This window comes from Carassius gibelio, chromosome A12, assembly GCF_023724105.1.
Source record: "Carassius gibelio isolate Cgi1373 ecotype wild population from Czech Republic chromosome A12, carGib1.2-hapl.c, whole genome shotgun sequence".
NCBI classification, from domain to species: Eukaryota; Metazoa; Chordata; class Actinopteri; order Cypriniformes; family Cyprinidae; genus Carassius; species Carassius gibelio.
Genome location: NC_068382.1, coordinates 7853829 through 7914776, shown reverse-complemented (window position 1 = coordinate 7914776; position 60948 = coordinate 7853829). Strand labels below are relative to the sequence as shown.

Genomic DNA, 60948 nt, shown 5'->3' with positions numbered 1-60948 from the left:
TTTTCTGTTTAACTGGTTCTGTATGTTGATTTCAAACAACAAACATTATAGATTAATGTTTCTGTTATTTTTGTAAAGAAAAGCACTGTTAAATTTAAAGTCTGTTAAATTTGCATGCATTTGAACTCTAAAACAAAAGTTTACAATGCAATGCGTAAAATCCATTAACAGTTTGTGTTGCCTATGCAACCTTTTAATGTTAAAACAGTATTTAAACAGTAAAACTATATAGATGAGCTGTTTATCAGTCTAATACTGGTGTCCTGATTAATAATTTACAAATACCCAAAACTATTCACTCATGCGTGAAGGTGTGCAATGAGCACAGCTGTGAACAAAATGTCCTTTCTCTCTGTATTTTGTATGTTCATTTGCACATATCTTATTTTTAGCACATTATTATAAATTTACATTCTGGAATGGGATAAACTCGAGCCGTTTTAGTTTAGATTGAGGCTCAAAAACATGTGCCGGATACCAAGATTTTTGGGTAGGCAATCATTTTTGGGCATCAAATTACTGCACACACCTAAGATAACAAACACTCCTGTCTGGCAGCGTATTATGTTTCACAGTCTTGTGTTATCATTAAATACTTCCTGTTTTGCTGGATTTGTATTAAAAAGTATATTAACAGATGGATGTGTAATGAATTGGATGATGTCATTCTGACCGTGACCGCTGGGGGCGCTTCACATCGCTTTTAATTGACCACAGGCTGCTTCACTGACACCCAGCGATGACAGAAGAATACAGCAACTGCTCTCCGCTCGATGAAAGTCGAACCAAAAGGTGGAAAAACATGAAAAAGAAAGCCCATAATCCTCTCCTGGGCTTTTAAAAATTTAACTTATCTAATTAAGATGCATATGAAACACATAGCCTACCAGAGTATGGCTCCTGGGTAAAAGTTCCATTAGGGCATTGATTAAATTGATTTGCATTTCCTGAAGGAAATAGGCTAGCAGCGATTGCAAGGCAGGTTCTGTGTGAATGAAATGCCAAATCAGAGCCACTTCAGCACACAAAAACAACAGCGATATTTTTCAGCGATGAGCTAGCTATGAATAAATGTATTCAATTCAGACTTATCATAATTCAGTATGCAAAATCATGTAAAAAATTTAATATACAAAACGTGCAATGAGTATGTCACCAGGCTACAGACTGAATGCATGATATTTAGCCGATAGGTAGTGTACAGCATTTGAAACTGAATTTAAGATATATACAATTATATTTAGCAGTTTTTGATCCCCCAGCAGAAATTAAAGAACATAGTTGCAAAATAATTAAATTAATTTCAGTTATGTATGTTGTATGCTTAATCAAGTTTTCTTCATTATAAAACTGTCAATTAATCACGAAATCTTCTATAATTATTAGGCAATAAGATATTTTTAACCTAACATCTGGGTGTTAATATATATATGAACAGAGATAGCCTGATAACGGTTACTTCATAATGTGTGTATTATCATATTATTACATATCATTTTGTGTGTGTGTATATATATGTATTGTAATATGTATCATGTATTATCATGGGAGGATGCATGCATCTGATCAATGCAGATGAGTAAAAACCCAAAGTTTTGACTTTGTAAACCTTGTTGGTTATTTTTATTGACGCCTATCAAACTGATTACATAGACCATCCTGAATCCATTTTGATTCCTTCTCTCCCACACACACACACACACACACACACACACATATGTGCACAATAGCATGATGCATTCTAACTTCTCATCCATACACACAGATGTTTACTTTCAAAGCAGATAAACAAAGAACAATGTGTTCTGACATGCAGAGCACTCGCCCATATAACCGTGTGACTCTCTGTGCGTTGTGAACACACACTGTGCACAAACTTCCAGATGCACGATCATGATCCATTCACTCTCAGCAAATGAGATGTCAACATACAGTATATTCACACTAATATAGTTCAAATTCTGTTGAGGGGTTCGGAAACACATTGCACGCATACATACATAAATTGAAGAATAAATGAAACCTGGCCAGACTTAACATGAAGAAGAAATAAAATCAATATTGCATTGGCAATGCTGTTCGTAAGTCATTTTGTTCTGTTGTTATTTCTAAAAATATTTAGATACTGATGTTAACCAACTGATAGCCAGCTTAGACAATACAAGTTATGATATGTCCAAACAGTTGTTCACATCCATATTTGAACCATTACCTGATGCAAAAAATATAATACACATAATGCTATTCATTTTTGCAGCATTAATGGAGAGTGCTTTCCTTAGATTTGAACTGGTCAGTTTTTAACGATCATTATGTGCTTCCCCAAAACTGCATACCTTGCTTAGACTGTATGTATATTATAGATATGATAAGATATGATGGTACATCTGTCACATGATATAATGAGCCTTTTAGTCCCAACTGAGTTCCATACAATAAATAAATGGAAAAGAGAGTGAGCTGACACACAGACACACAACTTAAAATTCACAGAGACACACAAAATTGGATCACATTTACAAGATTCGTGACAACTGTTGTGCAGAAAAGCCATTTATACAGAGAGAGTGTCTCTCTTTCAGATATATTATGCTGGATCGGTTGCATAACCGCTGCACGGAAGCCCAATGACAAAGCAGTGCTGTACAAAGAGACCAGTTTCATATTGTATACTGTATCATAATCATAACCGAAGACAAATTGTTGTGAATGTACATATTTTGTGATGTTATGAGCAAGGTCCGTGGCCTAGACAATGGCTTATTTTGTTTCAAATACCATTTCAGTTTCCTCTTTGGGTCACAAGGTACAGCATATTTTCCTCATCAGATAATGTCCAGAGGAAGTCTTTCTTTTTTGTCATTACGGTAATACTGTGTGCAGGCGTACAAGCAAGGGAGACTTCTTTTCTACAATAATGCTTTCTTCATAAAGTGAAGAGTGTGATTTTGGGGGGGAATTTGAAATATTTGCTTCTATCCCAGCTTTATTCTTCAGAAATGAAGTGGTTTTTGCTGTGATTAGAGAACCTTTTTTTTTTTCTTAGTGTGAAAAGCATTTTAATTATCTAAAGAACCTTTTGTGGAATGATCCATGGATGTTAAGAGTTCTTCATGGAACCACAAATGCTTAAAAAATAAATTACAAATAACCAAGAGTTTATATAGGGAAAATGTGAATTAATAAGCAACCAATGGTGTGAGTTTGGGGCGTGGCTATCTGTTTGACTGACAGATTTGGGGGCGGGCTCAGGAAATCTTGTAATTATTTTTGCATTTCCGTTCAGTGATGCTAAAGAGTATTTTTTAAATATATATATTTAGCGATTTAAATTAAAAATATATTTAAGACACAAGTCAAAAGCATATGTTTGCTTGTTTAAACGAAAAGTGACCTTTGCCGTAGATTATGTTGCAATTCCCCCGAAATATGTATTGTTTTGTACCTCAGACATTCTATTCTTTCTTAAATATGGATATGTACACCTAATGGCCAATTGTTTTTCAATCACCGGGAGTAATGTTCAAATAAATAGTTTTCAATAAACTAAAATTCACAAATAAAATAGTCAATGACATTCACTTGGTTGGCTTCAACCAAACGTCTTGCAGCAACAGAGAATCGGGTATAAACATCCTTTCACATTTTGGAAAGATTCTCGTTCCCTTTGGCATCTAAAAAGGAAACTTTATATTTGAACTCTTGCCAAAAGAGTGAATCGAGGCCAGATTTGGATGTGTAAACGCACGCAGCAATGTTTTACAATCAGGATCAGTCATTGGGGTTGACGCTGGACGTTATTTAGCATGCAGCATTTCTATGGAGCGTGAAAATGAAGTTGTGTATAGCTAATAAAGCAGGGCTGGTGAGCAATTTATTTACGGTCATAAAATCATCATGAGTCTGTCCGCTCAACGAGGTAATCATGTTTTAAAAGATTCAGCATGTGCAGCTTTGTTAAACTGAATCTTTTGTAGCTTATTGATTTTTATTGCATACGTCTGAGCAGACTCTTGGTGCTAATAGCTTCTGGATCTGGATCTCTAGATATTTTCTTTAAAACATGATTTTCGGAGGATACAAATTCAGACTCTGTTGCTATAATTACTGGATCGCTGAGACCAGGCATGTGGAACAGATGGTGTGCTACCCCCAACTGAAACCTTTCCTTTCATGAATGTCATTATCAACTCAAGTTCTGCACATTTACATCCAAATCACATGAGAGAACATACAGCACGATTCAAAGCATTGTCCGGGATGACAAATTAAATACGTTTCAGAAGAAAGGTTGGAGGTGTTCCTTGTTGTATTATCATAAAATGGAGGCGGTTCTTGCTTCGTTGCATCCCATGTTCTTGCACAATGTCTATCAGTATTTGGTTTCATATCAGTATTAGACTTTCAAAAAGCTCCTTTAAATACACATTTTACCATCATGATGTTCTGAGGTGACAAGGGGAGAAGGAACGTTTAGTTTAGTCTCACATCATGGCTATCGTCTTGATGGATTGCTGATTATTCACAATATTTCCAGCTCAGGGCTGTGATTGTGTTCCACTGGAGGAAAGTAGGCGGGTTCTTTCTCTGCCCGACCCCCTGCGCTGGAGTAAAACCCCGCCCTCTCCACGCTCCACCCACTCGCAGCGGTCGGCTCCGCCCTCTGAGCGCCGAGAGTTCTGTCTAGTTGGTGTTCTAGGAGGGCGACTGTTCTTCTCATCTAACGAAGAGCAAAAGAAGTCTGTGGAAAGGTGGAAAGATGCGGGAACAATTCCTGATATGAGTCCGGTCTTACCTGAAAGAGTTTGCACCATGGGCTGATCATGAGCACCGAGCAACTGGGCTTGAATTGTTTCAACAACTCGTCTAAATCTGCGACTTGGGCCTAAAACAAATCAAATTCACACACACATACTCATATAAATTCAGTGGTGTGTGGTTTAGTCTGATGTGAATGTTGTGTATTCATGTTCTGAATGGAAATCACTTCCAAGTTGATATTGTATCTGATCATACTTTTTTTATATATATATATAGTCAAAGTCTTATTTCTATTTATTAATTTTGAAATACTGCTCACTGAATTCTTTTTTTAATGAAAATGATTTCTATTATAAAGTCTAATGTAAAAACATCTCCTCTTCACTTGCTATAATATTTAAATAATCATACTCTATTAAAATCAAAAATTCATGATTTAAAAAAATATTTTCTATCTAGAACATATCTTAAAGTTTGCTCACTGTATAACAAAAAAAGGCATTAAATACAGAATGTATGTGTGAGGTTAGGTTCTGTTTTGCTTTAGATTTCCCTTTGTGTCTGTCTCCTAATTATTCTCTCACTCATTTCTAGGGTTTTTGATTAATTTCTCCAGTAAAAAATGTTTCATCTATTTTAAATGATTTGAAATTTGAATGAAAACACTTTTTCACGGTAAAGGTCAATAGAACACCATTTTATCTTATACTGGCTATAACACCTCTATAATAATACTTTTTATTAAAATAAAAGTTTCATGAACATTTCAAAACAGTTTTAGAAAATATATAAAGTACTGTATACTATACAAAAATCATTAAAATAGTCTTTAGCCTAATTAAAATGTTCTATTTCATTTATTAAAGGCTAATGGAACACCATTATATGGTCTATGGTCTAATTCTTGTGAATATTATAAAATATTATTGTAATATTGAATAATTATTGTGCTACTGAATGTGCTATAAACATTCTAATGTTGAAAAACAAAAGATAACAAGAATCATATACAACAGACAGTACTTCTTCTCACCTGATATGAGGCTGAACGTTACACTGTAGATTCCGTAATCCTTCTGTCCATCCCTGTCTCTCTCCCGCTCCCGCTCCCGCTCTCGCTCTCGTTCCCCCTCAGAAAAGGAAATGTCTACATGGAATCTGACGGGTTTCTGGAAGACAGACGCACCTCCAGATGACTTATACTCTGCTCGGAAACTGGTCTGAGAGATTACGCTGTGACTGAGGGAGGGAATCTGAGGAGAAACACGAGAGAACCAACTCTTCCTTTACTGATGTATATCATTTAGACTTGAAATTTGAGGAACTGTATTTGAATATTAGACTTGCAGAAAAAAGCTGTTTTCAGGCTATTTCTTTATCTACATTGTACAATAGTGTGAAAAAGTGCATTATTATTTTTGTAAAATTATATGATATTTTATATATACATTTAAAACACTGAACAGCTTTAAACTTGACGTAACGTCTTAAAAGTGCACTGAGGTGTGATTCAACAATTAAAGATATCTGCATGAATCATCCAGTATATAATGTTCGCAAAATGGTTTGCTGTGGATTGAACACAAAAAAAGGTAAAATATGTCAAAAGTGACAGTTAAAATGATTTCCATTTCAAATAAATGCTGTTCTTTTAAACTTTCTATTCATCAAATAAAAAAAATATGAAGCAGCATAACTGTTTGCAACACTGATTATAACAAGAAATGTTTCCTGAGAGTAAATCAGAATATTAGAATGATTTCTGACACTGACATGTGACACTGAGTGATGCTGAAAATTAAGCTTTGTTCACCTGAATAAATGGCATTTTACAATATAATAAATTAGAATACAGTTGTTTTGAATTTTAAAAATATTACACAATATTACTGTTTTCACTGTATTTTTTTCAATCAAATAAATGTAGCATTGGTGAACAGAAGAGACTTTCATAACCTTAAAAATATCAGTAGTGTAAATGCGATCCACTGAGTTTATTAAAAAGCTTAATCAACAGAGAGCTGCACAGATCAGCTGTAGACTCACAGAGAGGAAGGCATGGACGATATCCGCTTTAATAGAGCTAAGAGGTTTGTCTCTGATGACCAAAAAAATCTGCTCTTCTTTCTCCAGACTGATGAAATTCCCAAACCAGGACCTTTTAGCCAGCCTGTCGGACCACAAACACAGACAGACACTCAGATGATCTGTAAGACTCGTCATAATGAAGATGGAGATCATTATCGTTAATATATTTCTCACAAGTTGACATAACGTCTGTGAGCATTTTCATCTGGAACATTTCATTTTTAGGATCTGCAAGATATCACTTAAACATTCTCTGTTGGATGTCAGACACTGTTTTGGCTAAATGTATTATTTTGAATTTATGTGAATCGAATTGTTTCACGTTCAAATTGGGTGTTACTTTAAGGCACAATAACAAAAACTGACTGAAATTAAAGGGTAAATTGTTACTGTTTTTGAAGGAGAAAAAAACTTTTACCTCAGGGAATAAAGTACTGTAATATCAAAAATGTACAACACACAATAAGCCCCTTAAAAAGAAGAATGCAGTGCTTTGCAGATGGTTTATCCAGATGATTATAAGGGTTGGCAAATGCTTCTTACTCTGGGCTTGATTCTGGTGTTAAACTGGACATGTCTTCTGAGGCTGGCACTGTTGGGAAGGTAAGAGTAAGAATGAAACATAGATCGAATACAACCTGACATTGATTTAATTAAAATATTTGACAATTTTATATTTCAGAGGTTTTCAAACTGAGATCCAGGGAGCCCCAAAGGGGCTGTGTTATTTTCATTTCATATATAGTATTATATATATATATATTGAATTACATTTTAGTTAAGGTTTGAGTTATTTTGTTTTGTGTTTTTGTAATTTTTATATATATATATATATATATATATATATATATATATATATATATATATATATATATATATATATAGTATTCATAAATGTTTAATAATATTTAATTTATTAGTTTTAGATACTTTATTAGTTCAAACGTAAAACTAGAAATGTAACTAGCTGAAATAAAATATAAAAATTATATATATATATATATATGTGTGTGTGTGTGTGTGTGTGTGTGTATAATTTTATTTCAGTCAACCAAAATGTTTTTTTTTTTTTATTTTTTTTTTTTATGTATGTTAATGTTAATAACCCTGGCTGCAATGGGGCCAGCATAAAAGTTTAAAGAAAATGAAATACATTTGTAATAAATAAATAAATGACATTGGTAATTCTGTTTCATTCTGGTTTTCAATGTCATAAATAAAGTGAGTAATCTTGTAATAAATTCATTTATTCTATTGACAGCCACAATTTTATGTTTTTTCAAGTGAATACATCTGGAAGTACTCTAATAATAGAATCAGGACTCTAACAGTATGACAATGACACAATGTCAGCTTAATAGAAGGTAAATATATATTCCATATGATATTCTTATTTATCACAACAAAAATGGGTCTTTAGGGGTCCACAGCATTAAAACGTTTGAAAACTTTATTTGATTAAACTCTGAAAAGGAAAGATATCTGCACCCACCCTGCAGCTTGCGGCGGTGGAACCGCGGCGACCCCAACAGGTTGTTCTTTAACGAGTTGAGGCGTGTCCTCCAGTGGGCGGAGCTACTGGCAGCCATGCTGGCTCCTCCCCCTGGACTAGAGGGTGGGGTCAAGGAGAGTGAGCCCACGCCCACACTTCCTCCCTCGGCTCGGGAGGAAGAAGAGGAAGAGGAGGAAGAGGGTGGGGTAGCGGTGGGGGGGTGGGGGTGATGCACAGGGGTACCCAGCGGGGTAGGCAGGGGAGAGCCCTGAGGGGTGACCTGAGACATGGGATACAGGCTTTTAGTCACCGACTTCAGCACCGCAGATGGAGAAGGAAAGAAGAGGAAACGGGGAATGGGTGACAAGAGGGGAGAAGGGGATGGAGAGCGGGAGGAGGAGGGCAGGGGGAGGGACTTCATGGACTGGAGTTGGGGGCGTTCGGGTGCATTTTTAGATGGAAGCGTTTGCGTTTTGGGTTCATGCGATCGGTTGGGACGAGCAGAGGTGCTGCCGCTTCCTGCTTTGGTGGCGGCAACTACCTCCGCCTTGCTGAAGGTAAAGACAGGGCTCTGATGGGATGAAGAGGAGGAGGAGGAAAAGCAGGGTGGAAGAGTGAAGGCCGTGGCAGATGGAAAGAGAAACAGGAGTGAAAATGATCAATGGCAGGTGAAACGGCTTTAGTGCACAGAGATGGTGTATGGGGACGTGTGTTTTTGTGTGTGTGTGTGTGTGTGTGTGTGTGTGTGTGTCTCAAGCCCAAAATATACTTCGGTTTTTACACGTACGTGCGAGTCGATGTACAGTGCACGTAAAGCAAATTCCATCACCATAGTACCCCATGTACTGCACACCAACCGATTTCTGTAAACGCACATTCTTTGTATGCGCAGATTGCACATGCAGATTGAATTTGTTTTGCACTACTCAGTTGTTCCACAAGGTGGCAACACTGGCCCGGGCCGATATTTGACAGTAGAAAATGGAATTAAAGAGACAGAACAACAACAATAAAATACCACAACAATAGATGCTTGCATTGACAAGTGCTTGTGTGAGAGAGTTATTAGATTCTATATTTATATTAGTTCAAAATAGTACAAAGATATTTTTATCAGTAATATCTTCTAGAGAAAAATAGTGTGGACACTGGATCATTCAACTGTACGCATACGCTTGTGTATGTATACAAAACTGAAGTATACTTTGGGCCTAAGACTGAATGATGTGCATGTTCATATAAAAACAGTCCAGTAGGTTTGAGAAATAACAAAGAAATGCTAACTAACAAAAATTCCAACTCAAGACATTCATCTTAAAATGCAAATGTTGGTAACATTTGATAACAAACAAATAAGGTTTCATTAGTCAACTAACATTAACTTTGCTGTAAATAATAATTTGAATATTTCATAAGAATTATATAAATTATTTAAATAAGCCATTTAAACATCTGTGACAACAGGTTTACAAACAATTCTCATTACGATTCATGTAAAATGATGTAAATTTCGGTCCACAGAAATGATGGAAATTATGCAAATGTGAAATCAAAGTGGCACAAACTCATGCAGAGATGGGGTTTGCTGCATTTACTGTAAACCGAGCTGCTCTGAGACACTGAAAACGTGAGATGCTCATGTGTCATGTGTTTCACCCTTAAACGCAGAACAACAGATATATACTTATTTATTTAAAATACACACTGTGGTGAGTGTCAAGTCACTGTCAGCGAGAAGAAAGAGTAAGAACTTGTAGCTAGCATTGGTCTATCAATACTGTGGGAAAATATACAAGTATTCAAACATTTCTTGATTAAAAAAAAATCTTTATTTTTGAAAACACTGCTTCTGAGTGACTCATCTTGTCAGTAGAAAAAAACAGGTTAGCAGACAGGCACTTACCCTGGGACTACTTAGAGGACTAGACGAGAGGCCTGTTGATGCTCCACTTACAGATCGAGATCTATACAGGAGTGTGGCGTTCGAGAGTCAGCAGGGCTAAATCAATATTTACAAAGTTCCATATATGCAGGAAAATGTGTTTCTGACTGCATGTGTACCTTTGGCTGTGTGAGGTGTCCAGTGCTCTGCGTGGGGGTGTGGGAGAGCCCTGCTCCGTCACACTCAGCACCTCCAGACTCTTCCTCTCTGGCCGGCAGCGGCCGTGACGGGTCAACATCGGTGAGTCTACACGCTTCCGTGGAGGGTCTATAACAGGGGTCATCAACTATATTTGTCAAAGGGCCAGAATTTTTCTCTGCAGACACTGTAAGGGCCAGATATCGTAATATAAAATAAAATTTGAATTGTATCCTAATATGTTATTATTTGATATACTAATTCTAATTCCAAATTTATGTTATTTTTTTTACATATTACCTGTACTGCAGCGAGCCACCAGGGGGTGATAGCGATATTTTATGCTTCATATTTGTGAGGCTGTCTCATTGTGTCTCTCATTTGCTTTTTTTCTCGTTAGATTTAAAAATAAATAAATATGGATTTATTTTCTTGAAGATTTATCTTCTTGAAGAAGGCCGGCAACACACTGGCTGCGTGAGCGTCTCAGCTGCGTGGCGTGTCCGTTTTTATTTCGGCTCCCATTTAACAGGTTGGAGTTTGCACACTGATGACCCACACTAGAGCGCAGAACAGCGGAGTTTGTATGGACCGAAGTGCATGTCTGAGCTTGTGTTTTGCTGCTTTGACATTGCGGAAAATAGAATAACAGAAACAAAATGTATTAGCATTTTTACCCGTTATTATTAATCTAAATTAATCTCATTTATAATTTAAATTAATTTTGTTTTTCTTTATTTAAATTTCGTTTTTTTACTTAAATTTCGTTTTTTTTATTTAAATTTAGTTTTTTCTAAAATTTAGTTTTTTCTTTAATTTAAATTTCGTTTTTTCTTTAATTTTAAATTTCGTTTTTTCTTTAATTTTACATTTCGTTTTTACTTTATTTAAATTAGGTTTTTTCTTTATTTAAAATTCCTTTTTCTTTATTTAAATCTACCCTTACTGTGCCAATTTGTTAGTCAGAAAAATATAAGACTACCTTAAAAGTATTGCTTAATTTAATAGACCTGTGTGTGTGCGTTTTATATCACTAGTGCAATGTCCATTCTTGGAGCATAAGCCCTGCCCGCGTGAGGTGCGCCGCTTCCCGCTCGCGCTGTTCTGACTGTAGTTTACTAAAAGTTAATTAATTCTGAATATGTCGCGTCTCGCGAAAAATATGTTCATTACTACCGAAGCTTCGAAGCTCAAAAAATGGTATTCGGACCAGCCCTAAACTTTTTCCTCTTACAAGGCTATTCTTGAATTCAGTATTATTCTTGGGGCCGGATGGAAATCTCTGGCGGGCCGGATTCGGATTTGCCAGTTGACGTTGCCTGGTCTATAATATAGATGTGCAAAGCACAGAGCATGTGCATGTAGATCAAACAGTAGAGTATAGCAACACTTGCACAGGAAGGCGAGTTAAGTTACCAGGGAGTATATAACTGATAAAATCTAAACACTTTTAAATTAAATAAAGGTTCCAAAAAGGGGGTTTGGCAGCGAATGCATAGAATGCATTATTGGATCCACAAAAAACCTTTCAGTAAACAGATTTTAAAAGAACCATGTTTTTCATAGTGTGAAGAATATTTACAAAATTTGAACAACTTTTTTCCACTATAAAGAACCTTTTGTGGAACCTAAAGATTCCATAAATGTTAAAAGCTGTTTATGGAATTATAGATTTAAAAAAAACGACCAAATTAATGAAATGCACTGTATTTTCCTGAAAAAGTCACAGCAGATCAAAACTGCACTGTTGAGAGAAAAAACACCTAACTCACTCCACAAAAATCTTTCCAATTTAATGGTCTACAGAAGAAGAATTAAAAATGTTATTATAAAATGTGTAAGTTTGGTTGGCTGCATTTTAGTTTGATGATGATTATGCTGCAATGTCAAGTTAGCAATGCTAGAAATAATATGTTTGAACTGTGTGCACTTTGCATTCTTTATGTTAAAGGAATAAGCCACCCAAAAAAAGAAAAAATCATTTACTCACCCTCATATTATTCCAAATCTGTATAACTGACATTTTTGTGCAGAACACAAAATAAGGTATTTTAAAGAATGTTAATAACTAAACAGTTTCAGTTACTATGAACTTGCATTGTATTTTGTCCATATGATAAAAGTTAAAGAACAGCAACTGCTCTTTGTTTGATCTTCTTTCATGTTCCAGAAACAAATGAAATGCATACAATTTTTTGGAACAACACAGGAGTGAGTAAAGGATGGTATTATTTGAATTTTTGGATTATCTATCGCTGTAATTGTATTATATAAGTAAAAGCCCATTTCACAAAGTAACTTTATTCCAGGAAATGCAGTAATTTGCTTTGGATAAAAGCGTCTGCCAAATGTCTAAATGTAATACATACAGGCCACACAGTTCAATATTACAACCCCAAATCAGGGGTTGTAGTAACAGTAATTTAAAAAAAAATCTTCTTCTGCTAATTTATAGACCACAAGAGTGGCTGAAGATGTAGATTTAACTGTGTTAAATAAAACACTCCAGAGAAAAAGACACTCACCAATGTCATTTCTGGGAGGAAGATCCTCATCCTCATGGCTAGGATAGCGCTCTTTACGGTCTAACAGGAGATAGTAGATCATCTTCTCTTGGTTATCTCTGAGGAAAAGAGTGAGAGAAAGAAGAGAGTATAGCAATGTTAACCCGAAGCCTATTGTATCGTATTTAATATACAAACAGAAATGATCAATGAGTAAAACTTTGCTTAAAATTGAACACAAAGAAAAGCCTTCTGCTGTCTGATTGATAGATCATACTTTCAAGGCAAGGAAAAGGCCTTTTAGTATAAATGTTAAAACACTGGCATCAGAGCTTTTTGATGTGAAATCTTTCAATTGTTATGAGTTAACATAAGAATATTTTTTATATATTTAAATAATATTTTTTTTTAAAAAATAACACCTGCACTGAAGCAATTTAGGATTACTTGATTATCCAAACATAATGTTTCAGAAAATGTTTAATTATGTTACAATATCAGTAGCAAATATGATCTATCAGGTTTTTGTTTATTTGTCCGCCTCTCAATAATCGCTGTATTGTTTTGCATTATATGCTTTGCCCCCACAATAAAATTCAGCATAAAACTAAGCATCATCTACTGAAACACATTATTGGATTGCATTCATTGCATACTTTGGATCAGTTTGGGCCTCTAAATAAAATATAGGTTGTTGTTTTTCCTCTTTTAGTATAAGCTCCATTCTCCTGTATCATATGTGTGTCATCAATAACATATATACTTGTTTTGTTGTTGTTTTTAGATTTCGATAAGGTTCGATACACTGTTAAATACTTTTTTTATGATTATTTAATATGTAAGCCTTTACATTGTTAAAGATTACCTCACTTTTTTTTACATTTTCTGAATAAAAATGCTGCAAAGTGCTGATGTTACACTCACTCTTCACACTGCAGGTCCTGGGCCAGTTTAACGCGGTCCCTGAAACAGCCCAGAGAATACATGCTGTCCAGCACATCTGGGTCCAGCTCTGTCAGAGACATGATCCGTCCCATGCTCACGCGCCTCGGGGGCGGCAGCTCCAGACACGGCTCACTGCGCCCAGCTCTTCATCACACACACACACACACAAACAAACACACATATGAACTTGAGCTGCTTGCACAAATCATCTGTGATTTTGCCTGTTCTAAAACACACAAGCTGAAATCATTTCATAACAATATAAATACAGATCTATTTTTGAAATGCAGGAATAAACACACATTAATGCTCTTACTCAAACTCTGTAGATTGACCACAGTGATAGCGAGAATACAGATAATCAATAAAAACAACCAGTACTTACTGATACCAAGCGTGTTTCTGGATGGCCTCTAGCTGCAGAAGGACAACAAACGGTGTGATTAGAATCTGTTCAAAAGCAGGTGGCGCTATAATGCTATAAGATTAGTGATGGGATAAATCAAGCTTTTCGCAATTCTGAATCAGCTAAACCGACTGATCAAAATGCTGATCAAGGCAGTGTACATGCAGCAAGACCTCAGACCAAGCATGCATGCAGATACCTATTACAAACCAATCTACTAAATGTAATCTACAAATCATTACAATGAATGGTATTAATGATTTTTAGATTAAGTGTTTTTTTGTAATTTGTGTTCTTTTTGTTAATTTGTTGTTCTAGTTTTTTTGTTTTAAGGCAGAAGTGCAACAAAATAGTTAACTATCACTAAGTCTTTTTTTATATTATACAATCATTTTTATGAACATTCATTAAATTAATCATGAAACTGACCCGAGATCAGTTAAAACTATATATAAGTCATTGGTCTGTGAGTTCACCAGATCAACGCCTGCTAACATCAAACCATTTAAAAAAATGTTGCAACTAGTGTTCAACACATGATGTAATGAAGCCTTGTGACGCGGCCAGTTTTATTCGCACTCCAAAACACTGATTCGAAACAATTAACTTAGTACCGTATTTTTCGGACTATAAGTCGCACCTGAGTATAAGTCGCACCTGTCAAAAAATATGTCATGATGAGGAAAAAAACATATATAAGTCACACTGGACTATAAGTCACATTTATTTAGAACCAAGAACCAAGAGAAAACATTACCATCTACAGCCGCGAGAGGGCGCTTCAGAGTAGACTACAGGAGCAGTGAGCAGCATAGAGCGCCCTCTGGCTGCTGGAGACGGTAATGTTTTCTCTTGGTTCATTTGTCTTAGTCCATTTGTCTTGGTTCATGTCAAATTAATTTTGATAAATAAGTCGCACCTGACTAAGTCGCAGGACCAGCCAAACGATGAAAAAAAGTGTGACTTATAATCCGGAAAATACGGTATTTATCATAGAATCCCGAACAAAATGTATCATGGTCAATTTTTTTTTTAATACTGATAATCAGAAATGTTTCTTGAGCAGAAAATCATCATATTAGAATGATTTCTGAAGGATCATGTGACCCTGAAGACTGGAAGAATGATACTGAAAATTTAGCTTTGATCACAGGAATAAATGTTTAATTATATATATATATATATATTTTAAACATTCTTTTGCATGAGACTTCTTCCATAAAACATACAATTATTTAAACAGTGGTGTAGATGGTTTCAAAAGTAATAAATATAGACCTAAAATAAATCCATCCATAAAACTTCTATCAAGTTAATTAAACTTGGACATGTTTACAGCTATCGAACCACCACAGCATGCTGAAGGCTTAATCACAGTGCTCCCTCACCGTGACTCTTTTTTCAGGGTTGACCTCGATCATGCCCCGCAGCAGAGCCTGGCACTCGGGTGGGATGAAATGGGGCATGTGGAACACTCCACTCTTCACCTTCTCCAACAGCTGCCGCAGGTTATCGTGGTCGAAGGGCAGCGCGCCCTGAGGACAGCGGACAGAAATTCCCAGACGCAAAGACACAGATGGTAATGACAAGCAAGGTGTGTTTCAGTTATTTGCATAACAACCTGTGAGCTAAAAATGAGTAATAAGTGGGGGAAAGTATAATGCTCTCTGACAAGTTGAGAGAATTTTTTTCTCACCACTAGCAGAGCGAAGAGAATGACTCCACAGCTCCAAACATCAGCCCGTCGACCATCATATTTCTCACCCTACAGTAGAAGCCAAAGGTAGCAATATGGTCAGTGGTTCACCTTCAAACAGAATGATGCTCTAAAACATAGAGGTTACTTTTTGGACCTACCCTGATAACCTCTGGACATGCATAATGAGGAGATCTGCAAATAGTTTGGGAAAAACAGAGTATGGAAGGGTGTGAGAGAGCATGGTTTGTTTAAAATAACATAGCTGTTTCAATTACAAACAATTCTGTGGCATTTATTTAAATTTGGGTATATCGAATTAAGGCGAAAATACAAAAACATGCCCCTGGGCTTAAGAGGTTAAGCTTAATTATGTTGGCTTGACAAGCCAGTATACAGATCTACAATTCTACGATTTTTCTTCTTTGGAGACTAAATTACTAAAAATTAATGCAACCAAGAGTTTTCAAACCGGGCACAAACCTGTAGGGTGTTCCGACTCATGTGCTTTAACATGCTATCAACATGCTAAAATTGTTAGGACAAGCTTAATCAAGCTAGAACGTAATACAATGCTAAAATGTGTTCCTTTGGCTCAGTGGTAGAGCATTGCGTTAGCAGTGCAAAAGGTTGTGGGTTTGATTCCCAGGGAACACGTTAGGTAAAAAATGTTAGACTGAATGCACTGTAAGTCGCTTTGGATAAAAGCATCTGCTAAATACATACAGATTTAATATATATTTTTTTAAATTTAAAATATGCTAGCAGCACTAAAACATGTTAGGGTACACTAAAACTTGCTAGAGTAAATGCTGAAACATCCTTGAAGCATATAAAACATTCACGTGTTAAAACATGCTAAAAAATGCTAGAAATATAGCTACTAAATCACGCTAGCATTATGCTTAAAATTTGAATAGTACTTAACAAAATGTAATAAAACTTTTTAGAACATGTTACAATAAAACCCGTTAGATGAATGCTAAAACATGCTAGCAAAAGAGGTAAAATGTGCTAGCAATGTGAATAAACATGGTAGCAATTAAAAAAAAACATAATGAAAACATGTTGGTAACATGTTAAAACTGGTTAGCATGTTAAAAATGTTAGCAATGAGTAATACAATGTGAAAACACAGTGCACAGTGCTAAAACATGGTAGGAAATGTTAAAACCTGTTAGTTAAATGTTAAAGCCTACTAGCAAAAGCCAAAATGTAGTAGCAATGTGATGAAACATGGTAGCAATATATAAAAACATGCTAAAAACATGCTAGCAACATGTTGACTGGCTAGCTTCTTGTTAAAAATGTTAGCAATGTCTAATACAATGTGAAAACATGCAAGCACAGTGTTAAAACATGTTAGGACATACAAAACCTGCTAGCTAAGTGCTAAACCAAGCTAGCAACAATATAAAATGTACTAGAGTACTAGAATGTTATAATGTGCTAGCAAAATTCTAAAACCTGCTAGCTCAGTATTAAATCATGCTAAAAGTGATAAAACCTGCTAGCAACAAGCTAAAATGTCCCAGCTGGCAGCAACATGATGAAACATGGTAGCAATATATAAAATCATGCTAAAAACATGCTATCAACATAGTAAAACATGCTAGCTTCATACTAAATGTTAACAACACCTAAATGTTAAAACTTGACAAAACATGCTTAAACCAATGTTGTAGTATTCTAGTGACGTGAAAAAACATGTCAACAATGTGCATGAACCGAACGCTAAAATAATCTAGCAGTGCTAAAACATAGTGGGTACAGTAAAATTTGTCATGCCAAAATGTAATTAAGTTATTGAACAAATTAATCTAGAAACTTCCAGCTGTAAAAAATAAAATAAATAAATAAAAGCCAAAGGATATGGTAGCTACATATGATATTTAACCATCTAATTCAATGATATTCGTATATTTTTAAGTGTGGCTTTAGTGTTCAAATACTGTGTATTGTGTACTTTAACACAGCTGGAAAACCGAATTCATCAATAATCATGCACTATCAAAAATTATCAATTTCTTATTGCAATGCATGCATCTTAAAGTGTAATAAAGCAAGCAAACAGCATTATAAACCACCCGCTTACACAATACTCACCCACAGCTTGTCTCTAGCATACTGTCTCCCACCTGTAGTGAGGCCATGCCAAAGTCTGCAATCCTGATATTGTTCCTCTCATCCAGCAGGAGGTTTTCTGGCTTCAGGTCTCTATGACTACAAGAGCACAGAGGACAACCGGCTCTGAACACGGTGTTCACCAACAGCCCTCCACAGAGAGACACACTTTGGAAGATGTCCAGTGTCAAAACATTAATACTTCACTCGTCCTTGTCTTTGACATTTTTACACACTTGTACCTGCCCAGTTTAGATATTAGAGCTAGAACCACCACATATTAAAATACGAGGGACATATCATGTTAAAAACAGTTATCAATAACAGTGTCTATAGGTTTTTGTCACTAAAAGATCCTATTAAGGGAATTTTTTCCTTTCCTGAAATATAAGATGCAGTGTTATTTTAGTCTCATTGATACACTATTATAGTTTATTATTATTATTTTCAATTACATTTTATTTTTAAATTTTTCACTTTAATTTTAGTTCGTTTTCGTACATAAGCTGTGTTTTTTAATACTTATTTTATATATATATATATATATATATATATATATATATATATATATATATATATATATATATATATATATATATATATATATATATAATATATGTCTATAGTTGTTATTGCTTATTCATTTATGTTTTAGTATTTTAGTACTTCAAGTTAAACAAAAAAATGAGAAATGCTGTTTTGGCATCTAGCTGAAATAAAATAAGTTTTATTTTTTATGTATTTTAGATTAACATTTATTTTATTTCAAGTAACAATGTTTTTATAGTACTAGTCTTATTCGTTATTCGTTATTATTTTAATTTAGTTATGTTGAAGGTGCAAAATAAATCTGTGGAGAAAAAAAAAGGAAATAAAATGTTTTTCAAAAATCAAGTAAATGTAAAAACAGTTTATGGGAAAATGACTCCAAGGATGGGGCAAAACGCCATATGCAAATAGTATTTTGTTACAATATTCAAATATAATTGAACATCTATTCAAAATAGCCACCAGCAAATGCTGTGCTATCCTGTATTATTTTTGTTTTTAGAATAATATGATCTACAGTATGAGCTACAGTGTGAGTATGGCATATTTCATAAATAAATCTAATTTGTGATGCGGTCAGTGTGGGACCACTTTGCACATACTTTGATTTTAATAATCTTTAACCAAACTGAAAATCATAAAGCTTCTCAAAATATGTGAGCTTGCAAAACATTACCCCAAGGACATGCTCTTTTTTTGTAATTTATATTATTATATTAAGAATTGTGTTTGTGTGTGTGTGTGTGTGAGTTTTACCATATAGAGTGACTATGACAGAAGTCCAAAGCAGATATGATTTGTCTGAAGAACTTTCGTGCCTCTTTAGGCGTCAGTCTGCCTTTCTTCACCAAATAGTCAAACAGCTCTCCTCCTGAAACATGCTCCAGTACCAAATATCTGTATGAACGGAGCCAGAGAACAAGTGGAACAAAGGATTTAAGAAGGGACAAAGGACAAGCAGGAAGAACAATGTGTTGAAAACGCGTATAAGAAAGCATGTAAAAGTGTAACTCACAGGTATTTGTTATTCTCATAAACATCATGGAGTTTCAACACATGTGGATGTTCAATCAGTTTTAAAATAGCAATTTCTCTCTCCACCTGGTTGAATGAGAAGAAGAAAAGATAATTTATTTATGATCTATTTATTATCTTTATAGGAAGCAAATTCTGTATGATGCACAATAAAGTTTTAAATTAGCAAGAACATTGCAAAAGTACCACAGTATTCCAGGATTTTTTTTTTTTTTTTTTGCCTGGGAATGCCATGTAAATATCATAGTACATGAATACAGCAGGGTTATTAAAATTAATTAAAACCATAAAAATAAACAAATAAATAAACATTTTTGTAACTTAAAATGTAAAATGAAATAAAAAAATTGTTTTTAATTGTATTTAAAATTTAATTCAGCATGTATAATTTTTTTAGTTAACTAGATGTAAAATAACTAAAACTGAAATAAATATTATAAAGACAAAACTAAAAAAAACTAATAAAAATGGCAAAAAAACCTAACAAATAAATGACTAAAGTTAAAATTAAAAAACATATTTAAAAGAGAAAATACATATATTAAACAAAATATTCAAAATATGAATACAACCAATAATAGTATCTCAGTGATACTTAAATAACACTGGAATATGGTAATCATGTGCTATTGTATAGTATCTGATACCATCACTGTACCACAGTGATACAAAATAATTTTAACAGGTATAATATTATAATTTAATTTATAGATTTAATATGCATTTTAATTATTAGTAGTGATATATAATTATATTATATATTATATATATTTTAGTTTTTATTTCTGCAAGACTTTACAAAAACTATAGCATTGGAAAAAAAAAATTTTTTTTACCTTCATCAACACAGATTCGGAGAGTTTTTCTCTGTTGACTATTTTGATGGCTACTTTTTGACCAGTGATGCAGTGAATCCCGAGCTTCACCAGACCTAATGACATCACAGACAATTCATCAGTGACGAACGCTTTGAAAAGATTAGAAATGTCAATTTAATATGACAGTTGAATATGTAAACAACCTGTCCTTACCTGTCTGGCCTTTCCCGAGAGTCTTCTCTAGTCTATACGGCCCCACATACTGAGCTGCCTGGGTCACTGACAGTTCCTTAGACATAGTGGCGGCCTGGCTCCTGTTAAACCTGCTACTGCATGCAATATTTTCACAGCGTATCGTTTCTGAGTTGAGTTTTTCTAAAATAGTCTCCCAAGGGTCTGCAACAACCCGGCAATATATCCATGCTGAGCTCGGGGTTCCCTAGAATCTGTCATATGGGCCTGTTTATTGTTTCAAATCTATTTGAGTCTAATTCATAGCTTTACCAATTAAAGTCACCCTTCTCAATCGATCAGACTTTTTGTTCCCAGTACATGTCATTACAGAAAGCCAGGTCCTGTTACTAAGCTCCTGTTTCTAGATGCATCTACCAGCTGGCCATCACCTCATCTCAAAAACACCATTTAGAAACTCCTCCTAACTGTGAAATATTAAGAGCCTTCAGTACACTTGTGCTAGGCCTAAAGGAGCCAGAATAAAGGAGCCCGAATCTTACAGTTGAATAATAAACAAACAAACAGGTAAATCTATTCGCGTTTCACATTCAGCAAGACAAGCTAAAAGAGCAGTCCGATGGCGTATGTGACTGTAAGGAGATCCAGGTCGCTCTGCGTCCTCTCGCATCACTGCAGCGGATCTGGCAGATCTGTTTCATCTCTGCTGCTGATGCTGATGCTGAGCTCCATCCTGCCGCACGGACCGCAGCATCCTCATCGTTCGCGTCTCCGCCGTGTGTCCTCTCTCGCGGGTCGCGCGCACGCACGCTCTCATCCGCTGAACACTTTTTGAGGAAGATGTTTTTGATGGTGACCGATATGTTGCGCTCTGATCGCTGATATTTTGCCTGTCTTGACCGTTTATTTGCGTTATTTTCTCCGTTCTGGTTCCTCGCATCAACATCCGGGTCCCACACCCTCCTCCTCATCATCATCAACCCTCCCTCACAAACACACTCCCACTGCACCTCGCGCCACAGATCTGTCCCTCAGACAGAAGAGTACAATACAGTCATGCTATCAGAAGGAGGAGTGATACATAATATATAGGGCACTGAATGAAAAGCAACTACACAGAACTCGGAAATAAATAAACAAATACACAAATAAAAAAAAAATAAAACATCGTGTATTTAAATTGTTCAGGTCATGGGAATTAATTTTATTTTAGTGTATATATATATATATATATATATATATATATATATATATATATATATGTTTGCTTTAAGCATTCATGTCTTCCGGTCAATTTTTTTTTTAAAATAAAATAAAATAAAATATCTAAATAAAAATGTAAATAAAAAACAAAATCAACGTTTTAATACTTGACGAGTTCAACAAAGTCTAAATAATTCATACAGGCTCGTATGAGTTTATCGTTTTTATTTTTATCTTATTATTATGATATTTATTCTATTTTGATGCTGTTGTTTTATGTCATTGTGCTTATTTTCTGTCACAATCGTGATACAAACTGTTTGAATGTGCAAATATTTGTATATGAATATGTTTTTATAATAACAATATTAATAATAATTCTTATTATTATTCATTTACATCATTGTGCATATAACCCCCAATACATCAATTCTGTAAATCCTTTTCTAATCTTATGTAGGCCCTAACTAGCAATACTATAAAACGTACGTGACAACTGCATGATTAATATGTGATGAAAAGTATGAACATTTCTTCAATAGATGGTGCTGGCAGTCAGTTGATGTGTCTACAGGCCCACTTTGAGGAAACCACATGATCAGCGCTGCCAATGTGTTTGGCATAAGTTAGCAATGCAGGCCACTGCAGTTAAAGGTCATTCAATCAATCATTGCATGCAATTAATTATTATGAAGCTATTTAGTGTCAGTTATTTAGTGAAAACAGGCTGCCTCTTAATTGTCATGGTTATTGATTTATTGAAAAACAAATGCAATGCACAGTTTAATTACAGTGTGAAATCTGGAAAATAATAATAATAATAAAACTGTTTTCTAATTTCTTCCACTGCTACAAATAACATGATGGACACCAACAGAGACTTCCCAGGATCAAAATAAACAATCCCACTGCTCTCCAGCTCTTGCACCCCTTTCTCTGTCCTCAGAATGGTTTAGTCCAGTGCAATGTGAGGGAATGCAAGGGCACTGGAGGACCCAGAAAGGAAGGACCTAAGTTAAAAATAGCAAAAGAAAACCAGACAAAATCAAAATCAACAAATCAATGCATTCAAACATTCCAGACAGAATATAAATGTGCACACAATCATCACGACACTATTGTAATGAAACGCTCTGTGCTACATTAAACTGCAGATACATTTCAAACAGAATAAAAGTCACAATGAAAAAGCGTAACAAATTAAGGAAGAAATCAGGAAGAACAGTATTTGATATTTACATGTAAATCCATGTTCCCTCACGAGGCTGCCATGGTCCCCTTCACACAGGCCTCAAAAGCTTCCAGCAGCTCCTTGCAGCCCTCTGCACCCTTCCCCTGAATACTGGACACATAAACATTGTGTTTAGTGCTATCAGTGATATACTGTACACCTATGTCAATATGATTCTGAGCTGTGCAGTGTGTCTGTGCATTGATTTTTGGACGACTGATCTCATGTCAGGATCAAAGGGGACACATTCTTTGGAGTCAAAGGGTGTTGTTACGTCATCACATGAAAGAGCCTTCAGATTCATGCTTTTTTAAGATATAGGTAGTTGGCATTAAATACTTTATATATAGACCTCATTAAAGGAATATTTAACCCCAAAATCTGAGTTGTAAAAAATGTGCAGAATGACAGTCCAAACAGCGGATTAAAAAGTAATCCATATCACAGTCATTCAGTTAACAACTTGTGAAGAAAAGCTGTTTGTAAGAAACAAACTTTCTACTATAAACTGTTGCTTCTGGCCAAAATTTTAATCCATAAGCCATAATAATGGTTCCTCCAGTGAAAAAAATCCATCTCCTGTTGTCCTCTCAAATCAACCTTTAATTTGGAGTAAGATAAACTGGGGGAGTGACTTTGTGTCAGACAAGTGTCACTTTTCTAACATCTGATTGGTCCAGCTTCAGTCTGAGATAATCTGCCCTGGACCAGGTTAGAGTATAATACTATGGCAATGAATGCTGCTAAAAGCCAAGCCACTTATGTGGTACCTAAAACCTAGGATTGGTGCAAACTAACCTGAAACTTACCTGGCTAGCCAGCTAAACCGGCTTCATGGTACAGGCCCCAGATTTGCACATGACAGCAACGATTACCTTCATGAATACCACAGACATGCAATACAGACGATGTAATGTGAGCACACCTCTCCTCGCCTTTCCATTTGTGAGTCAATTTGAAACCAGGCTATATTTACATCACACATATACATTGCTAAAGTTCATGCTAAATTTGGCAATTGGCATATTGCTCTGAATGTTGCATACAAATATGAGACATGTTTAATTATATTTTGACTTATATGCATTCATGCATATCCATGCTGAAAAACTCAAGCCTCTGTTTTATTTTTTTTTTATCTTAAATGTACTCTGAATGATTATTTAATGAATTTAACACAATACTCTGTTTCTGACAAATGCGGTTTTGTTTTTTCTGTGTAAGTGACCAGCCCAGAAGTGATGCACTGCAAATGATAACCACTCATTTACAATGAGCGCTCTTGACTAAATCAGTTGAGAGACAGAGTAGATAGCGCTTCTCTTGTAAATGGTACAGCTTGTGCAACTCACCGTAAAGTTCACATTATTGTGTCATTGAGTGAGTGCATTGACCTCTGACTTTTTAACCTAGAAACAGAGCACTTTGCTTTGTTCACAATTATAAATGGAGGTTAATCATTTATGCGTAAGAGCCTACAATGCTGAAAAAAGACGGGAACTATTATAATATGTATCTCCAAAGCTCTGTAGATATCAAACGCAAGCACCAAGGGGAATGTGTGCTCCTGCCACATGCTTTAACTTAGTAACATGATGGCTAACATGGATAATTTTCCACCTGCATCATCACTTCCCAAACCTGCTCCCCCCGGCACCATGTGCTCAATCTTGTCGTTCAGTATCCAACACATATTTTAACTAGCCTTTCAAATCGTTTCATTCACAAACCACTACTCATAACCTATATACTACACACAGAGGTGTTATATGATGGTGTAAAACTAAAAACACATTCATGCTGACCTATAAAGCATGTATGTTTATTTTTTTCCTTTTAAAAAAAAAAGCACCAGATTTTTTAAGTATTCAAAATTCAATGTTGCATTAATGTCCTTCCTGAAATATGACTCACCATTTGTCCAGCTCATCTTTGGGAGCCTTGCATTGAGCAGGAACTTCTTCTGGCATTTTTCTTTGTTCGTGTGACACAATGTCAGTGAGTTGAGAAGAGCCTTTAAAGAAGTACAGGGTGAACAACTAATATGTATAGGATTACTACCCAGTCTGTGCAGGAAGGAGGAGGAAGAGAGGGAGGAGAAACAGGCTCCAGAAAGTGTCAGAGGGCAAGAATCATATAGTAAAGGTGACCTGGGAAAAATTAAAATAGAACAGAATGTACCTTTTTTTAAAAGCCACATACGTACAGCGGTGCATTCTCTCTCTCTCTCTCTGTCTGTGTTTGTGTGTGTGTATTTTCCATATTCAATATAATTTTCATATCCTTTTTAGTCTTACATTTTATTGTTAACAGGATGGTGAATATATGGCAACATTTTCATTTATTAACTAACAATCCCTTTATTTTAGACTTCATCGAATATAAGGCATATAGGACAGACCCCAATCAAACGCTAGATGGCGCAGCTTTACAAGAGCCAGTTGGAACAAGCTCAAACTACAAAATAAAGCAAAATATCTCAGATACATATAACCCGGTTTTATCCAGTCTATGGATATAACCCACACACAACTTTATTTCTACCTTTTGTTATTATTATTATTATTGTTTATCCCAATGAAACCCCTGGCTGTATCTATACTTCTTGAAAACATAAATAAATAAATCTGCTGATATTATGTAAAAAAAAAAAGTAATATATATATATATATATATATATATATATATACACACACACACACACACACACGCACATTAATGGGTTTTAAAATTAGTAATACTTTATAATAAACTAATGTCTGTGCCTAGAAATAAGAAAAATAAGCTTTTTTATTATTTTGAAATTATATATATATATATATATATATATATATATATATATATATATATATATATCTATATATATATATATCTATATATATATAGATATAGATATATATCTATATATCTATATATATATATATATATATATATATATAGATATATAGATATATATATATATATATATATATGAGAACAAGAAAGGATAATTCAAAATAATATTTAAATCGTTAACTTGTTTGTCAATTAAAATATTTATTCGAATACTTTTCTTTTGGAACTACGGCTGAGCTTGGCGAAAAGATTGTTTACCTCATGTTTTTCCTAAACACAATCCGCGTTAACGTCAGTGTGTTCGCGGCTCCCTCTAGCGGCGCGCGTGAGCATGTCTCCCGCCTACAGGCTTCTTCTCGCTGCACACGCTGCAGTTGTATTTGTCAGAGGCTCAAATCCAAGGGAGACGAACGAGGCGCCATCTTTCGTGCGTTTCTCCCTGCAACGATGAGAAATTGATCTCGAAACCGGTGGCCCATGCCACCTCCAATCTGTAAATAAAGGCGTATATGAAAAGACCTCGTATCTGAGCAAAACATCGATTCATAATATACAGAAAAAATATACATTTTGCTATCTATAATCCACTGAAGGGGACAGCAGCGGCGAGGTGTTGTCTAGTATCGCCCATTTCGTGATTCCGGAGCCGATAGCGAAAAGTGTTCCTGAAACCGGGGTGTTTTTCACGAAGCGGACACGGATATGGCAGAGACAGCGGGGTTGCTTTACCAAACGGCTTATTTCGTGCTTTGGTGACATTATTGTGCGATTGAAGCCAAAGGTCGGTGGAATAGTAGCCGACATTCCCTCGGATCGCGCGCTCGTCACGTGGTAGGTTCCTCCTTTTTCTTTGTTAGTGGACGATCTCGAGCAGCACCACTTATGTTACATAAACGTAATCTGAGTTTCCAGTTTTAACTTGGATTACCAGGAATTGTTGTATTTACAATCATTTCAGTGTGTAATTTTCTTAATGGGGGTTTGAAGGCTCACTTTAAATAGATTACTATCTAGTAATGTACTTTCTCATGCAATAAACTCACGCGCGCTTATTTATTAACGTAGGTTACTTCCCTCCCCATTTTAGCTATTATGGATGTAACGTTATATATCTTCTACATGTTTTGATCGACGTTACTTCTAGCAGCCTCATTTAGTCTCTAAGTTGCTACCTTATCAGTTTCAAACCGGTTCTGTTTCAAAGTGGTGGTTAAAATGACTTGCATAACGTAAGCAAGGCCATTTGAGAGCATGCTAAACATTTGTAATGCTCGCATTTACTGTATGAGGCTTGTAAGACATTCAGCAGCAATGCATTAAAACGCCATACGATGTGTATTTTTGAGCTTCTACGTCTAGCTTTCGAGTCTGAAGTGAGACGCTTCAGGAAGTGGTATGAATGTGGTCTGTTGAACATTCATATATGCATGTGAACGCGGAAAATTGCACAAGCGTGTTATTGTTGTAAGTAGCTAGGCATTGGTGTGTGAGATTTTATAAACGAATTTAACGTTATAATACTTATTATTGATCTGAAGCGTGTATTATACCGGTATTTCCTGTATTAAGTTCTCGTTTTTAGCTGTAATGCTGAGAAAACGCGCGATTATTTTATTTTACTTGACATGACCAGCGCTCTATATGCTTCTTTGTTAACCCTTAACCGGATTTGTCATGTTTAACGTTACTACTTTTACGTATTTTACAAACCCGTTAACTCTATGAGAAGAGTTTTATTGTTTCAAATAAATAAAATAAATATTATATTATTTGGTTGCTAGTTTAAATTATAGAACATTACTTTTGGAAATAAAAATCAGTGTGTTAAAAAAACAAACAAACAAAAAAGCGGTTATATTGTGGATAGAGCGAGTCGACCCATGATATCATCACGTGACCAGCCGCTTCCAAGTCATCCAGTTGACCGAGTTAACGCTAATAATAACCTGATTAGTTGAAGCCTATATTAAAATTATCCATAATTGTTATCCGATAAATTATAAATTTGCTAAATTTAACAATAGTATTTCACCCAATTGCTCCTTTTGCCTTCAGTATGAAAGAAACGATCACTCAATTGTTTTGGTTCTGTACTTACTGTAAAGTCTTCTGGATTGATTTTTCCAATTTTGTAAAAAAAAAAATTATATCCAAACTTTTGTATAACTCCCCAAAAATGTTGTTTTTTTGTTATTCTTTGAATTTAGACCATTTCACTGTACATTTATTATAAATGTATTGCTTTATCTTGCTAAAATTTTACATTCATAAGTGTACATTTTAAAAGAAAACTCCCTACTTTTTTATTTTTCAGGAAAGATATTGATTATTTTGAAACTCTTAATAATTCAATTGCATGTAAGACTCTTTCATGGTGTAAGTTTTATAAGCTAACATAGTTTGCTTTTGGAGTATTGTTTGTAACCCTCATTGTCTTTTGTTCTTACTTTGTCTTTGTAATAGTATTTGTTGTTCTTCTATTGCACAAAAATTCTAATAATAACCTGATTAATAAAATATTTACTTTATAAAGTGTTTTCACAAGGCGTTTCACAAAGAAATTAAAACAACCTCTTTTGTGTAAATTTGCTGCAGTTAATAAACAAATATCATATTTCACCATTGGTAGTACTGTGACAAATAACAGCTACCTTAATGTTAATTTATTGAGTTAGTTATTGAGTGTACATTTCATGCAAAACTGCTGGCAAGCAATGTGTCATCAGTAAAATATCTTCTGTCTGTGTGTCTTCATAATTCCAGTATAATTGCAGTGACATATTTTGATAGTTGTGAAATATTCTACAGCGGTGTTTGTTGGAGTCGAGGTATGGGTATTTGTAACGTCTACATGTACTTATGAAGAGATAGTCTCTTATCTGTTGAGGCCTAAAGGCATATCCCTAATTCCGTTGACACAGATGGTCCGCTGAGGTCAGAGGAGGAGGGGAAACTGAGAAGGCTTGCTCTTACATAAGCTTGAATAGAGTACGTCTTTCCATAATAACGACTATGGTAATGGTCCCTGCTCAGGTCAATGAGTTCTCATTCCCTTTTTTAACTTTGAGGTGAAGAGCTTTGTAGCAGAATATGTTCATATCCTAGAAATACTGATAACGCAGATTCCTGTGTGTGTCCACTCACTCTGTTATCAGTAGTTATCTTCTGATCTGTGTTGAGTTTTATTTATCCAGTGTATTGAGATTAAATAAGAGTCAGTATGGCATCGCTATTGACCTATTTATTTATTTTATGTACGTTATTGGGAACGATTTGTTGTGCCAAAGAGTTTCCCTCCCAAAACAATACCCCCCCCCTCAAAAACGAATCTTATTGGAGGCCTGCTGGCATGATTTTTGGAGGAGGATCAGGCAGAGATTGCAGTTGTGTTGCAGTTGTGTTTCATACTCATCATGAATGCTTCAAAAAAATGTGAAGCTCAACATGGGATGTTGTAAAAAAAAAAAAAAACTCTTTAAGATAAGAACACTCCTTAGACAATCCATTTGCAGTAATGAATAAAAAAGACCCGCTCATTGAATATCCTGTTTCAGGTTACACCAGAGCAATGCATATTCTCATCATCATCATACAGTGACTAAATAGCGTGTCTCACCAGCAACTTATTGTTAAAGTTTAATAAATAGGTTAGGAAAAAAAATCTTGTTGAAGGACTGCTGGCTTGAATTTTGGAGAAGCAATATCATAAAGACATTGCCGTTATGGTTAAGGCATTTTACTTTTCCAAATTTTGAGCCACAAAATAAGGTTTGCTAAAACTCTGGGTCTTGTAAAAAAACAAAACGAAACAAAAAAAAAACATTTAAGATAAGAAAACTCCTAGTCATAATGATCTTACACAATTCATGTGGATAAATGAATAAATAAGCCCCACCCTTTAGTCAAAAATATGAAGATTACAGAAGTGCAGAGGCTTGCAAACTGCTTGTCTGTGTGAGTGAAAATATTAGAAATGATGTGCACTAGTTTAAATGGCTTGTGTCTCCAGCAGGTTATTATTAGAGATTATTGAAAACTCCTGTTATTTGTTTTCACCTTCAAAATATTGTGTATATTTGCGGTCTCCTAAATCTTTTATTTTCCTTTGTAGCCAGGTTGTGTAGGTGGGCTGGAGTGAAGGTTTGGAGGTGCATGCTGCCGTGTCCATTCCTCGGCCCTGTATGGCTGCGATGGCGCCCGCTCTGACTGACGCCCCAGCCGAAGCCCGCCACATCCGCTTCAAACTTGCCTCTCCCTCATCCACCCTGTCCCCCGGCAGCACCGAGAACAACAGCAACGCCAGCAACATCCTCATCTCCGACTCGGTCTCGGACTCTGCCGGTAGCCACACCAACGGCAAGTGTCACATCAACGCCGACGACGGACAGAACTTCGCCCATTATCACAGCGTCAAGGGTCAGGAGCAGGACCCCCTGTCTAAAGCCCCGTCTCTGGGCAAGCTGGCACCTTACTTGTGCTCTGATGTCAAACCATTGCCCTCGTCCACCAAAGTCAAGGAGTCGCTGAAGCTGCAAGGTGTCCTCATCAAGCAGTCGGTGCTGAAGAGCCACGGCCTGCTGAGCAGCTCCATATTCCCAAGCGCTGCTGCAGGCGGTGACTTCCTGCTGCGCAAGCGCCACGCACTCGAGCTGACTGGAGGTCAACTGAAGAGTCTGGTCAACGGTAACGGAGCTGGAAGTACCATGGTGCCTGTGAACGGATTCTCCAAGAAAGTAGCCGTACCTAGTGCGGCCGTGGCTGAGAAAGGCAGCGTGGCCACAGTGAATGGAGACAGCAACCAGCCTTCCACCAATGAAGAAGCGTTGTTATCCGTGTCCTCGAAATCGGTCGGTACCTTTGCAACCGGTGGACAGAACGGTGATGTGAAGCCACAACAGAATTCGACACCGAGCATTCAAGGCGTGTCATCACACAGGGAGCTCACGGCTTTGTCTGAAAGCGCAGAAGTTAAAGCAGAACCGGAGAGTCCCGTCGGTGGAATGATTGTTGAAACAAACCGTGACAATGTCTTTGACTGTCCCTCATCCCTTAGCTCTTCCCCAGTCCAGGATGACTCCTCCCTTTCGACTCCTGACCTGGAGGCTCTGCTCTGGGACCGGGCTCAGCAGAGCCAACACAAGCAGACGGACATCGAAGGCCGCCTGCTGCGTCTTCGCAAGCGGCTGCAGGTGGTGCAGGCCAAGCAGGTGCAACGGCATTTCAAACAGCAACTCTCTGGTTTTCTGGACCGCACTCTGACCCCGACATCTAGCCGCAGGGCGGATCCAGGGGCGTGGAGAGGGTCTCGTGCTTCTGTGGGCACCCATGCACCTAACCTGAATCGGTTTCTGAAGGGTGGTAGAGTGGCTTCGGAGCTGGATCAACTGCATCTCAGTGGCACCACGCATTTGCGAGCGACGGAGGCTCAGTTTGACTCGGACGCCACGGAAAGCAGTTCGGGAGGAGAGAGCGACATCGAGGAGGAGGAGCTTACCAGGGCGGATGTTGAGCAGCGTCATGTTAAACTGTAAGTTTAGACTTCTCTCTGGCGTTGTATGCTTTATTTTTTCAGTAATTTGGCCCATTCAAACTCCAAGAAGTGAGATTTTTTTTTTCCGATAATTTGTTGCCTTTGGATGTAGATCACAATACGGAAGAAAAGATCAGTTGATCGGTTGAGTTGAACAACTTTAATATGAGCCCCCTATTTTGATAACTCTTATCATGCACGAAATGCATGTGTAGTGCATGTTTACACAGAAAATCTCTCCTACAACTCAAATGGAGCCTCATAAGTAATCGATATGAAACAGTATAGAATTAAACGGTTTCATATGAAGTGCATAGGAGAATATTGACATGTTGCTAATTGTGTTTCACTTTTATAAGCATAATTGCATAGTGCACGCAAATATTGTTGGTAAAATGAACCATTTTAACCCTAACCTAGCCTAATTGTTTTAAGTGAGTAATAAATTGGTTTTGTAATGTAGATGTTTCTTCCATTGTCCATCATCTTGAATTTTTCACTGAGCCCACGTCATCTTTCTTTCTGGGATTGTCTTTGGAGCGGAGCCTTTAGTCATGTCTCTGGACGTACTATACACTACACTCTTAAAAATACAGGTTCCTTATCAGCGTCTGTGGTTCCTGTTCACTGCAAGACTTTTTGGGGAACCCAGAATTGTTCTGTTTCATTAGCGTAAGACAACCTTTTGGAACCTTTTTAACGAAGCATGTTCTCTACCCTCAGGGCTCTAAACTGTGACTAAAACGGTTGCTTTAGTGTCCAATAATTATAAAAGTTTTTGCTGAGGTTACCACTGGTGACTATACGTATCTATTTACATTATAAATTAAAAAGAAAAGTGCATGTAATGCCTTGTTTCCTGATTGTTTTGGGATCACATCATTTGCTATGATCACGTATTAAACTGAGACGATGCACATGAAGGTTTGAGTGGAAAGAAAAGAGTTTCAAGCAGTCCTCATCTCTGACACACACCTGATAAACACAGCTCAGTTGTGCAGCGCGAGACAGATCGAAATAACGTTGACGTGAAGGTGCAGAAAAGCAGCGTCTATTTCGACGCTTGTAAGTCTGTTATAACGTGAACAAACTACAGCAGGTCAAGCTGTCAGCTTTATGGATATTGCCAATATCGTTAACAATTCTCGTTTATAATTATTAATAATATGGCTTTTTAACCTTAGTTCCCAGGTCATCTACAAAATGGATTAAAATGCTGATAAAGTCAAGAAAATATCTATGACAGTATGATTGAAATGTTAAAATGTAAAAAAATAAAATAAAATAAAGCACATGTATTCTGTGGCATCTAAAAAAATAATTTGGCACCTAAGTTTTTTCTTAATAGAGCCAATGGCTCCTTACTCGATTTATTCGTTTGGAGCCCTGACCCTGTAATATGTGAATTTTATAACTCTGAAGTGTTTTTGGTTAAGTGCATCATGCAAAGTACACTTTTTCTTTTTTGGAGTTTTCACTGTGAATACACTGCTCAACACACAGTGCAGAATGACGTTGAATAGCGCATGAGTGTGTGATTTTTGGATGCTCTTTCTGATAAAGTCTCATCATTGCTGTGGTGTAGCAGACTCATTATGTGTGCTGTTCACAGGAGCCCCAAGGGAGTGTGGGGCATGTTTGTGACTGTAGCCCTGTGTGTTCCTGCCCTGAACCTTGTAGAGAGTCACTGTTAATTTCCAGTCCGACCTTGTTTGTACAGTGAGATCATAGATCTCGTTGTCATAACGCAGTCTAGTTTAATGTCCTCCTCGACTGTGGTCTTATTTAAAAACTTCAGCAAGGTTAAATTTCCTGTTTTGCCCCTTAGGGAGAGTCTGATTCATTTTAGGTGAAAATAGAGAGGGTGGAACCGAGAGCCCTGATGTTTTGGTTAATATTAAAGAAAGTCAGAAGTAAACCACGGGTGATGGATAACAAAGCAGTTTTACTTTCATGCATCATTTTTGTTCCAACTTCCAGTTTTTTTTTTATTATTATTCAATAAATTTTTTTGTGCGTATACAGAGGGGAGGATAACAGTTTAAACATTGTGAGCTCTGCCTAACAGAAGCACATGCATTTCAGACTCCTTGTGTTCATTATATATGAAAACAGTCTGGTGCTCGAATCCTGTTGCTTTGGCATTTAGCCCAATTAGATTTAATTTTGTCATTTTAATATTCATGCATAAGTTGCTAGTTGCTGGAATTAGTTTTTTTTTTTTTTTAGGTTGATTTATTAGTGGAAGCAGTTTTAAAAGGAGCCATTTAGCAGTTTGCTGACTTGGCTTTGCACCTTTGACCTAAATGATCAGGCATCTGTGAATGCAGATTTTGGATTTCAAATTCGAGCGCTCTGTTTTTTTAAACCACATTATCACATGCTTGAATCCATTCAGGGTGTGTGCTTGCTGGCTGAACGCTGATGATGATCCTGCTCTAAACAAGTGTGTTTTCAGCCCAGTTTTGTCCTTTTGCGGTGCTCTCGGACTGATGTTTCTCAGCACATGTTTATGACATCACGCTGTGATGGTGGGGAAATTAGAGCAATCAGGAACTGCTGCTTGTTGACCTCTGACTGTAGTTAAATCTTGATGAATTTAAACTGTGTGCATCCCAGGACATTGATCCCAAACACCCTCACTCATTATTGGAGGCTTTTAATGGAACACAGCTGCTATGCAAATGGAAGATTTACCTTTACTGCAATTAAACACAAGTTAAATCCACCGAGAGTGACTTCTGGAGGAGTGCTTTAGAGAGAAGGGGGTTTAATGGTCTGTGCTCAAAAAGTGGCTTACAATTTTCCTTTTACGAGCATGTTGATATATAAATGCTGTAATGAATGTACTGTTCATGGTTCGTCCATGTTACTACATTAACTAATGGAATCTCCTTTTAAGGGTTAGTTCACCCTAAAATGAAAGTCTGGTCATCATTTTCTCACCCGCATTGCACTCTAAACCTGTATGACTGACTTTCTTCAGTGGAACATAAAATAAATAATTTTGAGAAATGTCTTTTTTGTCTATGCAGAGAAAGTCAGTGGTCACAAAAACTTCAAAATATCTTTGTGTGTGTTCCACAGAAGAAAGTCATACAGGTTTGCAATGGCATTTTCTGTAGAGAGTATAAACGGTTGTGAAAAGTTACCCCAAAATATTCTTGTCGAGAGATTCACACGTGTATGTGTGAAAACAACGAGCTAATCAGGAAGTGCCTTTTTTGATCTGATAAAGACAAGTATCAGTTTATTTGTTTGTGTTTGAGTGAGAAATATGAGCCAGATTATAAATGTATGGATAAAACTAATTTGGTCATTCATAACATCCCCAAATCTGCTGTTGACCTTTAACGGAAGCTGATGTATTTGGGTGTATTTGAGTATTTAGAAGTTTGGAAATCATCATAAATGCTTGTCATGTTGTCAGGACTTTCCAGATTTTCTTTCTTTCTCCCATTGAGCAGTCTTTCTTCACCATTGTCCTCTTATGTTCTTCCTCCTCCCATTTTCACTGTCTGAGCCGAGCCCACTCGTGTTATGTAACCGTTTTTCCTCTCTCACTCACTCAGATGTTTTCTTTCTTTTCGTCTTGCAGTCCTCCACCCCTTTTTCACCATCTTTCCCCCACAATTCCTCTGCATACCTCTGCCAAGCCTAACCACCTTGCATACCTCTCTATTTATCCTCTTTTTTTTCTCTCCATCCATCTGTTCCATTCTTGCTCTCGTCCTTGCTCGTGTTTGTGCGTCATGACTCGAGAGTTACAGCTGTGCTTTCGACTCACATCGAAAACACATGCATCATATTCCTGTGGATTCGTTATGATTCATGCATTTCCCCCTTGTTTACATTTACAAAAAAAATCCCAACATACAGAAAAATACCAAAAACAATTTTTACACTTGTTTTAAGTAATAATAAAAATATTAAACATTTAAATACTAATATTATTAAAATACAATAATAATTATGATTACTAAAATAAAAAGATTTCACTGTAAAATAAAAAAATATACGACTGTAAAATTAATTTACTAATAATTTTTCTAATCTTACAATCACTCATATTCATAGCTTAATTTATTTTTCAAATGTTAAACCGCCAAAGCTTCTTGATATGTGGTTTTCATTACAAATTTGGGAAGATTTAGATTAAAGCGACCCAAACTCAGAGCAGATGTGAAGACCGAGCCACTGAGACGATAATGAGCAAACACTGGCAGATAATGAGCTGCTCATGTGAAAACGAACACAGTGCTGCGGTTCACTTTGAAACATGCATTACACTAAGCCATATCATGATATCAGTTATAATTTGATTAATCACACACACAGCTCTGTTCTAAAATTTAGTTATTTGCTAATGCTAATAATGGAATCACTTGCAAGATGAGCACCCAATGAGGAGTCTGTAGTTTGTTCAAGTCTTATTAAAGGGCAAAGGCTTTATGCAGGCAGTAGACAAAAGAACATTTACTAGTAGCGATGCACTGGTTGACCGGCCATAAATCGGAACCGGTTTTTGCTTTTTTTTTCGGCCAATTTTTCCGGAAGTGTGCCCGAGTGAACAGACTGCATTGTTATCATTCGCTATCATGTCCTTTGTGTGGAAGTATTTGGAAATCTGTGCGAAGTCTGTGCACTGGAAGTGCAGAGCTACACATCTGAGGCACAGATAGCAGGAAGCGGACTGCACAAAATAAGAGCTCAACTTCTCACGTGTTGGATGAGAAACGAAATGGACTAAACCGTGACCAAACTGAATTTTTTATTTATTTTTTTGTATAGTAGAACTTGCATACATGTTTGAAAAGCCAGAAGTAAACGTCAGTTCTGTATAGGATGATTATTTTTATTTTACTTTAAAATTATATATACTGAATTTGATTTTAAAATCACCTGCTGTAGCACACCGCAGTGTTTTATTCATCCAATTAAAAAGATTTAGGGTAATGATTGACATCTATATTTTTTTACTTGAAACAATAGTTCTTTATTTTTCATTGGCTCAAGTAAAAAAATATAGATGTGAATCATTACCTTAATTTATTTTTTTTTTTTAATTGGATGAAAGAAACACTTTGTTTTATTCGCACCAACATTATTTGATTTTAACATTTTGGAATAATATTTATATAGCATACTTTGATTTATTCTCACTGGTAAAGACCTTGTTTTAAATTTAAAACCAAATTTAAAAACTAAAATGCTGATGCTGAATGTGTGTTGATTGTGTTGTTTGGATTGTAGAACTATGCAGTTGTTGCCTTTAATTTCACACGGTTACAGTTAATCTTTTAATTTAAGGCCAGTTCTATGTAGTTTCAACCCAATTCAAAAACAAAAGCTAAATGCTGATGTTTTTATCATCCAAGTTTGTATTGAATGTAGGCTAATTACTGTGCAGTTACTTTTGTTAATTTCAGATGGTTACGGTTATTGTTTTCAATAGCCAAAAGCCAGTTTGGCCTATTAAATACCAAATAAACATCTTGTTTATGCACACTTTCCTTCTTTCTTTTTTGTTGCTTAAATATAAAAAAATAATAATTTGGAAATCGTTATCGGAATCGGCCATGAAAAATCATGATTGTGCATCCCTATTTACTAGACACACTATCATATCATAGAGCTCCGTCCCTCCCTGTTATAATTGCTTTCATTTTCTTTTTAACCTAAAGAACTGGCAGTTTAACTCTTAATCTATATGAGTAGAAAATAACAGGCCGGGCTCCATATAAAACAGTTTGTTAAGCCAGCGTGTCAGTCGGCTGGTATTTATCTGTGTTTTGGTTCTTCCACCGTCTCACAGTCTGAAAGCCAAGAACAAAGGCAGCAGAGCATTTATGCTAAACGACTCTGTCTTTGTACTCGCTCCATCAGCCCAATGTGATTTATGAAACACAATTAGGAGATGATTCACTTCACAGCAGGCACAGTAAGGGTGGGCGACTCTTTTGTTGGCGTTCTTCTCTTCGTCCAAACGCACACGTGCACGTATGGAAGAGTACATGGACAAATTACAACAATTAAAGGGATAGTTCACCCAAAATGTGAATTCTGTTATCATTTACACACCCTCAAATCTGTATGAATTACTTTAATTTGTTGAAGACAAAAGAAGATATTTAGAAGAATGTTGATAACAGTTGGTGGTAGCCATTGACTTTCATATTATAAAAAAAAAATACTGTGGAATTCAGTGGCTAACATCAACTGTTTTTTATCAGCGTTTGGAACAACTTGAGTTGTTTAAATTTTTGGGCGAATTATCCCTTAAAGCAGTTGTTACATAGAGAATATAGTCGCTAACATTTTTGCAAGCTCAAAATCTAGTGTGCACGTGGCTTAAATAGGCTGATGTAAGCTAGCATGAATAATTTGGTCACTTTATTTGGAGCAGGATCCAGTGGCACGCTCTCTAGGCTCTTGATGTTTCACTACATGCAAGTGATAATATACAGTTAATCAAGCTTTATCACAAAGTAAATGTGACCCTCTTACTGTACCATATCCCATTATACAACTACTTGTTGAATAATTAACTAGGCCAAAATAAATGTTGATTAGAGTTCAAATTAATGTATTACCACCAGTAGGGTTGCAAAGGGGTGGACATTTTCCAGAAACTTTGCACAGGGAACTGCATCTGGGGAATTGTGGAAATATTCAAAATTTACCAGGAATTTATGGCAATTTACAGGAAATTTATAAAACTATCATATACAAACATATAAACATTTTGTTTGATCATAGGGTCACATGCATGCAAACTAATACAAAATAAAATAAATAAATAAAAAACATTTTTTGGCGAAGTCTGTGATGCTTTTTTTCAGGATTTATTAATGTTTAATGAGTGAACAGTGTACATTCAAAATAAAAATATTTAAACAAACAAATATAAGTCTTTAATTTTTATTATTTAACACATCCTTGTTGAATAAAAGTATTAATTTGTTTCAGAAAAAGCTAATAAAATACTGACCCCAAATTTTTTGAATGGTAGTGTATTAAAAAAGGATTTCTAACGTAAACGCTTTTCTTTTCTCAACTCTTTATTCTTCAAAGAAAAGAAAAAAAAAGAATTAAACAGCACAACTGTTTCCAAAATATAAGATCATAAAAAAGCATATTAGAATTGATTTAAGCATATTAGAATGATTTCTGAAGATTCATGTGACGCAGAAGACTGGAGTAATGATGTGCAAAATTAAGTTTTGCATCACAGAAAAAACATAACATTTTATTAAAACAGAAAAACATTATTTGAAATTATAATATAACTATATAACTATAACAAATATAACTATTTTGTTTTGTAGTTTTGATCAAATAAATGAAGGATTGATGAGCAAAACATATGCAATGTTTAAAACATAAAAATAGTAATGTTTCCAAACTTTGACTAGTACTACTAGCTAGCTACTGTATAAACAGTTTGTATTTACTAGTTAAACTTGGATCCCATGTATCAAATATATTTAAAATACCAAAATTTAGATGTTGTATTTGGGCTCAAATGTAGCAAGTGTGTCTTCAGAGAAACTGCAGAGGAATACTTCTCTACGGCTAATTCACACGCACTTCTGAAGCTTGGTGCTAACGCGACCATCTTAGTGACAACAGCCAATCACATTAGTTTTTTGGTGTTGCATGAACGTGATTGGCTAGCGTCTGAGCTAGAGTATTTGCATAATAAGGTAATCTGATTGGAGGACGCCTGCATTGGCGCTTGAAAAGTTGACGTCATCTCCGTTCAAAGTAACGAGAGGCGTTGACGCCGACGCCCCGTGTGAATGGGCCGAGTGTGAGAAGTGGAGTGTGTGTTTCGGGGGAGGGTCATTTTTAGACTTCCGTTTTATTATCTCAGCTAAATGTTTGTTCAGTCAGTGTGTTTGTTTTTTCAGTGGTAAAGCTTAATTTAGTTGCAAACTATATCACACACAGCACAAGGAATACAAATGTTTTGTAATATTCATGTAATTTAAATTAACTCTCACCAAGATGGACATGTTTTTATATTGTGTGCATGATTCAAGAAATTATCTTTCATGTTATGGAGGACAGCACCCTGCCTTAAACAGTGTGCTGTGTGCATGTGATTGAGCAATGTGAAATTGCATTAAATCAGGTTGTTTTAACCAAGATTATGCTGCAAGATTTCTTTCCCAACTGCATTTAAGTCTCCAGTTCCTGCAATTTAATTTATTTTTTTAGTTTATTCCCATTAATTCCCATGGAAAGTTTCCCGTCTTGAAAATTCCCGGAATTTTGCAACCCTAATTACCAGTCAGAACAAAGTATTCCAGTCAGTGAGCAACGTAATAATCTTGAATATCCCATGTGTGATGGAGGTTCATAGGGCTCCGTGGTGCACATGTAAATTCCCCCCGATTTATCTCGTCACAGACAGTTGCTGGGATCCACGTGGGCAAACGTGAGTGGCTGCGTGTGAGGGCGTGCTCCGTGTGTATTCTGAGGCACGACGCTGTGGGAGTGTACTGAGAGGAACTTTGCCATGAGATGGGGGTGTGCTTTTGTGTAGGGTGTACCGCTCACACTACAGGAGGGTGTTTATCTGATAAACCAGTACGGACAACCAGTTTAACGTTTGTAGTCACAACACCAGCCCACCACACAAAAATACAACTTGCACTGCAAACGTTTTTGTTAATTAGAAATAAAATGTTATTCATACAGAGAAAAGCAGTTATAGCGCTTGACTAAACATCTTGTACTTGTAGCTTGAATAAGAATCATTGTCATACAGTGAAGACTAGGCGATGTTTTATTTTGCGTTTAATTATTATAATCAGTTTCTGTAGTATTTTTAGCTTCTCTAGTCGATTCTTTATTTCACTTGTATATTTGTTCTGTTGCTTGTAATAAGTTATTTTATTATTGACTATTTGTGTGTCTTTTTTTACTCTAGTATTGTGTGGAATGTGAAATTGTGAAATCTCGATGTTGTCTAAGATTTTGGCATTGTAACAACCTTATTCCAGCAAAAACAACTGCGGTATATTGTGCTTCAGTGTTCTGACAAAATGATTCATATTCATGTTTTGGTCATATCGCCCACCTCCTAGATATACTTTCCCTTTCCTGCCTTCTCTTGGTTGCAAAAGAAGTTAAAAAGGAAGTTTCAAATCAAGCTGAAACGCTTTATTTTGTGAGACTGTTATATTAGGACTACTGACTGTATTTAACTGAATCGATTCATAATGTGGAGTCTGTAAGTGATGTGTAAAAATGAGTTTCTGTACTGAATGTTTAATGTGATAAACTCTTCTTATTACAGTCAAGATGACTGATTTCTTTTGTAATCTGGACCATCAGGGCTGGAAAAGTCTGAAAGAAAAATCCTGAGGGTTTCCTGTTTATTTTTACTGTCGTCACAGGCAGTTTTTACTTGAAGTAATCTGAACTAAATGGACAACTAAATGTCTAACTTGATTAAAACATGTTTAACTGGATTGTTCTCTTTTCTCTCTCAGATGGAGAAGAGCAGAAGGGCGCTTCGCCAGAGAAAGAGCCACAATCATCAGTCACTGGACATGGCTTCAGGCTCAGATATCAGACCTGGAGTACCGCATCCGACAGCAGGTCGACATCTACCGCCAGCTGCGTGCAAGCAAGGTCCGTAGAGCCGCGATATATCTACTGTGTTTGTGGTTTAAGACAAAAACCACATCCAGGTTCAGCACTGTTCAGAATCTGGAATTATTTGACTGTATATAAAGTTTTTTTTGCATGCTCTCTGCAGGGTCATGTTGAGCTGGGAGACTCCGCCTCTTCCTGTCAGAGAACCGAGACTAACGAGAATGTCCTAACCTCAACAACATCCCAGAATTTCACAGAATCCCAGTCTCGTTTGACAGACACATCCGAGAATGACATCTCCATTAGGTTTGGAAAAATCTAATATTGTGTCGCCATAAATAAGTTGTTACCGTTTGCAAACATTAGAATAACAAGTATATAAAGTATAAAATACAGTCAACCGGCCATTATTGCAAAATGAACTTAGGCTGAATGCAGTGGGGTCTTGTATCCGCATGGATTCATATTATCCATTGGTTTTGCAAAAACTGCACGTTACATTGTTTTCTTATTTCAGTAGCGTGGCAGAAATGTCCGACACATGCCCATCAAATCTTGACCGTAGCTGTACGTCTGCACGAACTCGCCCACTGCTGACCTGCAGGAGACGCCGTCTTGTCCACCCGAACACTGTTCACAATCTCAATGGCAAGGTGCGTTTATTAGTATGAATGTATCAGTATTCCAGGAGCACATTTTTTGCTGGTTTTGAAGTGTTTCTAAAGTGTGTTTCCTTCTTTTATCAGGTTCAGAGAGTGTCGTCTTCTCCTTCATGTGTGTGTGAGGTCAATGGCTCATGTGTCATGTGTGGCGGTGCTCCTCCCCTCTCCAAACCAGACTTACCATTGGATCGCCCTCTCCTGGAGAGAGTCGCACATCAGGACCGCAGCATCCACCCCGTTCTGTCCATGCAGTCGGGTGAGACGCACATACACCGTCAGATACAATCAGAGCTAACAACTATCTTCACAATAGATTTTGTTACAAATATACAGTGTGATATGTTTATATGTACTTATATATATAATGGTTTTACTATATCAGGTGATTTTTAAAAAGTGTGTATATGTATGTTCCTAAAAACATTTTATTAAAGTTATTTTAGAATTTCATATATCTATATATAGGGCTCTGCAATAAAATGATACCTGCGTTAATTGCTTTAAATATTTTGAACGCGTTAAACGAAAAAAAAAAAAAAAGTATAGTTTTTCAAACAAACACCTCGAAACCATATGGATACATTTTTACCATGCTATATAGGTTTTAACTGTGGTTATCATGATCTAAATGTATGCTGCTATGGAAGACCAATGGTTCATTTGAATAAAACTGGTACTAAATGTCACCATTTAAAAATGAGGTAGTTACTATACAGATAAATATAAATTTACCTCTGCATTCTATCTCGAGCTTCTGTCAAATGTGTGTTTCTAAGAAACAAAAAATGTATTGTATGTTATTAATACTGCAGCCTGCACTCTAAACTGTGCTAAAGAGACACGTAATCACAAACCTGTTTCATGATTTGGTAAGGAAAATGACTAGAAAAGTGTGAAGTGTTTGTAACGTTCTGACCCTAAAGAGTAGTTTTAAGCCACAATTAATGGTCTGGTTCCTACAATTCTGCAAAAATCTGCCTTTGAATTTGAAATAAAGAAAGATATTAAATTTATTATGTTAATCATCATGTTGACTGATTTCTTTGCCATATTGACCAGCCCCATTTATATATATTATATATATAAATTTGCAAATTAAAAAGAAAGTCACAGATTATCAGTTTCATTGATTCGTTGTCCCAGTCCTAGATTTGTTAACATTTCTAAAATTGTAGTGATTCATCCTAAAAGATTTTCTCTGTCCTTCTCTGGTCTCTCAGATGTGGCTCTCAGCTTACAGTTGAAGAAGGTTCTGAAGTCTCATTGGCAGACTCGTCCGTTTAACCGGATCAAACCAGTCAAGAAGATGTCTCTCAAACACAAGCTCTCCATCACACAATCATCATCCTCCTCCTTCCTCTCCAAACACAAATTCAGACTATCAAACCCTCATGCGGCTGCAGTCCGTAAGTACACACACATTGATACTCACAGCCACTGACTGAGACAGAGTGACTGAATTCATTCATTTTTAATTCTTTCTCTTTGTCAGGATTGGCCCGTCACAAGAGCAGGTTGGAGAGGCTGCACAGGCAACAGGTGGACAACGTCTCATGTGTCCCGAAAGCAGACACACTCACACCCTGCCGGCCGGATCGTGTGCTGGACCGGAGTCACAGCAGGAAGAGGGTCAGAGAGCATTCACTGGACAGAGCAGACTGTGAGTGCACTGCTTTCCATGCATACATGACCCTGAATATGTCTTAAACGGACCTTCCTAATGATACTTTTGGCTAATTACTGACAGCAGCATAAAATAAAACATGCAACCCTAAAATGTCACTCCAGTAGAAATGGGGAGCACCCAGAGTTGGAAATTAATGGGGCATATACATTCAAGATATGTGGGCAAATAATGTCCCTGCACAATTAAACTAAAACATTTCAGACCATTGTGATTAAATTCAAATGTGAAAATGACTAAGAAGTGTGTAAGAAATCTAATGATTTATTTTTATGCATTGCTGAGCATAATAACCAATCACAGATGTATCTTTTGAGTGCATGAATGGACAATCAAATCATTATTTTTGTGTAATCTGTTAATTAGCAGTAGTAATAATCAATGTTACAGTATCAAGGGCAATAAATGACAATAATATATATATTTTTCATAATATTGCAGTTCCTATTAATTACAATAACCATTATTAATTATGTAATCCATAAAAATTGTTCTTACAAATGTAAAGAATCCCTCTTTAAATCAAATTCCAGGGAGAAAATATGGTCTCTTAATGGAAAAGATTATTTTGACCTTGATCTGGACAGCTCAGTGAGACCAACACAATGTTTTGAAATAAAATGGGAGTCATATATATTTTTCCCATTTTTTTTTTCCCCCCTCTTCTCATATAGCACTGAAAGTGGTGATGGATGCAGGCAGTCCGTGTCCTTCTCTGTCCAGCCTTCACTCCTCCAACACCAGTCCCCTGACCAGACAGCTCTCGCTCCCCGTTGAGAGCAGCACTCCTCTGGGAAACAGCGTGGTATGTTCATCATTTTCTTTCCATTAGGTTTGATCTAAGCCTAGAGCGCTCTGACATGTGGCACAGTTAAACTTTGAGCGACTTGACTTTTAATCTCAGCTCCTCACAGTCCTTTCCCATTTTGCGTTCTATCCACTCGCAAGTTTGTCTAATAATGGCAACTTTAAACAGATTTCAAAGTCAGAATAGGCTTTTGGCTTTTTTAATAGCTCATGTGTTCACTTTTCATTCATGACTGGTATTTTCGTTGTTTTATACAGCCGATCCGGAGAAGAAGAGGCGAGAGTCCGTTTGATATCAACAACATCGTCATTCCCATGTCAGTGGCTGCCACCGCCAGAGTAGAGAAACTTCAGTACAAGGAAATTCTCACACCGAGGTGCATCTCCAAGTCTAAATCCAGTCCAGTCTAAGTCCGTTTGGGCCTCGAAATAAAATAGCTGTTTTTCCTTTTTGAGAATGAGCTCCATATTCTAACTATATCAGACTATATGGTCCATAAAATCCTGAAAAAACACATTCCAACTTAGATTTTTTTTAAAATATTTTGTCTAAAGGTTTAATAAACTGTTGCATTTTAAATATATCTGCTCTGTTCAGATGGAGGGAAGTGGACATTTTAGCCAAACCTCTGGCAGAGGAAGACAATAACATTCCGGTATAACAGCCTTCTATTTTTTCCTCCACTCATTTCTCATATATTCCAGTTCATCTCTTGTCGATCCTTATTAGTGATGTGTGCTAATGATTGATCTGTGTAGGTGGAGGACCTGTCAGATGCCACGTTCACTAAACTCCACCAGCCGTTAGAGGATCATGAGCGCTCTCGCTGGCGATGGACGGCTCTCGCACCCGGCAAGAGGAGAGGCAGCAGGTACCTACCCTGCTTGATCTTACCAGACAAAGTTTTTTCTGTTTTGTGAGTTTATAGTTAACCATTTGTCGTTCCTCAGGTCCTATAAATCCCTGGACGGGCGAACGACACCATCGATGGTGGGAACGAATCCTTCGACGCCTCAGCCCTCATCCCCAGACGCAAGTCACTTCCACCTCCTGCAGGACTACGGGCCGGTGCCGTCACCCCTGAGCCCACCGAGCCCTGACACACCGTGCTCCCGCGACGCACACACACCTCACACCAGAGACACACACAGACTGCTGTACAGCGAAGACACGTGCGGATCCACTTCAGACTGCACCTTTGAGGAGACGGTAACCATCTCCTGCCATTTTCATGATCAACATCCCGCTCATTTTCTCCACCGTTTTATTTTACATTCTGCTTTTTAAAGAGCTGTAATGTAATGCAAACTGTTATATTGCCAGCTGCAGTATTTTGGGAAAAGCGCTTATCTTTGTCGAGTTCATCTCATTGGCACTGTTGTAGCTTATTCTATTAACTAATATTTTTACCTTCAGCTAACATTTTATATTGGGTATGAAAAGTCAAAGTCAAAAGTTTGGGGTCGGTTTTGAAGAGTCTCTTCAAAAATATAGTAAAAACTGTAATCTTATGAAATATGGTGATAATTCAAAATACATATTTTTTTTTTTTTTTTTTTATGGAATTTATTCAGCACATCAATACTCATCTTCAGTGTCACATGATCTTTCAGAAATCATTCTAATATTCATTGATGCTGAATTATTCATAAAAGTTATTATTTTCAATGTTGAAGACCGTTTGTGCTGATTAATATTTTGTTAACTGATCATTTATTCAGGATTCTCAAAGTTCAAAAGAAAAGCTTTTATTTGACATTTCGTTTTATTATAACGATGTCTTTACTGTCACTTTTGATCAATTTACTGACCCTAAAAACTCTGAACAGTAGTATATTTTGTTATATGTATATTTAAAATGAATTGTTTTGTTGTTAATGTGAGTTCAAAACTGAACCCTTATGTTTTATTTTTTAAATGCCTATGGAGAAAATGAATGGGCAAAATATGTACATCTGATTTCTTTAATACAAATGCTATTCTTAATATCCTGTATGTTTTCCTGACAGATGGTCCAGCCCTGGGAGCCCAGGAGTTTTCCTTTGTCTGAGGATCCGATAGTGGAGCCCGAGACGGACACGGATCCACTGAGCTTTCCCACAGACCTCCGAGTCGACGCCCACTGCAGGGCGGAGTCAGAGAGCGACGCTTCCTCACCGTGATGATGAAGAACTGATTAACTAACAGGAACGACCTTAAAACCACACCTCCTATGGCATTAATTGAGAAAAAACTCATACTAATCCAAAAAAAAAAAAAAAAAAAAAAAAACAGATTCTGTCGGGACTTCTGTTGTTTGATATTCAAACATCAGCCAGTTATTTTCACAGTTTTTAGTGAATATTACCGAACATAGAAAGCTAAACCTGTCTTCTAAAACTCTTTTCTCAAAAGAAAAATGTAAACAAGATGTATGAAAGTTGTTTCCAGATGTTTTCATAGTCGGCTAAATGTATCATTGGGACTTAGTGTGGTATTCTAACCTGTCAGGTGAACACTATGTAGTGCACTGTGTAGCAGACTTAAGAGGGCTTGACCAAAGGGTGCCTCTCTGCTGACTTATATATGTATGCTTGTGTTGTGAAGTGACAAACCAAAACCTGACAAAAGTAATTGTCTGCATTATTTTTGGTTGATGGTCACGTACCAAGCAGAGATCTTCTCCTCAGTTAAAAAGCACTTCACAGGGCGCCAATATCTTGCTCTCTTCCTTGATCCTCCCTTTTCGGTTTCTTTTTAATTACCACCAGCATATGGATTATTGCTATGCTGATGTTCATGACATCATGTATCACGTTACTGGAGAAATTGCAATTTCCGCCAAACGAAGCCTTTAGTGCACAGTAGTTTAGCTCTCACACTTAGGCCCTTACATGTTCCAGGCTTTTTCTACATCATCTGTTGAGATTGTACTTTGTATTCCTTCTTAAAGGAGCCAGATGTTTCACACACACCTGCCCTTCTCAGGTTATGCAGTTGTATGGAAACTTGTGTTAACAAGGCATCTGTTTTTCCTTCACTTTGTCAGTGTGACCCCATATTAGTGTTCTTATTCAGCTCTGTCGCCCCTTCGAGAATCTACTTGCTATGCAACTCAACGTTATTTTTGTGGCCCTGTCCTTTTCTTTTTCATACAATCACAATGTCTTTTTTTATTTCTTTGATGTGACTTTCGCTTCATAGCTGTTTGAGACAGGTTTCATTGTAATTCAGACTGTTTCAGATGTTAAATCATTTGCAGAAAAAAAAAGAAAAAGAAAAAACTTTTGTAAATAGTACCATTAAAACAAATCAAACTCCATTCATAATTGTATGTCTCATCACTCATCACATCAACAACAACAAACCATATTGCTTCTGTAATGTAATGTTTCTGACACATCTTCTACATTGGAAGCAAGTGTAAAAACGCATGCCTCTTCTTGGCTTGTGTTACTCCTGACAGCAAGGTAAATTATTTTCAGTGGTCACTGATGCACCTGGTGCAGACATGTATGATGTGAGAGAATTTGCATTTTCAGCTATGAAGAACATGGCAGGACTTGATTTTATACATCAGGAGAAAATTAGAGCATGAAGAGGTTGCATAGGAGTATGGAGCCACACCTGAATGCTTGCAAATTATGATGGAGGACCACAGGCGTATTCACAGCCAGAACATTAACTATAAATATTTGATTATTGTTCTAATTCTATGAGAACAGCCAATACCACTATTCTCATAGAAGGAGTGAAAAAAACACTTGACAGCCAATCAGAATCCACCAGATGTTCAAGAGCTCAAGCATGTAAAGCATTAGATGACGAAAATGGCAGAGCGCTAATAAAATAAACAATGATATATTGAATTGGTGTGGATGTGGATAATAAATATTATCTTATAAATATAAATATTATCTTATAATAGATAATAAATTATCTTTATAGTTATAAATATTGGTATAAATGGCTTTAGTACTTAACACCTGAAACACTGCAAACACAGTGTTGAGAAGACTTTCTGACTGATTGCCATTTAAATTCCTCTATTTGTTGACATTTACTCATTGACAAGATTTTTACGCTGTCAAGGCTGTTTTTCCTGAAAAACATGTTCTCTTTCAAACTGTACACTATGGGGAACTCCCCAGGCATGATAGACTATGCACCAATCACACCATATTTGTCCACAGGGCACACCAATCACAGCTCATGACCAGGAACCCACCCCCTTATATACAGTATTGTTCAAAATAATAGCAGCACAATGTGACTAACCAGAATAATCAAGGTTTTTAGTATATTTTTTATTGCTACGTGGCAAACAAGTTACCAGTAGGTTCAGTAGATTGTCAGAAAACAAACAAGACCCAGCATTCATGATATGCACGCTCTTAAGGCTGTGCAATTGGGCAATTAGTTGAAAGGGGTGTGTTCAAAAAAATAGCAGTGTCTACCTTTGACTGTACAAACTCAAAACTATTTTGTACAAACATTTTTTTTTTCTGGGATTTAGCAATCCTGTGAATCACTAAACTAATATTTAGTTGTATGACCACAGTTTTTTAAAACTGCTTGACATCTGTGTGGCATGGAGTCAACCAACTTGTGGCACCTCTCAGCTGTTATTCCACTCCATGATTCTTTAACAACATTCCACAATTCATTCACATTTCTTGGTTTTGCTTCAGAAACAGCATTTTTGATATCACCCCACAAGTTCTCAATTGGATTAAGGTCTGGAGATTGGGCTGGCCACTCCATAACATTAATTTTGTTGGTTTGGAACCAAGACTTTGCCCGTTTACTAGTGTGTTTTGGGTCATTGTCTTGTTGAAACAACCATTTCAAGGGCATGTCCTCTTCAGCATAGGGCAACATGACCTCTTCAAGTATTTTAACATATGCAAACTGATCCATGATCCCTGGTATGCGATAAATAGGCCCAACACCATAGTAGGAGAAACATGCCCATATCATGATGCTTGCACCTCCATGCTTCACTGTCTTCACTGTGTACTGTGGCTTGAATTCAGAGTTTGGGGGTCGTCTCACAAACTGCCTGTGGCCCTTGGACCCAAAAAGAACAATTTTACTCTCATCAGTCCACAAAATGTTCCTCCATTTCTCTTTAGGCCAGTTGATGTGTTCTTTGGCAAATTGTAACCTCTTCTGCACATGCCTTTTTTTTAACAGAGGGACTTTGCGGGGGATTCTTGAAAATAGATTAGCTTCACACAGACGTCTTCTAACTGTCACAGTACTTACAGGTAACTCCAGACTGTCTTTGATCATCCTGGAGGTGATCATTGGCTGAGCCTTTGCCATTCTGGTTATTCTTCTATCCATTTTGATGGTTGTCTTCCGTTTTCTTCCACGTCTCTCTGGTTTTGCTCTCCATTTTAAGGCATTGGAGATCATTTTAGCTGAACAGCCTATCATTTTTTGCACCTCTTTATAGGTTTTCCCCTCTCTAATCAACTTTTTAATCAAAGTACGCTGTTCTTCTGAACAATGTCTTGAACGACCCATTTTCCTCAGCTTTCAAATGCATGTTCAACAAGTGTTGGCTTCATCCTTAAATAGGGGCCACCTGATTCACACCTGTTTCTTCACAAAATTGATGACCTCAGTGATTGAATGCCACACTGCTATTTTTTTGAACACACCCCTTTCAACTAATTCAACTAATTGCCCAATTGCACAGCCTTAAGAGCGTGCATATCATGAATGCTGGGTCTCATTTGTTTTCTGAGAATCTACTGAACCAACTGGTAACTTGTTTGCCACGTAGCAATAAAAAAATATACGAAAAACCTTGATTATTCTGGTTAGTCACATTGTACTGCTATTATTTTGAACAATACTGTATATATATATATCTTGGTGTGATCCCTGAAACGGAATTCTTTATCTCTTCCCTGTGAAGACTTTCCCTCAGCACCTGAGCTGCACTGCTCCAGTTCACAGATGTACCATTAAGGCTGACGTTGCCAAATGTGGTTCAGTTAGTTCTGTCATGGATTGCTTGTCTCTGAGTTTTTGTTAATGATACTCTGCTCTATATTTCTTTGCGGCCCGGTAAAACACACATATATAAAAAGTAATGTAATGCATAGTCGATATAAAAAAACTGGATGACGAGTAATTGCTTAATGCTAAATTCAGATAAAACAGAGGTGTTGATTATAGGACCTAAGAACTGTGCATGTAATAATCTAGAACACTGTCTAAGACTTGATGGCTGCTCTGTCAATTCTTCGTCATCAGTTAGGAACTTAGGTGTGCAATTTGATCACAATCTTTCCTTAGAAAGCCACGTTTCTAGCATTTGTAAAAACTGCATTTTTCCATCTCAAAAATATATCTAAATCTAATGTATCTATGCTCTCAATGTCAAATGCAGAAATGTTAATCCATGCATTTGTGACCTCAAGGTTAGATTATTGTAATGCTTTATTGGGTGGTTGTTCTGCACGCTTAGTACACAAACTACAGCTAGTCCAAAATGCAGCAGCAAGAGTTCTTACTAGAACCAGGAAGTATAACCATATTAGCCCAGTCCTGTCATCGCTGCACTGGCTCCCTATCAGATATCTTTAGATTTTAAAATATTGCTTATTACTTATAAAGCCCTGAATGGTTTAGCACCTCAGTATTTGAGTGAGCTCCTTTTACATTATACTCCTCTACGTCCGCTACGTTCTCAAAACTCAGGCAATTTGATAATACCTAGAATATCAAAATCTACTGCGGGCGGCAGATCCTTTTCCGGTTGCATTTTATTTTACAGTACGTGTACTTACATATACTTATAGTGTACTTACAGCGTTTTTATCTAATAAAGTTCTGGTAATAGAAGGTTTAGGGGTAGGTTCAGGGTTATTACCTAGTTATTACATAGTTATTGTAACTACTATGATAAGTACATTGTATTTACATAAGGAACAGGACTGTAAAATAAAGTGCTACCCCTTTTCCTATTTGGCGCCTTAACTCTGGAATAACCTACTTAACATTGTTCGGGAGGCAGACACACTCTTGCAGTTTAAATCTAGATTAAAGACCCATCTCTTTAACCTGGCTTAAAAGAAATTATATCCAAATCCGTTAAAGGATTTTTAGGCTGCATTAATTAGGTAAACCGGAACCGGGAACACTTCCAATAACATCCGATGTACTTGCTACATCATTAGAAGAAAGGCATCTACGCTAATATTAGTCTGTGTCTCTCTTGTTCCAAGGTCACCGTAGCCTCCAGATCCAGTCTGTATCCAGATCAGATGGTGGATCAGCACCTAGAAAGGACCTCTACTGCCCTGAAAGACAGCAGAGACCAGGACAACTAGAGCCCCAGATACAGATCCCCTGTAAAGACCTTGTCTCAGAGGACCACCAGGACAAGACCACAGGAAACAGATGATTCCTCTGCACAATCTGACTTTGCTGCAGTCTGGAATATAACTACTGGTTTCGTCTGGTCAGAGGAGAACTGGCCTCCAACTGAGCCTGGTTTCTCCCAAGTTTTTTTTTCTCTATTCTGTCAACGTTGGAGTTGCTTAGTTGGGGTCACTTCATCTACAGCGATATCATTGACTTGATTGCAAATAAATGCACAGACACTATTTAAACTGAACAGAGATGACATCACTGAATTCAATGATGAACTGCCTTTAACTGTCATTTTGCATTATTGACACACTGTTTTCCTAATGAATGTTGTTCAGTTGCTTTGACGCAATGTATTTTGTTTAAAGCACTATATAAAAAAAGGTGACTTGACTTGAGTTTTTCTACTTCGCTTTCAATAGTCCAGTCTCCAATAGCTAATGCGTCAAGGTGAGCTATAAGTCTGACTTGTCCACCATGTCGGTGTCTAAGATCGTACCAGAGAGAGGGAAATATGCCCTTTCCTGCTCTTATCCGGAAGAGATCCACATCCGATGTGTATCACTTGCCTGAGTGTTAAGTGTCAGGCTGAACTGCTGGATGTGGAAAGTTGTGCATACTGTCGGGTTATGCTGGCCAGGATCTTGGAAAGGTTTTGGGTGGCTGAATTCTCTAAAGATGATCCTTGTCTCTCAGTCATCCCTCTGGCTAAAGAGGATCTCAACATGGGATTTTGCTTTGTGGGGGAATATTCAGTGGCGGCTCCAGACAATTTTGATTGGGGGGGCAATGGGGGGGTCCTGGTCTTTTCAAGGGGGGTCTCATGAAAACCAACAAAAAATACAGTGGACATGGCTAATAACTGCATATTTCTGCTACTAAACAACAAAAACACATTTGTAAACAAATGACAGGCTATATTTGCTATCCATATCCTTCACACTGCACTTTCATGTCAGGTATATTATGCATTTTTATTGACATTGATATTTTTACATTTATTTCCAGATAGATATTATTCAGTTTACAGGCTAAAGTGGTCTTGCTGTTGTAAACACTGTTGCTTTTGTAGAAAAAATATTTGCATCACATTTAAAATATAATTATATTTTAATTCATTTCTGAATTGTTTTTATTTTTATAATGATAATTCAGAGAATGAGAAAATCTGAATAAGCCTTACCAGTGTTGTGATGTGTACCTTACCAGTGTTGTGATGTGTACCTTACCAGTGTACCTCAAACAGCACGCTAGTGTTACTTCTACACTACAGCAAAGAGTATAGAAGTTACTTCTATACTCTTTGACTACAGGCTACACACTGCAATATAAACAACGTATCTGCATGTTCTCACATCACATCGTTCTTGTAAAATAATAATAAGTAAATAAACACCAAAATCACTTCGCTGAAAAAGGAAACAGCACTTACCAGCTGACACGATGTTGAAAATATCCTCTAGCAATTAAAAAATGCGCGTGCAGCATGAGGAATCTTCCTGGTTGGATGAGGTCGTAGTCAGGTGAACGGTCATCATGTTGGTCATTTTATTTACGGCTAAATTATTATTAATAAATTGTACTCATATTATGATTGGGCGTGGGCAGGCATTCACAAAAGTTTATGTTATTACAAAAAAAAAATGAGGAAATTTTGCTTTGACAAAAGGGCACTTAAGGGGCAAAGGAGCAGGTGCCCAAGTGAACCGGTTCTTTCGGACAATTCGATCAAATAAACCAGCTGGGAAAAAAAATGGTTCACCGGTTCTTTTGCGCTCGATGTAATGCCGTCATTGGCGATGATTGCCCTTCATTCAAGCCTTTGGTTTACCCGCGCTTATAACATTAGCACAGAATCAGTTCAGAATCAATCACCAAAAGAATCAGTTCGGTTCAGATGTGCTCTGTGTCAGTCTGCTTCACGCTGAATCACGCATGCGCAGTTATCATCAGCTCATCGGTTCTCGAATCGGACGCGTCCGACAGAAACGGTTCTCGGTTCAGTGTATGAATAAATGTCGAAATAATTATTATTTATTATTGTTCTGCGTAGTTTGAAGAGAAACATTTTTGGATCTTTATCCCGAATATATATATTTTTTAATCAGGAAGAGGCTGGGGGGTCAAATGGGGGTTCAAGGCATTTTTTGGCAGGGTCTTGAGACCCCCCAAGACCCCCCCTGGAGCCGCCGGTGGGAATATTATGGATTGGGAATCCCCTGAGCTTATGCTGCTTTTCGACAAACACCTGTTAGAGGAAGCAGCTCCCCACCTGTACCATAAAGACTGTACCATCTGCGACAGCTGAGGAAATTCAGGGTCTCACCAGCAATTCTGAAAACTTTCTATTCAGGGGCTATAGAAAGTTTATTGACTAGTTTACTTTCATGCACATTATTTTGCGTTCTATATTTAATTCTACAATATACATCTTTTTTATATTTTATTCTTATATTTTTATTGTTTACTTTTATTTGATTCTTACATAGCTATAGTTATGTATATTTTCATCTGTGTTGTTTTCTTTAATAACTGCACTTAAAAATTCAGTAACCTTTTCCAATTTGATGGATAAACATCATTTTCTTACCCTCAAGTTGTTTCAATCCTGTACAAGTCTCTTTCTTTAGCTGACCACACGCACACAAAATAATTTTTGTTATATGTTGGTAACCTAACAATTGCTAATAGCCAGTAGTATTTTTCCATTCTATTGAAGTCTATAGATCTGTCGGCAACTGTGTGGTTGCCAGCATACCAACATTCTTCAAATTATCTTCTTTTATATACAGCAGAAAGAAACTCCTACATGTCTGGAACTTGAGGGCGAGTAAATTAAGATTTTTGGGTGAACTATCCTCTTTCTTCAGTCAGTTCTTTCTTCTGAAGTATAAAAAGTGTCAGGACAATTGGTTAATATCCTTTATTTCCAAATTCACGTGAACATCAACAAGAATCATTGTAAACCAGTTATTAATAAAACACACAAACAATATTGACAACCACAGTTCCCAAGCTAAAATTTACAACTGCAAAAATGGTGTGTGGAGTCAATGACAACAGGATCGCAAAACTGCACCCAGAACTATGTTACAGGTGTGCTACAGAGTGAGACATTTAAACCCTAGGAACGACTGACTTTCCTTCCCTCTTTACGTCCGATTAACACAGTTCCCCCCTCAACACAACATTACAAACATAACAAACAGTATTTTCCTCTGTCTAAACTCTCACAACCTTCCGTAGTCAGAAAATGTTCAGAAACATGTTGCCAATCCATGTATAAACTCAGCATGCATATTAAAATGTTGCAGGCATGGTTTCTGAACTTATCTGTTTTTTTTTTATTTTTATTATTTAAATCTCCTCATATAAACATACAGTCAAAAACATACAGTAAGCATACATTAAAATATAATGGTAGATACACGTCTCCATCTCCAACACAAAGAAACAGGGGCTGCCATCTGAGTAGTGCTCTTTTTCACTACTATCTACAAAGATTCCTAATTAGCACATCAGCCATTACGGGATATACGCATGTAGGCTTGTAAGAGGTGAACGCAGTATCTCGAGCTGCTTACATGAAATGCATGCAAGGAGCAAAGATAGTGTGAAGTGGTTCAAAGCTTATTAAACATTCTGCGATAGTGCAGTGCAGGAGAGAGAATTTAAGCCATATGATTGGCTGAGTTCATTACATCATCATTCAGGAAAACAGAATACCTTGACATAAGATTTTACAGCTATAGTAGTGGAAGCGGATGATGTGGTCAGATCAAAGTTTAACAGCATGCTTGTGCTTGAGTGATGCTTTTCGTGAAGAATACAATACACAATATTGTAAAAGTAGTAGGCCAATTTATAATAAAGTGTGTGTCTAAAGAAGAACAGTTTGGCAATGCATCTCATTAATTCTTTCTCAACTAGAGCTAGATGTTGAGAATGAGAGGAACTGTTGGCAGTATTATGGAGAAAGTTTACAGGTGCATAGGTTTCCACAAGATATTTCAAAGAATGACCAGATTTCTCACATGTAACCTGTCATTAATAAAACAATAACACTTTACAATAACGCTAGTCAATGTATAATAAAAAAAAAGCCATTTTTAACAGCAATTTTTAATACTGGTCAATTTATTTCCTATTGCTGTTAACAAAAAAATGCTATAATGCATTAGTATATGTAGAAATGAACATTTATCGAGATTAATAAATGCTGTAAAAGTATTATCTGTTGTTATTTCATGAACAAATTGAACCTCATTGTAGTGTCACCAATAAAACTGTACAAAACAGAAAATGTTCATCTTGGTTAAAATACGTAGCTGCAGTTGGAAGATAATTTTGTTTTATGTTTATGTAAAAAAAAATAAAAGTGCAAGTTCAATGTTTTGATAATTGTCAATTTCGGGAACAAGCAAAAAAAAAAAGGAGAGGCATTTTCAATGAAGCACTGACATAATTCAAATCAATATTTTAAGACTGTAGGCACACAGAAAAAAAGTGTTTTCATAACATTTAACCTGATTTAAAAATGAGAACAGTCCTATCTGAAAGTGAAAATGGGTTCGGTATGAACTGTCCTAAATCCACTAGTAACCGAAAAATAGCATGTCTAAGGAAAAATATAATGGTCAATAAAAGCCATACAAATACATTAAATTAATTTAGTGCTACTAAATATAGTCAAGGGAGGGTGGTTGGAGGAAATTTCCAATTATTTAATTCCAACTGAGGGCATTGGCTTAAAGTGAAGGGCAAGTGAACAGGCAAATTCCTACATAATTCACAGTTCAAACAGCTTCATTGGCCTTTAATGAATCTTAAGTATTACAAAGTCGAACAGTGAGTGCTAAAAGTTACTTGGCGTTGTTTTCTGGGCCACAAAATGACTTTCAGAGAGAGGTTAGAATACCATCAGGTATGTGGTCGGGAGGGGGCGGGGTTTGGTGGCAGTATGGTCCAATCACAAGCCCTGCTTGGCCAGCGATGCAGACACCTGGTCAGCGAGGGTGGAAAGCTGCGGGGGGTCTGCCATGTTGATACTGCCAGAAGAAGAGACGGTGCTCAGGCCATGTGGTGACTCCTCTAGAGACACGATTTCTGCACCATGGTCGGTTCGCGCTTTGGCCTGCTCACGAAACGTCAGTTTGTGTGACTCAATCTGGGAAAAGGAAATATATATGAACTAATGACTGCAAGTGAAACCTCTGAGGTCAAATGGACAGCATCCAGCGTTGGTTTATGTTGACCCAGAGCAGACCTGAGATTCTTGGATGGAGATTAAACTGAATTCAGGACTGTAAAGATGATATTCCCATAAACGTCTAGGAGAATTGAGTTTCTAATACTCGTGATCCCGAATGAATATATCTGGTTTAAGAGCCAGAATATTTGTTGAGAACCCTTAAAATGTTGAATAATAATATGCGCAAATGACTAATGGATAAAAAAGTAATCAAATGATCAAACAATAAAAAATGGGTAAGATGTGTTAAAAGGGACAAAGCAGCAGACAAAGAAAAAAATATTTTTGATATACACTGCTATATAAAAATGAATACTATTTAAACTAAAAAAATAAATGTTTTATTTATATTTTTTTTAAATCAGTATTTCTTTAAATTGTTTTGTCAGTTGCTTTTTTTTTGTACTGTCAATTTCCTATCACTCTGTGCCAGAAGATGGCACCATAGATGCATTTCACAAGATATTTGTTTCAATTATATGCAATATGCAAAAGAAAAATTTTCATTCATTTATATGAAATATTTTATTATGGTTGGTCACTTAATTATCTACCACTTTGCAAATTAATTCAATAATTTCTTATTTGCATATGTATATATTAAATTATCATCAGCATCATTTTATTTTATTTATTCAGGGCAAGACACTAAAGGCAAAACCATAGTTTAATTTGACTCGTCTTCTTTTAGGCTAGTGTAAAAAAAAAAATCCAAAATACACATTCAAGTTTATTTTATTATAATCTTTTTGCATCTGTAGATATCAATTATAATAAATACATTTTAAAGGCTGTTTTCTCAAAATATTTTTTTTTATTCCTGCACTGAGCCAGAAATCTCTACTTGCATTCACCATACTTTAAGAGGTTTATTCCTGTCCATATTCTGTAGGTTTTTACAGAGGTGTTTGTTGATTTATAACTTGCCTGACATATTTACTTTTTTTTTCATCAAAACAAAAGTATGGTGATGATATCTATTAATTTAAACAATAGTTTTACCCTCTTCACCAGTAGAGTCTCAAAATATATAAAGTACAACTGCTGGTTAATTTGAGGTGAATATCTCCCCCACACTGAATACTTACTGGAGTCCTCAATCTTTATTTGGGGGTTGCTGAGGAGGACGGGCTCTGGGGACATACTGGCAGATGAGAGGGTGGGGGTATCAGAGGGGTCTGGGGTGAGGAAGCCCTCATCTTGGGGCGTATCTGCCCCTTTCCCCTTCTCTCTCTAGAAACGTAGCCCAGGGTGGCCAGTGGGTGGTGAAATGAACACCATGGTCAACCAAAACAGAAAGAAACAAAATGATATGGGTTCAACAAAAAGGAAAATGATGGTAACACAAAATTAAAGATGACGTATGTAATGCTTACATTTTTTAAAATCCTGTTTAATATGCACACATTCATTCTGAAGTTTACGGAGTCCAAAGAAAGGACGATGAGATGAGATTTTAAAGAAGTTAAATTAGTTCAGGGATTTATTTAAACCCGATCTTCTTAGGAACTAAATGATTCAAACCCAGAGATCAGCTGAGACAGATTTACACAGACATCTGGTTGTAAAATAATAAGGATTTATGAACGTTCTTATTTGACTTCAGGGTAGAGAGTGAATAACTGGAGTATCATATCCCATGAGCGGAGGACATGTGGTCTTACCCTCCTGCTGCCTCCTCCAGGTGTGTGTTTAATGTTGTCCATAGATCCGATCTTTGACTGAGCCTTGAATTCAAGCTTCTCAGACCTGATCTCAATGTTTCCTCCACCTTGAACATGCAAGTAAAATTCCTCGTGATTTCACCACATTAAACACATGATTATTTACATGCACTCAAAACGTTAAGTAAGTCCAAGGTTTGTCAAATCCAAGGTGGACGTGCAGGATTACCTGGTTTGTGGCGAATGTTGTCTTTCGATCCACACTTTGACTGCACATTGGTCAGGTCAATCTTTTTGTGGAGGATTTGCACCTTTTCAAAACAAAACAAAATAAGGGTTTTATTATTCTTCCAGGTAATTCCAGGTGGTTTAAAACTATCCGAACACACTTCCACAGATTTTCACAAGAAAAACAACAAAACTGTACCACTGTATTTTCGGGACCAATTCTCAGTATTAGTTAGTTGTTTATTAGCATGCAAGTTACTAGCATATTGCGGTTTATTAGTGGCCTACTAATAAAGCACATATTGATACTGTGTTTTACATCCACGCCATACCTAAACTGAACAACTACCTTACTAACTATTAATGAACAGAAAAGTAGGAGTTTAGTCGGCAAAAGTTGTAGTTAATAGTTAAATATCATTGAAAATTGGTCCCCAAATTAAAGTGTGAAAGTATAACTGGTTAGAAAACTTTTCATTCCCTTGAATACAAAACACCCTCTTGGTGGTTTAGTCATCTCTGAGAATATCATCTTTTAACATTTATTTTTTATTGTATTTATAGAGTTGTAATATACCTTAAATGATCATGAACCACAACCCCTTTATTTATTTTAGGTGATTATCTGTCTACTAGACCAGGGGTTCCCAAACTTTTCAGACTGCGACCCCCAATATTAGATTGCTGACGATCTGCGACACCCATTGTGCTCACATATTAGATGGGAAAAAAATTACAGAGGGATTTATGGATATCTACTTTTGTTATCCTGTAAATCAGAATATAATATCAATAGCATTAAAAAAAAGATTTTCGCCATGTTTTTAGTAATAAAATGTTATATAAATCAGGTTAGGAATAATATATTTACAAATACCTGTGTAAATGTCTTCATAATATAACTAGTTACAAGACTGGAAAGTTTGGTGTATATAGGTGCTACTAAAGTGGAGATTTCGTACTTGGAGTATGAGAGAAAGGTCATTTTGAGAAAACAGGCTTTAAAGATTTATCATCAGCCAATGAGATTGCTCATTCAGCCCTTTTACTTTCGCGATTGGTTGCTGATAAGAAGGAAATGACCATATTTGGATCTGACAGCATTGTACAGTGAAGAGAGAGCTTTCCAGCCGTGCCTGTGGTGAAAGAGAGCAGACAGAGATCGCGGATCGGCAGGATGATTTACAACGCTAGCTTTTGTTGAATTTACGCGAAATCTACAGACGCAAACAGACAAAGTGTAATAAAATAAAGACCTAAATGTGTATTTCGGACTTTTTTTTCACCATCTCGCATTAACATATAAAAAAAATTAAAACATAAAAATAAAAAATAAAGTTTCATCTCGCGCTGGGTCGCGACCCCCACTTTGGGAACTACTGTACTAGACTATAGATTGAGGATACAACATGAGAACAGTATAACTGTTTACATCCCTGCTCCCAAAAATAGAACCAATGACCTCATAGCCACAGCTGTTGTTGTTTTAATTTTTCTGTATAAAAAGGCCTCAGTGTCTTCAGGGTGAGGTCAGCTCTGAGCTCTAGCCAACTGCTCACCACAGAGGAGCACTGGGCTGACCAGAGCATTACAACAAGACCCCTGTGTGCTACAGAGTCGACGTCCTTCAAGAGCAGAGAAGAGCAACTCATCTCGAGTCTATAAGTATCTCTATTGTGCTTTAGTGAGTGTACTGATTGTCCTTAAAGGGATACTCCAACCCAAAATGAAAATTTTGTCATTAGTAACCCCTATGTCGTCTCAAACCCGTAAAAGCTTTGTTAGTCTCCTGAACACAATTTAAGATGTTTTGGATGAAAACTGGGAGGCTTGTGACTGTCCTATTAACTGCCAAGTAAATTATATGGTTGAGGTCCAGAAAAAATGAATGTATGAAAGACATTTTCAGAATAGTCCATCTGCCATCAGTGATTCAACCATAACGTTACGAAGTGACGAGAATACTTTTTGTATTCTGCTGCACAGATTCTTTGCCTTCGTTCAAATCAAAGCATTAATACACATAGAAAACACATCCTTGTGTCACAGCTGACAAAGAATAGCATAAGCAGTTTGCGTTTTTAGGGTATATTCTCCAAAATGATGCTACGGTTATGGGGAGAAACAGAGGAGACAAATTGTTGAATAAAGTCAGTATTTTGGTTTTCTTCGCATACAAAAAGTA

At 36.6% G+C, this 60948-nt stretch overlaps 3 protein-coding genes and 1 long non-coding RNA gene across 13 annotated transcripts in view; 1 reads left to right on the top strand and 3 right to left on the bottom strand.

The window, feature by feature from the left end:
- Nucleotides 1-1593: 1593 nt before the first annotated feature.
- On the bottom strand, nucleotides 1594-21701 carry brsk1a (BR serine/threonine kinase 1a). 2 transcript variants are annotated; one of them, XM_052611021.1, is made up of 19 exons: nucleotides 20712-21701; nucleotides 20517-20611; nucleotides 19661-19746; nucleotides 19402-19542; nucleotides 18079-18195; nucleotides 16134-16167; nucleotides 15973-16041; nucleotides 15665-15811; nucleotides 14256-14287; nucleotides 13850-14014; nucleotides 12947-13044; nucleotides 10403-10550; nucleotides 10245-10305; nucleotides 8342-8912; nucleotides 7393-7441; nucleotides 6808-6931; nucleotides 5795-6014; nucleotides 4796-4885; nucleotides 1594-4720 (listed from the first exon to the last, which is right to left on the bottom strand). In XM_052611021.1, the coding sequence occupies exons 1-19, from the start codon at nucleotides 20794-20796 to the stop codon at nucleotides 4539-4541; spliced, it is 2514 nt and encodes an 837-aa protein (XP_052466981.1). In that variant the 5' UTR covers nucleotides 20797-21701; the 3' UTR covers nucleotides 1594-4538. The 2 variants fall into 2 exon arrangements, with proteins under 2 accessions (XP_052466981.1, XP_052466982.1); XM_052611022.1 differs by having other exon boundaries at nucleotides 8342-8621; nucleotides 20712-21696.
- A 926-nt stretch (nucleotides 21702-22627) lies between these two features.
- LOC128025041 (uncharacterized) lies at nucleotides 22628-26365 on the bottom strand. The gene is made up of 4 exons (XR_008186088.1): nucleotides 26218-26365; nucleotides 25039-25138; nucleotides 23133-23235; nucleotides 22628-22903 (listed from the first exon to the last, which is right to left on the bottom strand). It is a non-coding gene; the product is annotated as an uncharacterized LOC128025041 (long non-coding RNA).
- Nucleotides 26366-26640: 275 nt separating this feature from the next.
- On the top strand, nucleotides 26641-47553 carry kansl1a (KAT8 regulatory NSL complex subunit 1a). Of its 4 annotated transcripts, none has more exons than XM_052611019.1 (14): nucleotides 26641-26790; nucleotides 30071-31486; nucleotides 40993-41134; nucleotides 41262-41404; nucleotides 41616-41751; nucleotides 41845-42016; nucleotides 42981-43166; nucleotides 43253-43420; nucleotides 44119-44249; nucleotides 44510-44628; nucleotides 44850-44907; nucleotides 45011-45123; nucleotides 45203-45461; nucleotides 46262-47553. In XM_052611019.1, exons 2-14 carry the CDS (start codon nucleotides 30141-30143, stop codon nucleotides 46412-46414), a joined length of 3126 nt encoding a protein of 1041 aa, XP_052466979.1. In that variant the 5' UTR covers nucleotides 26641-26790; nucleotides 30071-30140; the 3' UTR covers nucleotides 46415-47553. The 4 variants fall into 4 exon arrangements, with proteins under 4 accessions (XP_052466979.1, XP_052466978.1, XP_052466976.1 ...); XM_052611018.1 differs by having other exon boundaries at nucleotides 26646-26794; nucleotides 30075-31486; nucleotides 41619-41751; XM_052611016.1 differs by having other exon boundaries at nucleotides 26646-26794; nucleotides 30075-31486.
- Nucleotides 47554-54528: 6975 nt separating this feature from the next.
- The window catches only part of mapta (microtubule-associated protein tau a), a 24336-nt gene continuing 17916 nt past the window's right edge, over nucleotides 54529-60948 (bottom strand). For 4 of the 6 annotated variants that reach the window (XM_052611012.1, XM_052611014.1, XM_052611010.1 and 1 more), the window contains 3 exons: nucleotides 58765-58846; nucleotides 58536-58642; nucleotides 54529-56787 (listed from right to left, as the gene is read on the bottom strand). In XM_052611012.1, coding sequence (XP_052466972.1) covers nucleotides 56590-56787; nucleotides 58536-58642; nucleotides 58765-58846 — 387 coding nt within the window. In that variant the 3' untranslated portion in view covers nucleotides 54529-56589. Of the gene's footprint in view, nucleotides 56788-57959; nucleotides 58105-58535; nucleotides 58643-58764; nucleotides 58847-60948 lie in introns of all 6 variants that reach the window. The other 2 variants (XM_052611011.1, XM_052611015.1) reach the window with 1 other exon arrangement.

Excerpts from the sequence above, each read along its gene's own strand:
- brsk1a (XM_052611021.1), bottom strand. The coding sequence starts at position 20,796 with ATGTCTAAGGAACTGTCAGTGACCCAGGCAGCTCAGTATGTGGGGCCG. Across the intron at positions 6,015-6,807 it reads TCGTCCATGCCTTCCTCTCT|ATTCCCTCCCTCAGTCACAG; the intron begins GTGAGTCTACAG and ends GTTTCTCCTCAG. Across the intron at positions 4,886-5,794 it reads AACGTTCAGCCTCATATCAG|GCCCAAGTCGCAGATTTAGA; the intron begins GTGAGAAGAAGT and ends GATTTGTTTTAG.
- kansl1a (XM_052611019.1), top strand. The coding sequence starts at position 30,141 with ATGGCTGCGATGGCGCCCGCTCTGACTGACGCCCCAGCCGAAGCCCGC. Across the intron at positions 41,135-41,261 it reads GCCAGCTGCGTGCAAGCAAG|GGTCATGTTGAGCTGGGAGA; the intron begins GTCCGTAGAGCC and ends TGCTCTCTGCAG. Across the intron at positions 41,405-41,615 it reads GAGAATGACATCTCCATTAG|TAGCGTGGCAGAAATGTCCG; the intron begins GTTTGGAAAAAT and ends TTCTTATTTCAG.